Source organism: Mytilus galloprovincialis, chromosome 1 (genome assembly GCF_965363235.1).
Source record: "Mytilus galloprovincialis chromosome 1, xbMytGall1.hap1.1, whole genome shotgun sequence".
In the NCBI taxonomy this organism is placed as follows: Eukaryota; Metazoa; Mollusca; class Bivalvia; order Mytilida; family Mytilidae; genus Mytilus; species Mytilus galloprovincialis.
This window is the reverse complement of record NC_134838.1, coordinates 97352028-97424116: the sequence shown is the minus strand read 5'-3', so window position 1 is coordinate 97424116 and position 72089 is coordinate 97352028. Positions and strand designations below refer to the sequence as shown.

General features: G+C 32.1%; 4 protein-coding genes across 4 annotated transcripts; 2 read left to right on the top strand and 2 right to left on the bottom strand.

Moving 5' to 3' along the window:
* Positions 1-8951: 8951 nt before the first annotated feature.
* Positions 8952-30052, bottom strand: LOC143046276 (U6 snRNA-associated Sm-like protein LSm4). Its single transcript, XM_076219365.1, has 5 exons — positions 29962-30052; positions 27433-27474; positions 21308-21406; positions 20728-20908; positions 8952-9245 (listed from the first exon to the last, which is right to left on the bottom strand). Exons 1-5 carry the CDS (start codon positions 29962-29964, stop codon positions 9145-9147), a joined length of 426 nt encoding a protein of 141 aa, XP_076075480.1. The 5' UTR covers positions 29965-30052; the 3' UTR covers positions 8952-9144.
* Positions 30053-31304: 1252 nt separating this feature from the next.
* On the top strand, positions 31305-47387 carry LOC143046259 (prolyl 3-hydroxylase OGFOD1-like). The gene is made up of 13 exons (XM_076219329.1): positions 31305-31548; positions 32371-32516; positions 33016-33065; positions 34931-35031; positions 36537-36656; positions 39203-39294; positions 41590-41718; positions 42287-42400; positions 44402-44481; positions 45197-45372; positions 46038-46169; positions 46445-46503; positions 47216-47387. The coding sequence occupies exons 1-13, from the start codon at positions 31377-31379 to the stop codon at positions 47360-47362; spliced, it is 1518 nt and encodes a 505-aa protein (XP_076075444.1). The 5' UTR covers positions 31305-31376; the 3' UTR covers positions 47363-47387.
* A 3314-nt stretch (positions 47388-50701) lies between these two features.
* Positions 50702-59773, bottom strand: LOC143046251 (transmembrane prolyl 4-hydroxylase-like). The gene is made up of 10 exons (XM_076219317.1): positions 59581-59773; positions 58696-58777; positions 57284-57438; positions 55720-55781; positions 55317-55351; positions 53696-53861; positions 53167-53221; positions 52662-52774; positions 52013-52103; positions 50702-51344 (listed from the first exon to the last, which is right to left on the bottom strand). Exons 1-10 carry the CDS (start codon positions 59740-59742, stop codon positions 51039-51041), a joined length of 1227 nt encoding a protein of 408 aa, XP_076075432.1. The 5' UTR covers positions 59743-59773; the 3' UTR covers positions 50702-51038.
* On the top strand, positions 59772-71492 carry LOC143046248 (uncharacterized). Its single transcript, XM_076219303.1, has 12 exons — positions 59772-59872; positions 62609-62694; positions 63182-63274; positions 63976-64149; positions 64999-65877; positions 66340-66478; positions 66976-67076; positions 67853-68023; positions 68939-69082; positions 70128-70205; positions 70792-70867; positions 71172-71492. Exons 1-12 carry the CDS (start codon positions 59868-59870, stop codon positions 71410-71412), a joined length of 2187 nt encoding a protein of 728 aa, XP_076075418.1. The 5' UTR covers positions 59772-59867; the 3' UTR covers positions 71413-71492.
* Positions 71493-72089: the final 597 nt, after the last annotated feature.

The window sequence follows — 72089 nt, the reverse complement described above, 5'->3', positions numbered from 1 at the left end:
GTAATTTGTGAACATACATGTAGCAGCACAGAATGTTGTCTTAGACAATACAGAATAATCAACAACAGAAAACACTTTAAACAACCCAATATTCGGAAGGTGCACAACATAAAACTTTCTGTGAGGTTTCAAAGATCTGGTTTAAAAATTAATGTTACCTTATTTTCAATATTTACTGAAAAAATACTGCCTGATCGCAAGCCAATTCCTGAAATATCATTACAGCATTTGTGCAATCCTTCACTTTAACTTCAGACATCTGGATGAAATGCAGTTAGTGACACAAAACTGGTATCCTTTAATTTGTAAATTTTGTTAAAAATAAATGTGGAATGTGTCCATAGGGACACAGATAAAACCCCGCTAGCATATAACATAACGAAGGGACATAACCCAAGAACTGTGAAGGTGACACTTCTAAAATTTGAACTTAATTGAGTTAAGCAGTAATAAGCATTATATATATAAATTTCATTAAATTTAGTTGAGACAAACTTAAGTTAGAGAACAGAAACAAAATATCATATAGTTATAAAGGGACAAAACTGAAGAACATTAGTCAAAGTGCTTGTTAGCACCCATGGGTAAAGATTGTTTTAATTTTTTCAGTGAACATTGCATTGTATAAAGCATTGGTTGTAGTTGATGTAATTGTTAAAATTAATTCTATAAATTGATGTTATCTTCCTTTGTCCATAATTATGGTTGGTTAAAATCAATTTTAAAAATTTGAGTTATCTTTCTTTGTCCATAATTGTGGTTGGTTAAAATCAATTTTCAAAACTTGAGTTATCTTCCTTTGTCCATAATTGTAGTTGATTCATTTAATTTAAAACAATTTTTTTAACAATTATACCATTGATAATTTTAGAACAGATATTAGATTCCTTTTTTTTCCATTTGTAAAGGAGCATAACTCTAGAAAGGTTGAAGTGACAGCACCAAAATTCAAACTTGATCTGTATTCTGAAGTAATAAGCATTGTGTATATGTTTAATAACATTTGATTGAGGCAAACTAAAGTTAAAGAATGTAAACAAAAAAATCAGCAGTTTTTCATTTGTAAAGGGGCTCAACTCAACAAACCTAAATGTGATGCCACAAAAAATCAAACTTGACTTTTGTTTCATGGTAATAACCATTTTGTATCATAACATTTGGTTGAGGCAAACTTAAGTTAGAGAACTAAAACTAAATTTTTTTTAATTTTCCATTTATAAAGGGGCATATCTGTAGAATGGTTCTAATGACAATACTAAAATTAAAAACTGATCTGCATTTTGTGATAAAAATATTGTGTATCAGTTTCATAACATTTGGTTGAGGCATAAAAAACATGTTCTAGAAAATTAGAAAATAACTCCACAAACATTTTCATAATAGCATATATACGAAGTTTAAAGATCTGTGTTGAAAACAGTACCAGTAGTTATTTATGTAAATTACTGGCAGTACTTTTTTTTTTGGCCCAGGCATCATTGTCATTCATTGGCAAGTTTCTGTAGAGTTCCCCATGTCTGTTAATGTTGACTAGTGAGTAGTCTCTGCCTCTAGTTTGTCTCCATGTCATTCTATGCGTTTCTCTTTCTTTTACCTACTCAAATCCAGTGTAGTGCAGTCTTAGACATGATTTCCTTTCTTTTTTTACCTTATGAAATGACAAATCCATCTGCACCATCCTCTCATTATAGTAGTAGATTTATCTTTTTATTGGCATCAGGCGAGATTCTGGTTTGGGATTTTTAGTAGCCTCAAGATTTGTGCATGTGATCTGTGATCTTCTTAACATTCTGATCTAAACTAAAGTACAGCAAGACACATCTGCTGTAAAGGTTGAGTTGGTGCAGATTGTGTGTTGCCTAGATCTTCTTCCAGCTGACCTTGCCTTGCCCTTAGTCGTCTATGATGTCAGATTTTGCTCTGATTATTGGTACTATTAACAGGGCTGCCAAAGTATGGAAACTTTTCATCATGTGGTAATGTTTTTTTTTCTTTTCAGTAAAACAGATACTGGGTTGTTTATATTTAATAATAATTTAAGTTTTGATTTTCAGCCCCATTTTCCTGAATATTAGAGTAGTTCTATGGTATTATCCTGAATATGTTGATGTGGATGAGACATTAATGCTAGGTCGTTAGCAAAATCAAGGTCTTCCAAAGTGATGAAGGTGTTCAATTTAATGCCTCTTGGTGTATCAGCAGTTGTCTCATTGTCCAGTCTATGACTTTGATGAAAAGAATCAATGACACATCATTGATTTACACCCGTTTTAAATTGGAAGTACTGTATGTTTTGGTTTTCTTTTTCACTGCACCCAACCTCACACCTGATGCTGTGGTAGATTTTTTTATGAGATCAATAAGATGTTGCTAAATGCCAAATGATCAGAATATCTTTCCAAGACTATACCTGTGGATGAAGGATGCTGTCAAATGCTTTCTCATTTAACAAAATGTTTATATATTTACCATTGCCATTCTGTGCATAATAATGTTCTATAATGTTTCTAAATGTAAATATTTGGTCAATACAACCTCTCCTAGTCCAAAGATATGTGTGTATTCCTCCACAGGAGGTCATCAATTGGGTCAGCAAGTCCTTTGATAATAATTTTTCCCATTATCCTATTTGGGATAGTATTAAAAAAAAGATTAAACTAAAAAAACTTAACTTTGACCACTGAACCATAAAAATTTGTAAGGGTTCCACGGAACCCAGTGTCTCGCCTACTTTTGCTGTTAATCGCAGACTCAACAAAAATGAGGAAAAACATCAATAAAAATTTCCCTCTCGATACTGTCTTTTGATTGAAAGAAGCTTCCAAGTTTGGTAAAAAAATCCAGGATAGTTTATGAATCTAATAAATGTTTTATAAACTTTAACTGCAGACTGTATGTAATGTTAACTGGAAGAAAAACTAAGTCCATTTATAAGTAAAATACGGAAAAAGTGATTTTTTTTTTTCACAAAATTTACTTCTAAATAATATCTTATGATCAGAAACAAGCTTTTGTTTAAGTTTGGTAGAAATCCAGGATAGTTTAAGAACATTATAAAAATTTTAAAAACTTAAACCACAGAGTGAATGTTTTGTTTCTGGCAAAAAAACTAAGTCCATTTATAAGTAAAATACGGAAAAGTGGAAATTTATTTTTACAAACTTTTCTTCTTGATACTATCTTATGATCATAAACAAGCCTCTGTCCAAGTTTGGTACAAATCAAGGATAGTTTATGAAAGTTATTAAAATTTTAAAAACTTTAACCACAGAGTGAATGTAATGTTTCCTCGCAGAAAAACTAAGTCCATTTATAAGTAAAATACGGAAAAAATGGAATTTTATTTTTACAAAATTTACTTCTGGATTCTTTCTTATGATCATAAACAAGCTTCTGTCCAAGTTTGGTAGAAATTCAGTATAGTTTAAGAAAGTTATTAAAATTTCAAAAACTTTAACCACAGAGTGAATATTTGTGGACGCCGCCGACGCAGACGACGACGGAATGTAGGATTGCTTAGTCTCGCTTTTTCGACTAAAGTCAAAGGCTCGACAAAAATGAGGACATTTCAAGGAACACACTTACTAAATATAGTTTTCATATTACTCATAATAAGAAAGAAATTAACATTACAAAAAATCACAACTTTTTTAAAGTAGTCACTGAACCATGAGGTCAAGAACAATGGACATTTGACTGAACCAAACTTCCTAACATAAGGCATCTATCTGCAAAATATGAAGCATCAGGGTCTTATACCTTCTAAAATATAAAGCTTTAAAGAAGTTAGCTAACACCACTGTCGCCAGATAATAGCAGGATCAATATCCCTATGGCAAGCTTTCTGAAACAAAAGGTGCAGGCTTGAAAATAAAACAAATCCACACCCTCATTGCCTTATTTAATTATAAGGGGATTTTGTAGATCTTATCTTGCTGTTTAAAATGATCAAAAACTATAATTAATATCAAGATAAAAGCACTTAAAAAGCAAATATGGGTAAAAACTGAAGTTAAGGCATTTAGGGGTCTATTGACTATTTTTATCATGTAGGCCTATTTGAAGTCCTTGCTTTGCTGATCAGTTTTGTTGTTACAGTTTCCAGCTAATTCATATGTGTTCCAAATAAAAAGAAATAATGCTGGTAATATAAGGGTTCTTAAACATGCATAGAACATGACACTCTTCCAGTGGCGCATCTAGGTCATTTTTTCGTGTACGCCCGAACTTCAGCAAGTGGGTCCAGATAAAAGCACCGGGTGGTAGTGGGCTCGAGGGGAAAGCCCCCAAAAGCTAACGAGTTATTGATAATGGGAAACCTTTCCTGTTATTAAAAACTCGTCAATAGCAACATACTTTAGAATCTAAATGGTGTATTTTTATGTCCAGTGGGGCATTATGTTTTTTAAAGTCTGTACGTCAGTCCAAATTTCAAGACAATCTATAAAGGTTTATAAAATTATCATGTAAAAAAAATTAATCCCAGACCGTCTGTCAGTTGCGTAAAGATAAGTCCGTTTGTCATATGATAAGGAAATATGAACTAAAAAAAAATCCTTTCAAAATTTTGCATCAGACATAAAATCATAACTAGAGGCTCTAAAGAGCCTGTGTCGCTCACCTTGGTCTATGTGAATATTAAACAAAGGAAGCAGATGGATTCATGACAAAATTGTGTTTTGGTGATGGTGATGTGTTTGTACATCTTACTTTACTGAACATTCTTGCTGCTTACAATTATCTCTATCTATAATGAACTTGGCCCAGTAGTTTCAGTGGAAAATGTTAGTTAAAATTTACAAATTTTATGAAAATTGTTAAAAATTGACTATAAAGGACAATAACTCCTTAGGGGTCAATTGACCATTTCCGTCATGTTGACTTATTTGTAAATCTTACTTTGCTTAACATTATTGATGTTTACAGTTTATCTCTATCTACAATAATATTCAAGATAATAACCAAAAACAGCAAAATTTCCTTAAAATTACCAATTCAGGGGCAGCAACCCAACAACGGGTTGTCAGATTCATCTGAAAATTTCAGGGCAGATAGATCTTGACCTGATAAACATTTTTACCCCCTGTCAGATTTGCTCTAAAGGCTGTGGTTTCAGAGTAATAAGCCAAAATCTACATTTCACCTCTATGTTCTATTTTTAGCCATGGTGGCCATCTTGGTTGGTTGGCCGGGTCACAGGACACAATTTTTAAACTAGATACCCCAATGATGATTGTGGCCAAGTTTGGATTAATTTGGCCCAGTAGTTTCAGAGGAGAAGATTTTGTAAAAGATAACTAAGATTTACGAAAAATGGTTAAAAAATTGACTATAAAGGGCAATAACTCCTAAAGGGATCAACAGACCATTTTGGTCTTGTTGACTTATTTGTAGATCTTACTTTGCTGAACATTTTTGCTGTTAACAGTTTATCTCTAACTATAATAATATTCAAGATAATAACCAAAAACAGCAAAATTTCCTTAAAATTACCAATTCAGGGGCAGCAACCTATCAACGGGTTGTCCAATTCATCTCAAAATTTCAGGGCACATAGATCTTGACCTGATAAACAATTTTACCCGATGTCAGATTTGCTCTAAATGCTTTGGTTTTTCAGTGATTAGCCAAAAACTGCATTTTACCCCTATGTTCTATTTTTAGCCATGGCGGCCATCTTGATTGGTTGGCCAGGTCACCGGTCACAATTTTTAAACTAGATACCCCAATGATGATTGTGGCCAAGTTTGGTTAAATTTGGCCCAGTAGTTTCAGAGAAGACTTTTGTAAAAGATGACTAAAATTTACGAAAAATGGTTAAAAATTGACTATAAAGGACAATAACTCCTAAACAGGTCAACAGACCATTTTGGTCCTGTTGACTTATTTGTAGATCTTACTTTACTGAACATTTTTGCTGTTTACAGTTTATCTCTATCTATTATAATATTCAAGATAACCAAAAACAGCAAAATTTCCTTAAAATTACCAATTCAGGGGCAGCAACCTATCAACGGGTTGTCTGATTCATCTCAAAATTTCAGGGCAGATAGATCTTGACCTGATTAACAATTTTACTCCATGTCAGATTTCCTCTAAATGCTTTGGTTTTTGAGTTATAAGCCAAAAACTGCATTTTACCCCTATGTTCTATTTTTAGCCATGGCGGCCATCTTGGTTGGTTGGCCGGGTCACCGGACACAATTTTTAAACTAGATACCCTAATATTGATTTTGGCCATGTTTGGTTAAATTTGGCCCAGCAGTTTCAGAGGAGAAGATTTTTGTAAAAGTTAACGACGACGGTCGAAGATGGACGACGGACGACGATGGACGACGATGGACGCCGGACACCAAGTGATGAGAAAAGCTCACTTGGCCCTTCGGGCCAGGTGAGCTAAAAAGCTTTTTTCTATACATGTATTGAGATTTTCTTTTCTCTGCTGGTGAACTTGTCATAAGGGATTCCATTTGTGACTTCTACCCTATTTGCTAACAAATCTGACAGAAGATGGGAAAAACAAAGAGCATTCGTTGGAATTAAATGTATAAATCATGCTTACCAGGAGTATTTGCCAAAAATACCGGTCGAGAGGGGGAAAATTCACTTGCCTAACAGGTCAGAAAATTGCTAACCTTTGAACTGGTATGTTTGGCAATTACCCCTTGTAAGCATGATCAATTTGTAAAAAAATCATCATTCTGGATATTTTTTTTATCATTAACAAACCTCTGTCAAACTTCAATAAATTTCACGAAAAACTTACCAACATACTGAACTAGATATTGACACCGCTGACAAAATGAGGATTGCTATGTCATAAGTTCGACAAAAGTCAAACCACATATCAAATCTCAGCAGATAATGAATTGCTTTAAACAAAAGGATTCACAGTAGATTCAGACTTTAACAGAACAAATATATATTTGGTACCATTTGGTTTAAAAGTAAATTTCGACACTTTTATTTGCTATTACAAGCCTTTGAAGAAGGAATTACAAGGCTGATGTGCTTTTAAACAGATCTTTTTATTCTATATAGATTAAACTATTTTTTTTTTATCAAAAATCAAGTGTACGCACGGGCGTTTTGACGTAAACGTAGCTAAGTGCCTGTCTTCCAATGCTTGACATTTGATCTAATGTCCCAATTTTGATCATGCATGGCATGTGTATTTATATATCCTGCCCAACCAAAGGGAACCCCTTTTGAGCTTAATTTCACTGTAGGAGGATGTCCATAACTCTATAGTATACCCTAGAAAAATATCGGATCATATTCAAACTCTGAATTTTTCAGTCCTTGTTTGGTAGAAATTTGTATCATGAATTCAACAGAACAAATGTTAGTCAGATGCAAAGTGATTAAAATAGTTACAAGGTCAAATGAGACAAAGACCGATACAAGAAGATGTAGGATTTACGTCAATGAGACAGATCCCAAATTACCCAATACAGTAAAACCAGGACCAAAAGCATCAACATTAAAATTTGTAAAACAAATGGTTAACAACCAGGTGCTCCGCAGAGCACAGCTTTATATGACAGCAGAGGTCAAACCCTGAACAGTTGGGGCAAGTATGGACACAACATTCAAGCTTGATACAGCTCTGCATTTGGACTGGGATCAAATTTTTTGACATAATATGTCTTTATGAGTTTCTGACACAAAACAGATGTCAATTGTGCAATTGAAGATTCTTCTTCAAACTTTTCAAAAATTTGAATTTGAGAAATTTGGAAAAAAAATTGAAAACTACTACCACGCCCCCCTTTTTTTTGCAATTAGTCCAAAACCTGACATTTCTTTATACATAATTCAAAAGTAGTGTAAGGGAGGTAAATCCAAACATACCCAACATTGTATGATAAATATATTTGAGTTTCCTCCCTTACACTGCTTTTAAATTGTCTTAATTGTCCATTAACCAAAAACCTAATTTTTCCCCTTTTTTGCCCCTAATTCCAAAACATTTTGAGCCATTACCCCCAAAAGTCAATACTAACCATCCCTTCATGGTATGGAAACTTGTGGTATAATTTCAAAGAGATTCATACACTTAAACACAAGTTTTTGTTTGAAAACTACAAAAATGCTTATTTTGGGTCTCCTTTTCGGCCTGTTATTCCTAAACCTTTGGAACCATAACTCCCAAAATCAATCCAAACCTTTAACCTGTGGTATTAAATATTGTGGTACAATTTCAGAGCAATTGAAATACTATTACACAAGTTGATATCCTGAAAGTAGAAAAATACTTGTTTTGGCTCCTTTTGGGCCCCTAATTCTAAAACGGTTTGGACCATCATCCCCAAAATCAATCCCAACCTTCCTTTTGCGGTATTGAACCTTTTTATTAAATTTCATAGAGATCCATTTACTTAAACTAAAGTTATTGTCTGGACACCAAATGTGTCTTTGGACAATGCAGACGACGACATCATACCATTATATGAACGCAAAATTTGTTTGCAGTCTTATAATAAGAATAGATGTCTATTAGTTTTTCTATTGTTGGGTTCTATCTCATTGACTATGTCAGCATCTCTTCATATTCACCATCAGATGGTCTTTCTTGTAGTAAAAAATATAACTACACATTTCAACAATCCCACATCTATCAGAATCCAAGATATGAATGTTGGTGTAAACTTACTAACCAAAGGTCAGAAGAGATCTATCATATAGTTTACAATACCTAAAATGCATTGATGTAAAACTTCATTTGAACTTTTCAATCTATATATGATATACAATGCAACTTCATCAAACGACATAGAAATAGAATAATTCTTTGATCATTTCTCTTATGGCACCTGATGTATGACTCTGTAAGTGCAAATCCTTGTTGATGTCAACACCTTGTATTCTCAACCTTAAGTGATTAAGTGAACTACAAATTGCTGAGGGAGTAAACAAATCTCTCAAATTAAAGGAATATAAGTACAATATCAATCATGATTAAGATTTAATGATGTGAAGTTTGAAGTTTTATAGAAGCATCTGTCATATCCACACTCAGTTACTCTTTCATTCAGTCAATCGATCAGATCTAAGTAACACATCAATGATCCATACAGAATTTACTGATCAGCTCAAACATACACTAAGGATTCATACAGTACAACACAACAAAGATAGACACTATGAATCTCCTCTTCCTCTGCCTCCTCCTCGTCCACCCCCTCTTCCACCACCACCTCCGCCTCCTCCTCCTCGGCCTCCACCTCGGCTGCCAAACGCACCTGAAAACAAGAAGTAATTGTTACAGGATGCTGTTACGAAGTCTCCCAAACAAAGCTCCCATAACTCGCCATTCATATGGTCCAATGTTCATTTGATTTGATTTTTTGTCCCATACAAGAATATATATGGCTTACGAGTGGGGATCTCCACCATTTACAAGTATTCAAACAGGAGGGGGTGGTGATGACCCCCAGGGACTTTACCTACATTTCATTTGATTTGTTTTATTGTTCCATACAAGAATATATATGGTTTAGGGGTGGGGATGTTGACCGTTTACAAGTTTTCAAACAAGAGGGGGTGGGGTGACCCCCTCGGGACTTCCCTTTTATATCATTTCATTTGTTTTATTGTCCCCTACAAGAATATATATGGTTTAGGGGTGGGGATGTTGACCGTTTACAAGTTTTCAAATAAGAGGGGGTGGGGTGACCCCCTCAGGACTTCCCTTTTATTTCATTTTCATTTGTTTTATTGTCCCCTACAAGAATATATATGGTTTAGGGGTGGGGATCTGGACCGTTTACAAGATAATAGTACATTCTCAAATTGAACGGGGTGGGGGTGACCCCAAGGAACTTCCATTTAATTTCATTTTATTAGTTTTATTGTCCCATACAAGAATATATATGGTTTAGTGGTGGGGATCTGGACCGTTTACAAGATAATAGCACATTTTCAAATTGAACGGGGTGGGGAGGACCCCCGGGGACTTCCCTTTAATTTCATTTGATTTGTTTTACCGTCCCATTCAAGAATATATGAGGTTTAGGGGTGGGGATCTGGACCGTTTACAAGATAAAAGCATATTCTCAAATTAAAGGGGGTGGGGATGACCCCCCAGGGGCTCCCCCTATATTTCATGTGATTTGTTTTATTGCCCTTTAATCATTTCTGAAGACTACATGTATCTATCACTTACAGTTTTCAAGTTATATTCATTTGAAAATTTTAGAAAATAAAATCCCATACGGTTCTATAGTAAACCCCTCCCTTCTTTTTGCCCCCCAAAATACCCCTTAATAGACCCCAATGCACAAACAAAAGAGCGTTGGCTCACCTAGACATATTAGTCTAACATTCTATGAAACCCTAATTTAATCTGACCAGGGGTTTTGGAGAAACGCTGTGGACAAGTTCATTTTTAATGTGGCGGAAGAAAAAGAAAAAGAAGAAGAATAATAAAAATAACAAGAAGTAATTGTAACAGGATGCTGTTACGAAGTCTCCCAAACAAAGCTCCCATAACTCCCCATTCATATGGTCCCATGTTCAATTGATTTGATTGAATGTCCCATACAAGGATTTATTTGGCTTATGAGTAGCATGAGTAGGGATCTCCACCATTTACAAGTTTTCAAACAGGAGGGGTTGGGGGTGACCCCAAGGACTTTGACCTACATTCTATTTGATTTGTTTTATTGTCCCCTACGAGAATATATATGGTTTAGGGGTGGGGATGTTGACCGTTTACAAAATAATAGCACATTCTCAAATTGAACGGGGTGGGGGCGACCCCAGGCACTTCCCTTTAATTTCATTTGATTAGCTTTATTGTCCCATACAAGAATATGTATGGTTTAGGGGTGGGGATGTTGACCGTTTACAAGTTTTCAAACAAGAGGGGGTGGGGTGACCCCCTAGGGACTTCCCTTTTATTTCATTTCATTTGTTTTATTGTCTCCTACAAGAATATATATGGTTTAGGGGTGGGGATGTTAACCGTTTAAAAGTTTTCAAACAAGAGGGGGTGGGGTGACCCCCTCCAGACTTCCCTTTTATTTCATTTCATTTGTTTTATTGTCCCATACAAGAATATATATGGTTTAGGGGTGGGGATGTCGACCGTTTACAAGTTTTGAAACAAGAGGGGGTGGGGTGACCCCCTAGGGACTTCCCTTTTATTTCATTTCATTTGTTTTATTGTCCCCTACAAGAATATGTATGGTTTAGGGGTGGGGATCTGAACCGTTTACAAGATAATAGCACATTCTCATATTGAATGGGGTGGGGATGACCCCCGGGGACTTCCCTTTTATTTCATTTCATTTGTTTTATTGTCCCCTACAAGAATATGTATGGTTTAGGGGTGGGGATCTGGACCGTTTACAAGATAAAAGCATATTCTCAAATTGAAGGGGGTGGGGATGACCCCACAGGGACTCCCCCTATATTTCATATGACTTGTTTTATTGTCCTATAATCATTTCTGAAGACTGCATGTATCTATCACTTACAGTTTTCAAGTTATATTCATTTGAAAATTTTAGAAAATAAAATCCCATAGGGTTCTATAGTAAACCCCTCCCTCCTTTCTACCCCCCAAAATACCCCTTAATAGACCCCAATGCACAAACGAAAGATTGATGGCTCACCTAGACATATTAGTCTACCATTTTATGAAATCCTAAGTCAATCTGACAAGCGGTTTTGGAGAAACGCTGCGGACAAGTTCATTTTTTAAAGTGGCGGAAGAAGAAGAATAATAAAAATTAAAAACCAATTGTTCAGAGAACAATTGTAGGTCTTTCCACTAGTAAAGATCTATTTTGATATTGAAATATTAAAAATCAGTTTAAAATATTAGTTCCTATGGCTTTATGATGTATTTATATGAATTTAAAGCAAAGGTCAAAATCTAGAACGTCATATTAACCTATGACCTTGACCTCAATTTCAAGTTCACAAACCAAGGACCTTAAATCAAAAGACCCAAGGTCTTTAATATGTTTGGTTTATTAGTAATATCACTTTATGCGTAATTCTATATGTAAGATGGGCAAAAACTCCCATTTATTGTCTGCGCACCCTTTCAATCAAAATATATAAGTAAGGACATGTCGCAACTAACAATTTATGAAAAATTATTTGTCGATATGTCATAAGGTATTTGAAAATAAATGAAAATAAGCCAAAATCAAAATTTAGAATATGACCTTGACCTTTGACCTTGACCTCATTTTTATTATTTTCGACCAAGAACCCCAAATCTAAAGACCCTATGTCTTTATCACTTATGGTTTACCATTTAGAAATGCATATCACTTAATTAAATGGAAAAGGGGGAATAACTCTCATATGGAGTCTCCGTAAAGCTTCGGTCCAAATGAATATCCTAATCCTGAAGATGTAACGAGCAATTTGGTAAAATAAATTTGTCGTAATCTTTAACGGTTGCGAAGGAGTAGTGGCCACAAGAAAAACAGTGTTTGGGGAGATAACTCTTACAACGTAAAGTATTTTGTTACACAGTTGTAAATTTTTAAAGCGTATAAACTATACGATACCATATTCCAAATATCTAAGCGACATCTTTTGAAACATCAATAATACGCAAGAAAAAAAATTAGGCGGAAGAAAAAAAAAAAAAAAATAATAATAATAATAATCAGAACAAATTCAATAGGTCTTTCCACGGAAAGGTGGAAAGACCTAATAATAAGAACTGAGCAAAAACAATAAGTCTCCAAACTTTGTTTGGGAGACTTAATAAGAACTGAGCAAAAACAATAAGTCTCCAAACTTTGTTTGGGAGACTTAATAAACAACCAATGTTATAATGGTGCAATAAAATAATGAAAGAATAAATTATCCAAAATTTTGATTACACAGCAGGCATTTCTGAATTGTGCAGCTGAGGCATTTGATGATTGAATTCTTAAATTGATGATTGATTGAAGATTGCCTTATGCCACATCAGCATAAAAAGGCTAACACATTTATTTGAAAACCAGTTGTTGGCATGACACGGGTTGTGTTCTTCTCATATATTTTATGATGGTATAATACTAAACCCCTTACAGGAGGGATTGTGCCTAATATTCATATAATGAAGGCATAATCTTTCAATCAGTTTAATTGAGGTCTGGAGCTGGCATGTCAGTTATTGCTAGTAGTCTGATGTATTTTATGTATTATTGTCATTTTGTTTATTTTCTTTTGTTACCTCTTCTGACATTGGACTCGGACTTCTCTTGAACTGAGTTTTACTGTGCATATTGTTATGCATTTACTTTCCTACATTGGCTAGAGGTAAAGGGGAGGATTGAGATATCAAAAAACATGTTTTCCCGTTTGAATGGTTTTACACTAGTAATTTTGGGGCCCTTTATAGCTTGTTGTTCGGTGTGAGCCAAGGCTCCGTGTTGAAGGCCGTACATTGACCTATAATGGTTTACTTTTTTTAAATTGTTATTTGGATGGAGAGTTGTCTCATTGGCACTCATACCACATCCTCCTATATCTATTAACCCCGCAGCATTTTTGCGCCTGTCCCAAGTCAGGAGCCTCTGGCCTTTGTTAGTCTTGTATGATTTTTAATTTTAGTTTCCTGTGTATAATTTGGAGTTTAGTATGACATCCATTATCAATGAACTAGTATATATATTTGTTTAGGAGCCAGCTGAAGGACGCTTCTGGGTGCAGGAGTTTCTCACTACATTGAAGACCTATTGGTGACCTTCTGCTGTTGTCTGTTCTATTGTGGGGTTGTTGTCTCTTTGACACATTCCCCATTTCCATTCTCAATTTTATGTCAGGGCAATGAATTCTTAGATGGTTTATTTATCTTTTTGTTTTGTTACATGGAGTTTTAGTGTAAATGATGACGAGAATGCAAGGAATTCAGTTTTTTCCGCTTATTCACTTCATTTCAATGCTACTTTATTGACAAGGTTTTCAAGACAAATAATGTTACATGTATATATTTCAATATTGCACTTAAAAAGTTGGGTGATATTTTAATGATTAACTCAATTGTGTAAGGAGGTTATAGAGTCTCCTTTCATTTGTTGAACTTGTTATATCATGTATAACATTAAAGTACAACATTGTATCTTTTATATGATATGTAAATTCATATTTTATGCATTGTTATTTACAAAAATACTTTGAAGAATTCCGGATATTATGACTTTACAACAGGTCAAATTGGACATGCAAAGCCCACCTGCAGACATAAACCTATAATCATTGATAATATACAACATCTCATTAAAATTATACAGGCTCACAGAAAATTTATATGTTTAAAATTTGATTTTAATAATTTTAATAAACAGGTAAGTAAGTTATATTGTTTATCGTTTTTCTCAATCTTTTTTGTTTCACCCGAGATACAATAGACATAAAACAGGCATAAAAATATGATTTCCTCAGATGTACAGATAAAACTCACTTAGATATCATTTCATAGTAGTATCATTTTCAACCAAGAAAATCTATCTCTTTGATCTAATATAAACACCTCTTATTTTTAATGCCAAAATATCAGCATAGTTATAAATGCACTGGAAATCACATAGGATTTAAGTTATAATGTTTTCTATTATGTAATGTTATTAAGATTTAAATGCTTCATTTTATTTTTCCCTCCTACTTCATGAGAAGATTAAAGAGATTAAATTTTGATGTGTAAAGATAAATTTTAATGTTATAATGTTGTGAAAGGGATTATGGTTGATGGATGTTTAATGCATTTTTTTCTTAATCGACTGGATTATGTTTTATGAAGTAAATGAGATTTTTATTTATGTATTTTCTGTAACTCTTCTGACAAAAGGCAATTGTTGATCCCAATTTTACCCTTGTAAATAAATCTTTACCTCAATAAATGTATTTTAGGAATAAGGATACTAAACATGGGACATTCATATTTGGTACAATCCATATTTATTGTTTGAGAGTTATGTTTATTGATACTGATGAAAATACCTCTTTTCTTCAACTTCGATAAAATAGTTTAAACACAATACTAGAACCAGATGCTCCGCAGGGCACAGTTTTATACGACCGCAGAGGTTGAACCCTGAACGGTTGGGGCAAGTATGGACACAACATTCAAGCTGGATTCAGCTCTAAATTTGGATTGTGATTAAATAGGTGACACAGCATAGGTTTCTGACACAGAATGAATGTGGTCTTATGAACTTAAAATATTTTTTTTGCCTTAGAACAATTCACTATGCTGTTGAATATTAATCCTCTCAAAAAAATGTTTGAAGAAATTTTCTTTTTGTTTATGAAATCTGAAATGAGAAAAATTTAACCCCCTCCCCCCCATTTTTTTTTTCACATTCCCCTTTCCCTTTTTCCAAAACTGATCTCAATTCAAATTTCCAATGGAGTTTGCAACAATAACTACTCATTTAAATACATCATAAAATATTAAAATGTACAATAAAGTGCTTGTTATCACTGAATGGTAAAGATCAGGGTTTCCGCTGGCGGTCAAAATAATAATTGTGGCGATAAAAATTCGTCATTTGTGAAAGAATTTGGCGAAAGAAATATATATAACGATTTATTTTCCTCCATCTTGTTTATTTACTTTTTTCGAGTTTCTCAGACTTTACCGGATCAGACAGTACTCGGAATTTACCTTGACCTCATCAAGATTTGGACAGAAAATCAATTATCAGCTGATTGCATTTATAGCTATCGACAATAAAGGTCAACTAATTAATAAAGGTGTTGATTGAATTGTTTGACAAAATGATATGATTAAATAGCTTGCACTAAATGTCACATACAGAATTTATTTACCACTTTGTGACGCACGTGTTTGAAGCAAACTTTTGACGTCTCCTCTCCTTTTAAAGATAGTTTAGAAGAGAAAGCTTTTGTTGTGACGAAAAATGTTCAAAACCAAGAAAAATCTCCGATTTAAAACTTTAATTATTCATTTACTTAATATAGGTTATTGATTAATTAGGGAGACTACTTTAAAGTCCTTTGAGTGACACAAGTCACGGTTTCAAACATAGCTTTACGTCTCAACTTTTTCATTTATGATGGTCAAGAAATGAAAACTGTCGTTATGAAGAAATATATCCAAAAGGTTGGGAACAACCCCTCGAATGAGAGTAACCCTTCTATGTAATGACTACACACGAAAAGAGGGATCAATTTCATGTGATAAAAGCTTTTGTTTTGTTGTAAAAACCACTTCTTAGTACAAAAGGGTGAAATCATCTTATTTAAGGGAAGGAGGGGGGGATAGAACTAGAGGCTCTAAAGAGCCTGTGTCGCTCACCTTGGTCTATGTGAATATTAAACAAAGGAAGCAGATGGATTCATGACAAAATTGTGTTTTGGTGATGGTGATGTGTTTGTACATCTTACTTTACTAAACAGTCTTGCTGCTTACAATTATCTCTATCTATAATGAACTTGGCCCAGTAGTTTCAGTGGAAATTATGTTAATAAAAATTTACAAATTTTATGAAAATTGTTAAAAATTGACTATAAAGGACAATAACTCCTTAGGGGGTCAATTGACCATTTCGGTCATGTTGACTTATTTGTAAATCTTACTTTGCTGAACATTATTGCTGTTTACAGTTTATCTCTATCTATGATAATATTCAAGATAATAACCAAAAACAGCAAAATTTCCTTAAAATTACCGATTCAGGGGCAGCAACTCAACAATGAGTTATCAGATTCATCTGAAAATTTTAGGGCAGATAGATCTTTACCTGATAAACAATCTTACCCATTGTCAGATTTGCTCTAAATGCTTTGGTTTTTGAGTTATAAGCCAAACTGCATTTTACCCCTATGTTCTATTTTTAGCCGTGGCGGCCATCTTGATTTGATGGCCGGGTCACCGGACACATTTTTTAAACTAGATATCCCAAAGATGATTGTGGCCAAGTTTGGATTAATTTGGCCCAGTAGTTTCAGAGGAGAAGATTTTTGTAAAAGATAACTAAGATTTACGAAAAATGGTTAAAAATTGACTATAAAGGGCAATAACTCCTAAAGGGGTCAACTGACCATTTCGGTCACGTTGACTTATTTGTAAATCTTACTTTGCTGAACATTATTGCTGTTTACAGTTTGTCTCTATCTATAATAATATTCAAGATAATAACAAAAAACAGCAAAATTTCCTTAAAATTACCAATTCAGGGGCAGCAACCCAACAACGGGTTGCCCAATTCATCTGAAAATTTCAGGACAGATAGATCTTGACCTGATAAACAATTTGTCCCTGTCAGATTTGCTCTAAATGCTCTGATTTTTGAGTTATAAGCCAAAAACTGCAATTTAACCCTATTTTCTATTTTTAGCCATGGCGGTCATCTTGGTTGGTTGGCCGGGTCACCGGACACATTTTTAAAACTAGATACCCCAATGATAATTGTGGTCAAGTTTGGTTTAATTTGGCCCAGTAGTTTCAGAGGAGAAGATTTTTGTAAAAGTTAACGACGACGGACTACGACGGACGACGGACGCAAAGTGATGGGAAAAGCTCACTTGGCCCTATGGGCCAGGTGAGCTAAAAACAGCAAAATTTCCTTAAAATTACCAATTCAGGGGCAGCAACCCAACAACAGGTTGTTCGATTCATCTGAAAATTTCAGGACAGATAGATCTTTACCTGATTAACATTTTTACCACATGTCAGATTTGCTATAAATGCTTTGGTTTTTGAGTTATAAGCCAAAAACTGCATTTTACCCCTATGTTCTATTTTCAGCCATGGCGGCCATCTTGGTTGGTTGGCCGGGTCACGCCACACATTTTTTAAACTAGATATCCCAAAGATGATTGTGGCCAACAAGTTTGGATTAATTTGGCCCAGTAGTTTCAGAGGAGAAGATTTTTGTAAAAGATTACTAAGATTTACGAAAAAATGGTTAAAAATTGACTATAAAGGGCAATAACTCCTAAAGGGGTCAACTGACCATTTCGGTCAGGTTGACTTATTTGTAAATCTTACTTTGCTGAACATTATTGCTGTTTACAGTTTATCTCTACCTATAATAATATTCAAGATAATAACCAAAAACAGCAAAAATTCCCTAAAATTATCAGGATTCATCTGAAAATTTGAGGGCAAATAGATCTTGACATGATAAACAATTTTACCCCATGTCAGATTTGCTCTAAATGCTCTAAATGCTTTGGTTTTTGAGTTATAAGCCAAAAACTGCATTTTACCCCTATGTTCTATTTTTAGCCATGGCGGCCATCTTGATTAGTTGGCCGGGTCACGCCACACATTTTTTAAACTAGATACCCCAATGATGATTGTGGCCAAGTTTGGTTTAATTTGGCCCAGTAGTTTCAGAGGAGAAGATTTTTGTAAAAGTTAACGACGACGGACGACAACGACGGACGACGGACGCCAAGTGATGGGAAAAGCTCACTTGGCCCTTCGGGCCAGGTGAGCTAAAAAAAGGTAACTTTTAAACGAAAAATATATGTATTATGTTACTTGGCGAAAAAAATAATAAAGTGGCGAAAAATATATTGTTTTGGCGAAAGAGGTGGCGAAAAATATATTGTTTTGGCGAAAGAGGTGGCGAAAAAAATAATTGACCCAGGGGAAACCCTGGTAAAGATTGTTTTAATTTATCAGTTGGTAGTAAAAGTGAATAGAGTGTGTGTCCGAGCGAGAACTTCTCTAGTTCATTACTTTAGGAATATTTATCAAAAAGTAGTACTTCAATATTCAGCCCCTTTCTACTATTTAGTCCGACGTCAGTTGCTACCCTGATATACCCTATCTTTTCAGAGTAATTAATACGGATAGCGTTTGACATATTTAGCCGAACAGATTTATCATTTTTACATAACTTAGGGTTGAGATCTCACAGACATGTTTAACCCCGCCGCATTTTTGCGCCTGTCCCAAGTCAGGAGCCTCTGGCCTTTGTTAGTCTTGTCTTATTTTAACTTTTAGTTTCTTGTGTACAATTTGGAGTTTAGTATGGTGTTCATTATCACTGAACCAGTATATATTTGTTTAGGGGCCAGCTGAAGGACGCCTCCGGGTGCGAGAATTTCTCGTTGCATTGAAGACCTGTTGGTGACCTTCTGTTGTTGTCTGCTCTATGGTCGGGTTGTTGTCTCTTTGGCACATTCCCCATTTCTATTCTCAATTTTGTACATTGTATATTGTATAAAACAATGAGTTAAGTTGATTCAACTACTATTCTGGACAAAGAAAGATAACTCCAATTGAAAATTTCTTGCTATTGCATAATATTGTGCAATAAGATATTTCTTGCTATTGTGCAATACTGTACAATTGAAAATATTGGCTATTGCACAATACTGTGCAATTGAAGATTTCTTGCTATTGTGCAATACTGTGCAATTGAAAATTTCTTGCTATTGCACAAAACTGTGCAATTGAAGATTTCTTGCTATTGCTGAATACTGCAATTGAAAATTTCTTGCTATTGCAAAATACTTAATATAATAATTTTGGATCCTGATTTGAACCAACTTGAAAACTGGGGCCCATAATCAAAAATTTAAGTACATGTTTAGATTCAGCATATCAAAAAAAGCCCAAGAATTCAATTTTTGTTAAAATCAAACTTAGTTTAATTTTGGACCCTTTGGACTTTAATGTAGACCAATTTGAAAACGGGACCAAAAATTAAGAATTTACATACACAGTTAGATTCGGCATATCAAAGAACCCCAATTATTCAATTTTTGATGAAATCAAACAAAGTTTAATTTTGGACTCCGATTTGGACCAACTTGAAAACTGGGCCAATAATAAAAAATCTAAGTACATTTTTAGATTCAGCATATCAGAGAATCCCAAGGATTCATTTTTTGTTAAAATCAAACTAAGTTTAATTCAATTATAAAGAACATGACTCGATAATGGTTAAAGTGATGCCATCAAAATTCAACTTGATCTGTGTTTCGTGGAAATAAGCATTGTGTATAAGTTTTTGTGCATAACATTTGGTTGAGGCGAACTTAAGTAAGAGAACAGAAACTAAATATTTTGTAATTTTACCATTTATAAAGGGGCATAACTATAGGACAGTTAGAGTTACGTTAGCAAAATTCAAACTTGATCTGTATTTTGTGGTAATAAGCATTTTGTATAAGTTTCATATCTGTTGGTTAAGAAATTAAGTTAGAGAAAGGAACTAAAATTTTTGCATTTTTTTCATTTATAATTAAAGGACATAACTCTAGAACCGTTAAAGTGAGGCCATTAAAATTCAATCTTGATCTGTGTTTTGTGGTGATGAGAATTGTGAATAAGTTTCATAATATTTGGTCTAGGCAAACTCAAGTTAGAGAACGAAAACCATTTTTTGGACGCATGTACAGACGGACAAGGGTAAAACTTAAGGCCCCCTAAGCTACGACGGGGCATAAAAAGGCAACAAATATCAAATGGTAGCTTCCTTATTTTCAATTGTATTTATATTTCCAATCATGTTTTTAGATTTTTCTGCAGTTCCTGTTGTTATGGCCTAATTTGAAATATAGGTTTAATAACACAGCATAGACCCCATTCTAACAAAATCCTAAGCCAAATTACAATCAGATAATGCTTCCAGTATAAATTCTACAGCCCAGACAGCCCTCTTTTCACATTAGAATATTTGAATAATGGGATTTTCTTTGTCAGAGATTTAACTAGTACTGTAACTTTTAACTACTGTGAGAAGTTGATTAAATTTAAACTTTTCACCCTGAAAAGTATCATACCTCGTCCTCCTCTTCCTCTTTGTGGACCTCCTCTACCACCACCTCTTCCTTCACCACGACCTTTAGATTTTTGTATGACCTCTTCCTTTACCATGTCGATGACCTCATCAGGTATTCTGAGGTATTTAATTGTACTTCCCCTTATATAACATTCTGGCATTCTCCAAAATCTATCACCATCCTAAAATTATATAATGCTAATCTTATAAATTATACTTGTCAATCATTCTTGGCATGCAAATGCTGCAACACATCTGTAATCTTAAAACAGTCTTTGAGTAGCAACTTCACTAGTTAGATGTTAAACATTGACCAAGATCTAATTTAAAAAAAAAAAAGGAGGGTGAGGGCCATCTTTAACATAAGACAGAATTAAATCGTTTTTGAGATAATGTCAGATATGTTGACAACGGACAGATGGATGAACAGCAGTTTACCATAATATGCCTCATAATTAGGTGTATAAAAACTGGCTACTATGAATTATCTGAAAACAGCTTCAAACATCAATAAATCATTTTCTATCATTTTTTTGAATATCTAGTCTTTAATACCACCTTACATATTTATATATACTTACCCTTGAGGTACAAATAACTTCTCTGAGATTTATATTCATCCAGTTATCACAGCTGACTAAATGTCCATTGTATGTTTCTCCATTCTTTAACTCCACTAACTATTAAAAAATACAAGAAGCTGTATAACATATTTATCAGTGCCATTTACAGAGAACTTGAGAGTCCATGAAATACAGAGTATGAAATTTTCCAAAAGAAAGGACTATAAAGTTGGGCTCTTGACCTCTTGTTACCCTTTAATTAGAATATTACAATGCAATCGTATGCTCAATGTTTGGTCCTTATCCTGCATGCAACTGAAATACATGAACACTAAAGCACAAAAGTGTATATCACGTATGATGAAATAAATGTGGAATGTGTCCATACAGACATGGATGATGCACCTGCTAACATATAACATAATAAAGGGACATAACTCAAGAACTGTAAAAGTGACGCTCCCAAAACTGGAACTTAAACTGACTTAAGAGGTAACAAGAGTGCACACGCTGAAATGTCTCGCCTTCTATACTAATCATTGATATTATGTTGATAGTCCTAAGTATAAAGCTAAGCTTTATTACAACTGTCACATAAACTTAACATTAACCAAGATAACTAAACAAAGACCAATGAACCTTGAAAATTAGGTCAAGGTCATATAAACCATGCCAGGCAGACATGTACAGCTAACAATGCTTCTATAAAACATATATAGTTGACCCATTACTTATAGTTTAAGAAAAATAGACCAAACCACAAAAACTTAACACTGTGCAATGAACCGTGAAAATGAGGTCACGGTCAAATAAAACCTACGCGACTGACATAAAGATCATAAAATATTTCCATACACCAAATATAGTTGACCTATGGCATATAGTATTAGATAAAAAGACCAAAACTCAAAAACTTAACTTTGACCACTGAACCATGAAAATGAGGTCAAGGTCACATGACATCTGCCCGCTAGACATGTACACCTTACAATCATTCCAAACAACAAATATAGTAGACCTATTGCATATAGTATGAGAAAAACAGATCAAAACACAAAAATTTAACTAAAACCACTAAACCATGAAAATGAGGTCAAGGTCAGATGACACCTGCCAGTTGGACATGTACACCTTACAGTCCTTCCATACACCGAATATACTAGCCCTATTGCTTATAGTATCTGAGATATGGACTTGACCACCAAAACTTAACCTTGTTCACTGATCCATGAAATGAGGTCGAGGTCAAGTGAAAACTGTCTGACAGACATGAGGACCTCGCAAGGTACGCACATATCAAATATAGTTATCCTATTACTTATAATAAGAGAGAATTCAACATTACAAAAAAATTTGAACTTTTTTTTCAAGTGGTCACTGAACCATGAAAATGTGGTCAAGGACATTGGACATGTGACTGACGGAAACTTCGTAACATGAAGCATCTATATACAAAGTATGAAGCATCCAGGTCTTCTACCTTCTAAAATACAAAGCTTTTAAGAAGTGAGCTAACACCGCCGCCGGATCACTATCCCTATGTCGAGCTTTCTGCAACAAAATTAAGTTGCAGGCTCGACAAAAATTAACACTGTGCAATGAACCGTGAAAATGAGGTCATGGTCAAAAGAAACCTGCGCTACTGACTTAAAGATCATAAAATATTTCCATACACCAAATATAGTTGACCTATGGCATATAGTATTAGATAAATAGACCAAAACTCAAAAACTTAACTTTGACCACTGAACCATGAAAATGAGGTCAAGGTCACATGACATCTGCCCGCTAGACATGTACACCTTACAATCATTCCATACACCAAATATAGTAGACCTATTGCGTATAGTATGAAAAAACAGACCAAAACACAAAAATTTAACTATAACCACTGAACCATGAAAATGAGGTCAAGGTCACATGACATCTGCCCGCTAGACATGTACACCTTACAATCATTCCATACAACAAATACAGTAGACCTATTGCATATAGTATGAAAAAAACAGACCAAAACACAAAAATTTCACTATAACCACTGAACCATGAAAATGAGGTCAAGGTCAGATGACACCTGCCAGTTGGACATGTACACCTTACAGTCCTTCCATACACCGAATATACAAGCCCTATTGCTTATAGTATCTGAGATACGGACTTGACCACCAAAACTTAACCTTGTTCACTGATCCATGAAATGAGGTCGAGGTCAAGTGAAAACTGTCTGACAGACATGAGGACCTTGCAAGGTAAGCACATATCAAATATAGTTATCCTATTACTTATAATAAGAGAGAATTCAACATTACAAAAAATTTGAACTTTTTTTTCAAGTGGTCACTGAACCATGAAAATGAGGTCAAGGACATTGGACATGTGACTGACTGAAACTTCGTAACATGAGGCATCTATATACAAAGTATGAAGCATCCAGGTCTTCCACCTTCTAAACTATAAAGCTTTAAAGAAGTTAGCTAACACCGCCGCCGCCGCCGCCGCCGCCGGATCACTATCCCTATGTCGAGCTTTCTGCAACAAAAGTTGCAGGCTCGACAATAAGCATTATATATACATTTCATTAAATTTAGTTTAGTTGAGACAAACTTAAGTCAGAGAACGGAAACAAAATATCATATAAGGTTATAAAGGGACATAACTGAAGAACATAAATCAAAGTGCTTGTAAGCACTAATGGGGGAAGATTATTTTAATTTTTTCAGTGGACATTGCATTGTGTAAAGCATTGGTTGAAGTTAATGTAATTGTTTAAATTAATTTTTAAAATTGGAGTTATATTCCTTTGTCCATAATTGTAGTTATTAAACTTATACACTCATTATTACTATAAAATACAGATCAAGTTTGAATTTTGATGGTGTCACTACAACCGTTCTATGGACAAAGGAAGATAACTCCAATTTCAAAAATAAATTTAAATAATTATACCATTGATATTTTTAGAACAAACATAAGATTACTTTTTTTCTGTTTGTAAAGGAGCAGAACTTTAGAACGATTGATGTGACTCTACCAAAATTCGTTTTTGATCTGTATTTTGTGGTAATCAGCATTGTGTATTAGTTTAATATTATTTGGTTGAGGCAACCTAAGTAAAAGAACGGAAACAAAAAATCCAGCATTTTTTCACTTGTAAAAGGGCATTTGTATAAGTTTCATAACATTTAATTAAGGCAAACTTAAGTAATTAGAGAACAGAAACTAAAATTTTTGCAATATTTCCATGTATAAAGGGGCATGACTCCAGAATGGTTAAAGTGACGCCATCAAAATTCAAACTTGATCTGTGTTTTGCGTTAATTAGCAATGTGTATACCGGTAAGTTTCATAACATTTGGTCGAGGCAAACTTAAGTTAGAGAACGGAAACCAATTTGGGACGTACATACAGAAGGACGGACGTACATACAGACAGACAAGGGTACAACTTAATGCCCCCTCCGCTACGGCAGGGGTAAAAAAAAACTTATTATTCAAATAAGAATAAACTGTTGACACAGAGATATGTTTCGCCAGTAGGCATAAAAGTTAGAAAAAATGCCTAGACCATAACCATGAAAACTTGATATGAACTTATAGTTATGCTCTTTCAAACAAAATATCATTAATCTATCACAACTTTATTCTATAAAACTAACTTAAGCAGAAAACATAACATTGAAGATAGCTAATTAATTCAGTCACTGGACCATGTCTAAGGAGCAAGGCTTCCGAATAGTTGTTAAACTGGAACGTACTAATAGTAATGTAAATTATTGTTGATTCATCACCAGTAGATCCTATCTAACTAAAAGAATATGTTAAAAGTAATCAAAAGTAATCAAAAGTATCAAAAGGATGACTAAGGAGGACAGTGCTTAAATACATAGGCAATTGAATTTGTATGTATACTCAAGCACACCTAATTAAAAAAAATATTTAAATTAATGGCCTTTCAAAAAAAAATTACTTGGTTATTGTAAATAATAAATGAAACATCATATGTATTATTTTTAAATGAATCTGATTGTAAAATTTTACAAAATTTACAAAAAAGGTATGATATGCATCTGACAATGCCTTGAAAATTAACAATTTTAGTTTCTTCTGCAAAAAATGACGGAAAAATGGTTTGAGCTACTTCAAATATGGCATTGGATTGATGCCAAATTGATCCATTTCTACTTAAAAATATTCTTCCAAAAATGTTTTTATATCACAAATCTTTTATCCTAAACACCTATGCAACACAGAATTTGAGATACATCAAAATATCAGATCTAAAGATTTCTTTTTAATTAGCACATTACCTTACATGTATTTAGGGTAAACAAGGAATTAAAATATGATAAATACTTTTTAATAATTTATTAACATAAAGTTCATTTATTTGTTGAAATTTCTTGACAATTTAAGATACTTTCAATCACATGTGTGCAATATATTTTAAGTATCAATTGCTTTAATAATATAAACCAATTTTAATCATGCTTTTGATATTTATATGACATTTACTCTTTACTACTGCTCTTATTCCGTTTCTCTCAAGTCATCTGCTATATTAGTAACAGACACATCATTATGACATAGCAGTGATATACAAAATTAAAGCAAAATATGTGTAAAGAAATAAAATGAAAAAAGAACAGTTGATAAGTTATTGCACAAAAACTGTTGTTTGAGTGGTCTAGGGGAGATTTGTGTAAAAATTTATGAAAATAACAGACACAGGAAGGACTTCAAAATTGAACAAAATCTCACATCTAAATGTAAATTAAAGATGGCCCTTACACACCCTTTGTTCTTGGTTTAATCATGAAAGTATTGTCAATATAATACTTCCATGATTTCATATTCTTTGAGTGCTAGATGTCGAAAACATTTTTAAGTATTAAAATTTGTAATATTTTGCATGTAAATTTTACATGTACTTAATATCATGCATCTTGTCTGCATCTATGAATATGAAATAAGTGCATTACATAATACAGGCTGTATTAATGTGGCTCTCTGCCTTAAAGGAACTATTGGAGAAACTTGCACTTTATAAACAATGAAGACCTCAAAGCAAAACTAAATGCAATCAAAATGATGATCCAAATGAATCAGACCAATAAAATATTTTAAAAATGTATACACATTAATGATGTCTATCTCTGGGTCAAAATATGAACCAAACTAAAGTTCCTCAAGCAAGAAATATGGATGTGAATGTTTATTGCTGTTTGTCTTTGTGAATCTTATTTCTCATAGAAGTCATTTTGTGGTTGTTAGTGTGATCTGTTTTAATGTCCAATATTTTTAGTTATATTTTCAATACTTTTTAGGTACATGTATAAGTACTGGATAGAATGGCATTTATGATTTTCGATCATATAAGAGTACAGCAGTATAACACTACCTGTCAACTTATACAAAATGTCAAGTCTGGAAACACTAAACAACAGACAAGGGTATACCTAAATGACACAGGGCTTAAATTTGGTTTACAATCAACTTTAATGTTTGTAAATCCCTGTAAAAATGGATATATTTCACCACACAGCATGCACATTTTTTCAAACCTACATGTTCTCTCTGGGATGATGTTAATAACAAAGCAGAAAGCAATATTATCATTCAAGTGTAAAAAAGAACAGGGAAAAATATGGCAGTTTGACCTTCAATAGGAGAGTTAAACTTTTCTGGCTGTTCTTAACAAAACAGTCACAATCTGTTAAAATATATTCTTACTAACATATTTCTGTGATCTATGATTTTAAACTAATAGTACGTGTATCTTGAAAGGTAAATAATTGGGACTGATACATCAAAATGAGTTCCTATTGTTATATGTATATGTAACTTTTGATGTCATCTAGAGACGTAAATAATTGGGACTGATACATCAAAATGAGTTCCTATTGTTATATGTATATGTAACTTTTGATGTCATCTAAAGACGTAAATAATTGGGACTGATACATCAAAATGAGTTCCTATTGATATATGTAACTTTTGATGTCTGTCTGTGTCACTTGTAAGACAGTTTAGCTCCAATTATAGTATCACAGATGATACTGATAAACTTAACAGAGAAGAACAATGTCAGACTTTTCAAATGATTGGTTTAGTTGTTTTACTGAAGAGAAAATTTTGAAAACTTACCATAGGGTGATTTACAGCAGTCCTCAACAGGGACAAAGGCAACTGAAAAATAAAACAGAGCTTTACTGACACATAATGATAATTTATTCACTCTGTAAAGTTTTATTTACATTTGTATCCAGGCTCATATATTTAACACAGGGATCTGACCACTGAAAAAAAGGTTTCATCAACAAATCATCCTTATACACATGTATAACCTTTTAAAGTGGTCAACATGATGGTAAAGGATTTTGGCAGTCACTGTCATACATAGATACATGTACTTTTTGTATGTGAAAACCTCACAATAGAAGTTTAAATGTATACAACTCTGTCTATTGAAGTTTGAAAATATCTGTTTTAGCTTTTCATGTAAGACATGAAAGAAATTATGTTTAGACAAGTATATTGCAGAGTCCGAAAATGTCATTATTTTCGTATGTTGCATTAAGGTTGGCAAAAGAGTATTGTCCAGCCCAGTGGGAAATACTGGGAAAACCCAGGTTTTACTGGGTTTTACATGGTAACACTGGGCAGTGATTAAACACAAATGCAATACATTTAAAATATTTATAAACATATTTTGTTTATAAATAAGTTAACTTGTTTGAGATTCTTATAATACAAGTGTATACATTTGAGAAAGTATTATTTCAACAACTATGAGAAAAGTGTACATGAAGACACATTCATGATATTAGACAAATATTAATGAAAAAAGCCTTTCTCAATAATTCTCTACAAAATCTATACCATGTATATGTACATCACTAATTAATAAGTAATTATTCAGATTAGACACAGATATGTTTACATAACAATAATCAGCCTTTTCATTTTTATAAGTATTAATGACATGACCCTGTCGGGTGTTTATTTACCAATATGATTGCAAAACATTTCAAATTTAAACAATTAAATACTTTATTTCACACTATGTATGTAAGCAATTTAAAACAACAATCATGATATTCTAATTATTCAAGACAACTGGACTTTGATTTTAAAATGGGTGGGAACGTGTAGGGTGCGAACAGACCTTGGATGCGAACATGCCAGGTGCGTACGCAGGGGTGTGGAAATATTTGTTGTGAGCACTTGTCTCTGGGCAAGTAAAACTATAAATTTTACTTGTCCGGAAAAAAAGTTACTTGCCCTGATGATCCCAATAAATATTGAAGTATTTCTTGTTAGCTAATATGTGATTCTTACTAAGCACTGTTGTGCCTGACAAACAAATGAAATCCATTTGTCTATATGTGTAAAAAAAAATAGGAAAGTAAGAAATTGGTTAACATCAATGGGACAGAAACCTAACAGCAAACCAATCAATGAAATGACATGTAAAGGACAATTTTGCAGCAGTTTTTGAATAAAGATTGTAGCCAGTTGGTACATATACTCAATTTGAGGAGTGGACAGTAATTGAAGAAATGCAAACTAGTAAATAATAGATAAACTATTTATGTTGTGGTGTTTCTCTAAACTGACACTCTTGTTTTTGATTATTTATTATTGTCTTGATGAGCAATTAAAGAGTCCCTTTTAATTTGAAACTTCGACAACACATAATATTGACCTTTCATCAATAAATAAGACAAAAACTTAATTTATTTTGCGAATTTCCATCCTAGATAGCCAGGGGCAAACTGATATCCACAATGGCTGAAATTCTCTGTTTTTTTTTTATTTTAAATACTCTGTGTTCTCCATTTACATTTTAGGTTTTCTACTAGACTCATTACTCTTTTTGTCTTACTTGCCCGGCTTTTTATTAAGTGTTTATCAATCTGAATTGTAATATAACACAAAATTGAAAGAAATGACACTTCCGGTAAATGATGGATAAAACCTAATCGATGATTCCGGCTCAATGGACAAAGCCAATGCAATTTTACGTGACTCCGGTTCGTATACTTATTTTAATTTATTTTGGTAATCAATCTATTTCCGGTATTATGTAATATTTATCGTCATGAACATTGATGTTTTTACTTGCTGACCATTGGTTTCTTTTACATAAATTAAACATTTTTATACGTTTTGAAATCAATTTTATATTTTTGTTGGAATTGAACTTTGTTTTGTATATTTTTTTTAATTGTCCACGGGCAACCAAGACAAAAATAATTATTTGTCCGGTTGTTCAAATGTACGAGTCGGGCATAGCATTTCCACACCCCTGGTACGTATAGGGTGCGAAAGTGTATTGGGCGCGAACAGACCTGATACCCTATTGGCATTGCCTAGCCCAGGAAAATCTGGGGTTTCCCGCCTGGGTTTTCCAGGGCGGGTAATACTTTGCCAACCCTGTGTTGCATACATTGGACAATGTTGAATTGATTAATTGAGGTTTCCTGAACGTCCAGTAGCAAATACTTCATGCCCGTTTCGGACGACAGTGTTGTCGTTGGAAGCTCTCTCTAAAATTGTGAGTTTTCGATTAAATAGTTTACTTTAACAAGTACAAAACATTTCTTGTTCTTAATAAAGAAGCTAAAACATAAATTCATGTACAAATAGGCCAGTTAAATGCTAAATTGGTACCATTTTCTGAATCGAAATTTCTACGAATTTGCCGGCGCATTTATGGTATGGTTGTGAACCTGCATATAAAAGAAGAATGAAATGTACTAAATTGTTTGCTTGTTTATCCCCAATATTCAAATCATTTTCAATTTAATATTATTTGCATTCAATGATCAGTAATCAAAATTTATAGATAATAGGCAATTTCGGTTTTCATTGATGACAAAATCATGTTTTAATAAGACATGTATTTTTGGTTTGCAGAGAGATTTATTTTTTTGGTTTACGATAGTTAGTCGTTATACATTGACAAGTAATAATACATTAAATCAAATATGATTCAATGGTTTTTTGTCTTATTAAAGCTTCATCAAACAGTTCGTCACAATTTTATTAACTTAATTATGTATATTGAAGAGGCAAAACCTTTTTTATTTTTGTTCAACTTGAAAGTGATGATTTCTATGTTATCAATGGCAACATTTTAAAAATGATTCTATAAACACTGATCAGAGTTCACATAATCGTAACGGTGCCAACCCCAACACAAACACAGACAAGCACACACAAAAGTAATAATACTGACCAATACCATTAAAATTGAAAGGTATCCACCTTATGAATGTTACAAATTTACTGACAGTTTATGAATGTTATAACATTTCTATACTTATATGTATTTTCTGACATCTTTATGAATCATCCCATTTGATCTTTCAATCGTTAAAAAACGGCATAAAAAGGGTTGATGTATGACGCTTTACCAGTACAGTTATTACTTGCATGCGCTCTCCGAGGTCCGCGTTTTAGTATAGTTGTTGCTAGGGTGCTTTCTTTGAGGTCCGTGTTCCCAGTATAAATAGTGAATAGTTACTCAGTTAAAAGTCGTTATTTGTACCGAATATAGTGAACGTAGAAGATTAGCATCATGCATGTCAACATTTGTTATACCCGGTGCTGAGAACAGTTTATCTAACAACACATATATTCCTGCTCTGTGTCAAAGAAGTAATCTCAAGCCCTCAGTCTTTTGCCCTAAAAAAAAAACCGTAGCAGATTAGAAAGCAGGATTAGTTAAAAAGTGAAGTGTTTGAAACCTGCTGACATGATATAGATCTGAAAAGCGGATCATTATAAAATGTAAGACTGAGAAGAATATATATATAACCTAATGTTGATTTTAATTAGAGGAAAGGTCGGAGAACGCAAAAAGTACTGTTTAACGCTGCTACACCTCTGTAAACTTTCCTTTCCGCCTATCAAAACACTATTTAAAACAAGAATGCATGAATATTCAGTTATTGGGTGCGTTCGATTAGGAACTGGCTGGTTACAGTTGTAAACGTGAAATGTACACTTTACCTTTCATTAAAGTGTCGTAATTCAGCACGTTTCCTGTATTCGAACACGTGAAATCATTCAAATAGTAAACAATGCCCAAGAAACGTTTTGCCCCGAACAGTAACAGAAGAAATGATGAAAAAAGATCAAAAGAACATAACAATTCTAATGTCGAACCACCCGTTTTAATTGATGACATGAAAAGTTGCAATATTGCAAAATTGTTCAAGGAAAGTTACTTTGACAAAACAGAAACTTGTAAAGGTATCAGTTTTTTTTTTTGAATAAGATCTTTCCAACTGTTTGACAGATTTGGAAATATCCTCATTCTCAATTTATTGGCATTACCATTTGAATCAGATGTCAATTTACAGCGATATCAAATTTGTATTTTATTTAATAGGCAGTGGCTATTTTGCTGGCATTGATGTAAAGAGAACATTTCAAACATAACAAGCTTGGAAACTGCAGTATTACAAAATCTAGATCATAGTGAAAAAAATAGATTCTAAATTGCATAATATGGAAGATGATGTGATAGATCTCAAGTGGCGCTGAATGAAAACCAACCTCATCTTTACTGGCATCCAATTTCACCCAGAAGAAAACACTGAGGATAAACTAAATTCTTTTATCAAGCAAAAGTTAAATATTGACAAAAGAGTCAACTTCCTACGTCCTTCGATTCAGAAAAAGAGGTTGCAGAGGTTATTGTCCGATATTAGCAAAATTTGTATCAGTTAAGGACAAAGAAATTGTGTTAAAAAACTGATACAAATTAAAAGAGATTCATTTCGGAGTTAAAGAACAATTTTCGAAAGAAATCGAACAACAACAAAATTTTTTATACCCAATTGCAAAACAGGCAAGAAAAGAAAAAAGAAAAGTATGTATGGTAAGAGACAAATTGTATATTGAGGGTGATTTGTACAAACCAAACACTGAAGGAGTTGGAAACGAAAATGTACATGATGTTTTGAGTTTTAATGCACTGTATAATATTGTTTGTCTACTTTCTGTATATACATGATATAAATTGTTCGTTGTTCAAATTCAACTTATTAACAAATTCCATATATATTTCAGGTTGTATAAACTTTTCCCACCAACCTTTCTTCCATGCAGTAATAAACAATTTTGTACAAAATGTAGAATTTTTACAACAGCTACAAGAAGAATTATCAGAGTTAACATTTACAGAAAAGAACAATGATCTCTACAAGTTTTACCAGGTAACTTACTTAGGAAATAAGTTTATACAGATACAAATAACATTTACTAGGTAATTAACAGTAAAATTTGTATTCACTTGGCAAATAAAGATAAGTTTCTCCTTAGGTATACTCAAGGAAATATTGCACCCACAAAACTCAGTTATACATTTATTTATTTTTAATTACGGTAAGGTAAACAAACATAAATATTCCATATCATGCCTTACAGCATTCTTGTGTTGAAAATGAGCATACCATTTTAAAAACAATTCTACTAACTTGTGAATAGGTTACACATTAAAAAGTAAATCTGTTAATTCAGTTTTGGTATTTAATGTCAACAAAATCAAAATTTATACTGAAAACCAACAAAAGACAATTTTTCTACCACAAATTAAATGCAAGACTCAAATAATGTAGCCATTTTATGCATGTACAATTTGCCACAATGACCTATATTTCATCACAATGACCTATATTTCATACTTATTTTGCATGGTTTGACTTTCTATTACAGAGTAAAGAAGATTTAAAAGTTGTTGATCTGCCATATATAAATGCTCTTAGGTAATATTGATAATTTACTTTGGTTTGAAATATTGTTTAAATTACATTTTTAAGTTCTTAGCATTGTATTTTAATATTCAAATTGTTTTTATGTTTCAATGGTACTTTGTAACCAACCTCTACAGGCCTCTACAATAACTTTATTTTCAACTTGTCCAGTAGGACAAGTACATACCAAAACTTACTTGTCCGAATGAAATTGTTACTTGTCCAAATTTATTTTAACTAAAAATAACCTTTTTACATTTTAAGTTGATTAAAGGAAAAAAAAAGGAATTTAAACAATAGAATAGAATTTGATGAATTTCTTTTTAAATACTTTTCAAAAATATGAGTCAAGTACAACTGAATCTAGTCATGTCACAGGACTTAACCAGGTTCTAGTTTTCACCAATGCAAGTCTCATCAGAATCTAAACATTAGGCACCATCTGATAGGCCTGTACACTCATTGGATTTGTATCCTGTTTTTTTTAAGTCGAAAAAAGTTTTATTCAAATGCAATCAATAAAAAGAAGAAGATAAGGTCTGATTGTCAATGAGAAAACTCTCTACAAGAGACCAAATGACACAGAAATTTACAACTATAGGTCACCATATTGCAAGTATTGTTTTTTTCTACTTGTGATCGAATATGGTTTTGTGAATTTTATGAAATTATGGTAAATAAAAAAAATATTTTTGTAAAAAATTTACCGGTATGGTATTTATTATAAAGAACAGAATAAGGGAAGAAAATGAGATACTGATTTGTCTTGGTCCCGAAATGTCTCCTGCCTTGCCAAACTGTCTATCAATCATGTCTACTAAATATGTCTCCTGCGGTGCCAAACTGTCTATTAAACATTGAGCTAAACTGCTTGTCGAGGTGACGAACTGTCCTGTAAAGTTACCTTATCTACAAAGCGCAACATTGATTCGGATCAGTAAGACTGGTTTCCGAGAATAGTATACATTTAACCTGATAAAAAGTACCTGTCAGACAAAAAACCAGTTAAAAATTATCGATTGCAAGTAAAAATGTTGAAGAAAAAGGTTTTGCATTTGAATAAACAGAATACAGAAACATGTCAAATTAATATTTGTTTTTTTTTTGTTTATAATTATACTTTGTTCATCAAAGTTGGATGACATTTATTTTCTGCAGAATAATTGTACTTGTCCCAACGGAAAAGCTTGTTACAGTTTTTACTTGTCCGACCTTTTTTTCCTCTGGTACAGGACAATCGGACAAGCGTTATTGTCGAGGCCTGCTCTAGGGACAAAATCAATGATACTTTGTAGCCAACCGCTAGGGACAAAATCACTGATACTTTGTAGCCAACCTCTAGGGACAAAATCAATGATACTTTGTAGCCAACCTCTAGGGACAAAATCAATGATACTTTGTAGCCAACCTCTAGGGACAAAATCAATGATACTTTGTAGCCAACCTCTAGGGACAAAATCAATGATACTTTGTAGCCAACCTCTAGGGACAAAATCAAAATTAATCATTGAAAACAGATACAATTGTATCCAACCTCTAGGGACAACATCAAAATTAATCAACAGATAGAATTAAACTGACTGCATTTGGTATAAAGTGGAGATTTTTTTTTAATAAAGCTTTAAGAAATATTCCTTGTTCATGTTTGTGCGGGTATTTCTCGCTACATTGAAGACCTGTTGGTGACCCTCTGCTGTTGTTTTTTATTTGGGCGGGTTGTTGTCTCTTTGACACATTCCCCATTTCCATTCTCAATTTTATCAATTGCCTAATAAAATTTGGAAATCAAAAATTTTGCTACTTTTCAGACTTTTAAAATTGATATTGAATGCTAGCATTCTACAAATACATCCATGTTTTACATTTTTATTCAAAAGGTCTCTGATATATAAAGACTTAAAAGAATGGATAACAGATATAACTGGTATAGAACTAGTAGATACTGTTGACTTATCTTGTGCCAAATATCAGTATACAGGTAATGGTTATGTCTTTGAGGTAGCACTAGTAGATACTGTTGACTTAGTGCCAAATATCAGTATACAGGTAATGGTTATGTCTTTGAGGTAGAACTAGTAGATACTGTTGACTAAGTGCCAAATATCAGTATACAGGTAATGGTTATGTCTTTGAGGTAGAACTAGTAGATACTGTTGACTTATCTTGTGCCAAATATCAGTATACAGGTAATGGTTATGTCTTTGAGGTAGAACTAGTAGATACTGTTGACTTAGTGCCAAATATCAGTATACAGGTAACAGTTATGTCTTTGAGGTAGAACTAGTAGATACTGTTGACTTAGTGCCAAATATCAGTATACAGGTAATGGTTATGTCTTTGAGGTAGAACTAGTAGATACTGTTGACTTATCTTGTGCCAAATATCAGTATACAGGTAATGGTTATGTCTTTGAGGTAGAACTAGTAGATACTGTTGACTTATCTTGTGCCAAATATCAGTATACAGGTAATGGTTATGTCTTTGAGGTAGCACTAGTAGATACTGTTGACTTATCTTGTGCCAAATATCAGTATACAGGTAATGGTTATGTCTTTGAGGTAGCACTAGTAGATACTGTTGACTTATCTTTTGCCAAATATCAGTATACAGGTAACGGTTATGTCTTTGAGGTAGAACTAGTAGATACTGTTGACTTAGTGCCAAATATTAGTATACCGGTAATGGTTATGTCTTTGAGGTATAAAATAATTGCAAGAGACCTACGTTTGATCTATTACCTGGTCAAGTCAAACAATTTTTAAAAATTGGAATAGGGTTTCTCCACAAAACAAGCCACTTTCAAAAGTTAAAAATAAACTGGTCAACTCATAGTCAGATTATTTAGGTTAACATTCTCTTACCATGTGAACTATCATCTTGTATATAACTAATTAGGACATGATCTTATGACTTTTAAATGTAATTGTACTGAAAATGCATGTAACATTTTCTGCAGGATATTGTTGCCCATCAATAAATTAATCAATTATGAAATTTCATTAAATCAGTAGCTGATTATTATTTTATTTACTTTTTAAACCCTTTTTATAAGAAGATTATTCAAGAAATAAATTGTAAAGTTTTGTTGACAATGTACAGCATATTATTATTAAAACAAATCTTTTTGAATTAAGGTGGTACCCAACACTTTGACTAAAATTAATTTGGCTCGTTTTATTTTCATAACATTTTTAGAAAATATTTACTTTTACCCTTTGAAAAAAATATAAAAATTTCAAAAAACTTGAAACAATTGCTTTCACAGAAAAAAAACATTGGATATACATGTATAACAGTTTGACAAACACTAATATTGATCATTGAAATACTTTAATATTTTCTTAACAATAGATTGGATTTAAACTTTAGCTGATTTTACAGAGTTATCTCCCTGTAGTGTTATTAGGTACCACTTTGATATCTAGTGGTAAACAGTTGACTGATCTAAACCCCCCATTTATTGATTGATGTATTATTTTCCAGATACATTGCTGTGTCATGATGATGAATTAGATGATAGAAGGATAGCCTTTATTTATTACTTAGTACCAGAAAAATGGACAAAAGAAGATGGGGGAGCATTGGATCTATTTAATGTTAATGGTAATTGGTAAATAGTTAGTTAGCTTATTGTAGACCATTTATTTGATTTGAATATATATATCTTGTAAGTCCTACCTCCTGTCTTTTTTTGGGGTTTTAAATTTATTGAACATGGTTAGGTTTGAACATCAGATTGTCTTTTTTTCTTCACCAACAAAATAACCTAATTAATTTCAGATAATGTGCAATCTCGTCCTATTTTTATACGACCGCAAAAATTGAAATTTTTTGGTCTTATATTGGTATCACGTTGGCGTCAGCGTCGTCGTCATCTAAATACTTTTGGTTTTCGCACTATAATTTTAGTTTAAGTAAATAGAAATGTATGAAATTAAACACAAGGTTTATGACCACAAAAGGAAGGTTGGGATTGATTTTGGGAGTTTTGGTTCCAACAGTTTAGGAATTAGGGGCCAAAAAAGGGCCCAAATAAGCATTATTCTTGGTTTTCGCACAATAACTTTAGTATAAGTAAATAGAAATCAATGAAATTTAAACACAAGGTTTATGACCACAAAAGGAAGGTTGGGATTGATTTTGGTAGTTGAGGTCCCAACAGTTTAGGAAAAAGGGGCCAAAAAGGGGCCCAAATAAGCATTTTTCTTGGTTTTCACACCATAACTTTAGTATAAGTGAATAGAAATCAATGAAATTCAAACACAAGGTTTATGACCATAAAAGGAAGGTTGGGATTGATTTTGGGAGTTTTGGTCCCGACAGTTTAGGAATAAGGGGTCCAAAGGGTCCAAAATTAAACTTGGTTTGATTTCATCAAAAATTTAATAATTGGGGTTCTTTGATATGCCGAATCTGATTGTGTATGTAGATTCTTAATTTTTGGTCCCGTTTTCAAATTGGTCTGGATCTACATTATGGTCCAAAGGGTCCAAAATTAAACTTAGTTTGATTTTAACAAAAATTGAATCCTTGGGGTTCTTTGATATGCCAAATCTAACTGTGTATGTAGATTCTTAATTTTTGGTCCCGTTTTCAAATTGGTCTACATTAAAGTCCAAAGGGTCCAAAATTAAACTAAGTTTGATTTTAACAAAAATTGAATTCTTGGGCTTCGTTGATTTGCTTAATCTAAACATGTACTTATATTTTTGATTATGGGCCCAGTTTTCAAGTTGGTCCAAATCAGGATCCAAAATTATTATATTAAGTATTATGCAATAGCAAGAAATTTTTAATTGCACAGTATTCAGCAATAGCAAGAAATCTTCAATTGCACAGTATTATGCAATAGCAAGAAATTTTCAATTGCACAGTATTGAGCAATAGCAAGAAATATCTATTTACACAATGTTATGCAATAGCAAGAAAATTTCAATTGGAGTTATCTTTCTTTGTCCAGAATAGTAGTTGAATCAACTCAAATCATTGTTTTTGTCGAGCCTGCAACTTTTGTTGCAGAAAGCTCGACATAGGGATAGTGATCCGGCGGCGGCGGCTGCGGCTGTGTTAGATCACTTCTTTAAAGCTTTATATTTTAGAAGGTGGAAGACCTGGATGCTTCATACTTTGTATTTAGATGCTTCATGTTACGAAGTTTCCGTCAGTCACATGTCCAATAACCTTGACCTCATTTTCATGGTTCAGTGACTACTTGAAAAAAAAGTTCAAATTTTTTGTAATGTTGAATTCTCTCTTATTATAAGTAATAGGATAACTATATTTGATATGTGCGTACCTTGCAAGGTCCTCATGTCTGTCAGACAGTTTTCACTTGACCTCGACCTCATTTCATGGATCAGTGAACAAGGTTAAGTTTTGGTGGTCAAGTCCATATCTCAGATACTATAAGCAATAGGGCTAGTATATTCAGTGTATGGAAGAACTGTAAGGTGTACATGTCCAACTGGCAGGTGTCATCTGACCTTGACCTCATTTTCATGGTTCAGTGGTTATAGTTAAATTTTTGTGTTTTGGTCTGTTTTTCTCATACTATATGCAATAGGTCTACTATATTTGTTGTATGGAATGATTGTAAGGTGTACATGTGTAGCGGGCAGATGTCATGTGACCTTGACCTCATTTTCCATGGTTCAGTGGTCAAAGTTAAGTTTGTGAGTTTTGGTCTTTTTACCTAATACTATATGCCATAGGTCAACTATATTTGGTGTATGGAAATATTTTATGATCTTTATGTCAGTCGCGAAGGTTTTATTTGACCGTGACCTCATTTTCACAGTTCATTGCACAGTGTTCAGTTTTTGTGTTTTGGTCTATTTTTCTTAAACTATAAGTAATGGGTCAACTATATATGTTGTATAGAAGCATTGTTAGCTGTACATGTCTGCCTGGCATGGTTCATCTGACCTGGACCTCTTTTTCAAGGTTCATTGGTCTTTGTTTAGTTATCTTGATTAATGTTAAGTTTAGGACTATCAACATAATATCAATGATTAGTATAGAAGGCGAGACATTTCAGCGTGTGCACTCTTGTTTATGTATTTTTGGCTTTAGACTTTTGTAGACTTTGTCCTCATAATTATTTGTTTTAAGTTTAAATTAAACACTGTATCATCCTTTTTCTTTGATAGAAAATGGTCAGCCAGACGCAACAGTAAAGTCTATTTTACCTGTCAGAAATAATTTTGCCTTCTTTGAAGTTAATGCTGTATCTTACCATCAGGTTGGTCTTATTACAATGCAACTTATTTCAATAGTTGATTTATGAGGTAACAGATCTTATAAAGAGTACATCAGATACTGCTCAGAATTATGTTTATCGTCAAACAAAGTTGTAAACCATGACATCCAGGTATCAAAGTTTGATGCTGTAAAATTATTGCACATTAAATCAGTTGTTGATCATTTTATGTATACCCAAAAGTTCTTGATTCTTCATATTTAAATGAATGTTGCAATGACAAAGTTACCTGTTTCCTTTTTTATATCAGTCTTAATTTTAGAAAAATGCTGGTAAGAAAAGTCAAAACAATAAACAATCATGAAATTTTAAGTAGTAAAAAGTAGACATTCCTTCAGTCTATCATTGATAGAGACTCTGGATGATACTATTGTTGTTATGGAAAATTCAGTGTAACCTTTGACAATCCTTCAATCTAATATGAGAGAATCTTGATGTTACTATAACCCTTACAATGTTCAGTGTAATATTAAAAATATGCATAGGACATGTCACTGATAGAAGACATAAAAAATAAGCACTGATATATCTTAAACCAGCTTTATACGACCGTGGAAGTTGAACTCTGAACCGTTGGGGCAAGTGTGGACACAACATTTAAGCTTGATACAGCTCTGAATTTGGATTGTGATAAAATTTTTGACATAATATGGGTTTCTGACACTAAACAAAAGTCAAGATGGTATTGAAACTTTTGGTATAATTTCAGAGAGATTCATACACTTAAACACAAGTTATTGTTTGAAAACTACAAAAATGCTTATGTTGGGCCCCCATTTTGGCCCCTAATTCCCAAACTATTGGGACCATAATCCCCAAAATCAATCCCAACCTTCCTTTAGTGGTATTGAACCTTCTGGTAAAAATTCATAGAGATCCATTCACTTAAATTAAAGTTTTTGTCCGGAAACTAAATGTGTCTTCGGATGTCAAGGCAGACAACGACGCAGACGACATGATAGCATTATACAACGCAAAAATTGACTATAAAGGGCAATTACTCCTTAATGGGTCAATTGACCATTTTGGTAATGTTGACTTATTTATAGGTCTTACTTTGCTGTACATTATTGCTGTGTACAGTTTATCTCTATCTTTAACAATATTGAAGATAATAACCAAAAGGTGACAAATTTTCTTAAAATTACCAATTCAGAGCTAGCAACCCTATAAAAGGGTTGCCTAATTGGTCTTAAAATTTCAGGGCCGATAGATCTTCACCTAATGAACAATTTTATTTCACATCAGCTTTGCTCTAAATGCTTTAGTTTCAGAGATATGAACCAACCAGGTGCTCCGCAGGGCGCAGCTTTAAATGACCGCAGAGGTTGAACCCTTAACAGTTGGGGCAAGTATGGACACAGCATTCAAGCCTGATACAGCTCTGAATTTGGATTGTGATCGAATTTTTGACATAATATGGGTTTCTGACACAAAACAAATGTCAAGATCTTACAAATCTATTGCGCAATATTGTGCAATTAAAGATTTCTTCTTCAAACTTTTCAAAAATTTGGAATATTAGAAATTTGGGAAAAAAATAATTGAAAACTACTATCACCCCCCTTTTTTTGGCAATTAGTCCAAAACCTGACATTTCTTTATATAATTTACAAGTAGTGTAAGGGAGGTAGATCTGAACATACCCATACCCAACACTGTATGTTAAATGGTTTTGAATTATCTCCCTTTCACTGCTTTTAAATTGTCTTAATTGTCCATTGACCAGAAAAACCTAGTTTTTCCCCTTTTTTTGCCCCTATTTCCAAAACATTTTGAGCCATAACCCCCAAAGTCAATACTAACCATCCCTTCATGGTATGGAAAATTGTGGTATTATTTCAGAGAGATTCATATACTTGAACCCAAGTTATTTTTTAAAAACTACAAAAATGCTTATTTTGGGCCCTGTTTTTGGCCCCTAATTCCTAAACTATTGGGACCATAACCCCCAAAATCAATCCCGTTCTTCCTTTAGGGGTATTGAACCTTCTGGTAAACATTTATAGAGATACATTTACTAAAACTAAAGTTATAGTCCGGAAACTAAATGCGTCTTCGGACGCTGATGCAGACGACGCTGATGCAGACGACATGATCGTTTTTTTGCAGTCGTATAAAAAAATTTAAGACAGTAAAATGTACCATAGAAGATATTTATGAAATTCTGAGATTTATAAAATTTATTTGAATTTCCCTGTACTTGTAAAAAAAATTGAGGGATTAAGAAAGAGAGAAATAACATATTACCATATTTTCTAAAGTTTTATTGATTAGGTTGCTGAAGTATTAACAGAAGACAAGACAAGACTGTCCATAAGTGGTTGGTTCCATGGACCACCAGTTGAAAGACCTGAACCTTACGTTGAATCTCCTGTCACACTGCATCCTTCAAGATCTGTTGATGTAAATATAATCACATATCATACAAATGTGCAAATGGGTTTAACTCTCACTGTGTTTCAAAGTATATAAACATTGTGACTTGGATGTAGAGCTGTCTCATTGACACACTTCTTATTTCAATTCACTGAAAAAAAGCAGAAAAACAAATACAAAGAAATAAAGAAAGATATATATCAACACAAAACTATAAATAATTGATTAGTTATCTTTCTAATTAGATAATTACTGGAAATCCTAGAAGCAATTGGCAAGTAACTAAGTGACTGTCTGTCACATGCTTGTTAAATGATTGCATTATATGATTTTTAAAAAGGACTAAAGGGAGATAATATTGTTTTTTTGGAGGAAAAGAAATTCAATGACACCTAGTCAAGAAACCGGCAAACCCTGTCATAATATTTGATGAAGTGCATCTTGCAAAAGACCAAAACCAAGTCACAATTCATAGATGTATTAACTTTGAATAATTTAAGAATTATTTTAAATTTTTAATACACCAATCCTTGCTAAAATAATTGTTAATATAGCTGAGAAATGTAGCAAATGTTTTTTGTTTTTTTTAAACCAGGAAAATTCATTTTATGATTGGATAAATCCTGCTTATTTGGACCCAGTTACACAGTCAGAAATACAGGAAAAATTTGAAGATGACTCAGAAATTGAACTTACAGACTTCCTACTGGTATACAAGTTAACCTTTTTTGTCCATTTTATTTTACCGGGTAATTTTAAGGAGGAACCAATTGCAATGTAAAAAAAATGTTGATTCCAATATCAAAGCAATTGAAAATGTTTTTCATTGATGATATAAACTCATGATTCACTGTCCTCCTTGGAATTCATAAAACAATATACATATGTTGTGTACAGAATTTTAGTACAAGTTGTAAGTGTTTTATGAACCGCTGAACACAAATGGATGATACAAGTACACTGTATTTTGTTTTGTATATTTCTGTCATATTTCCGTGACTTCATGCTACAATTTAATACTGAGCATTGATACAAAAAGAATTTAAAGAACACAAGAAAACTTTTTATGGATATGATTTTTGTCGAGCCTGTGACTTTTGTCGCAGAAAGCTCGACATAAGGATAGTGATCCGGTGGCGGTGGCTACGGCGGCGTTAGCTTACTTCTTAAAAGCTTTATATTTTAGAAGTTGGAAGACCTGGATGCTTCATACTTTGTATATGGATGCCTCATGTTACAAAGTTTCCGTCAGTCACATGTCCAATGTCCTTGACCTCATTTTCATGGTTCAGTGACTACTTGAAAAAAAGTTAAGATTTTTTGTTATGTTAAATTCTCTCTTATTATAAGTAATAGGATAAATATATTTGGTATGTGCGTACCTTGCAAGGTCCTCATGCCCATCAGACAGTTTTCACTTGACCTCAACCTCATTTCATGGATCAGTGAACAAGGTTAAGTTTTGGTGGTCAAGTCCATATCTCAGATGCTATAAGCAATAGGTTTAGTATATTTGGTGTATGGAAGCATTGTAAGGTGTACATGTCCAACTGGCAGGTGTCATCTGACCTTGACCTCATTTTTATGGTTCAGTGGTTATAGTTAAGTTTTTGTGATTTGGTCTGTTTTTCTTATACTGTATGTAATAGGTCTACTATATTTGGTGTATGGAATGATTGTAAGGTATAAATGTCTAGCTGGCAGGTGTCAGCTGACCTTGACCTCATTTTCATGGTTCAGTGGTCAAAGTTAAGTTTTTGAGTTTTGGTCTTTTCTTCTAATACTATATGCAATAGGTCAACTAACTTTGGTGTATGGAAATATTTTATGATCTATATGTCAGTCGTACAGGTTTTATTTGACCTTGACCTCATTTTCACGGTTCATTGCTCAGTGTTAAGTTTTTGTGTTTTGGTAATTTTTTCTTAAACTATAAGCAATAGGTCAACTATATTTGTTGTATGGAAGAATTGTAAGCTGTAAATGCCTGCCTGGCATGGTTCATCTGACCTTGACCTCATTTTCATGGTACATTGGTCAATGTTTAGTTTTTTTGGTTAATGTTAAGTTTAAGTGACAGTTGTAATAAATCTTTATATTTAGTACAATCAACATAATATCAATGATTAGTAAAGAAGGCGAGACATTTCAGTGTGTGCACTCTTGTTGTATTGGGAGAAACATAAAAATAGAATTTAAACCATTCAGGTGTCCTAAATATCACTTTAAAGATGAGGAGAATAGCATTAAAAATATTTTAAGTATATAGATTTTAATTTAAGACATTAAGCTGATAAATTTTAGAAGATAAACTTTTATCACCTGGTGCAAAAAGGTTTGTGTCAAAAAACATATAACTTGTACAAAAACCCTAAACAAATTATAATTTGTACAAACTTACATCTTGTACACAACACATATTAACCAATCTAATGAATATACATCATGTGTTAAATAGTTCAGTTAAAGCCAGTTTATCAAAACAAGTTGATGTCTTTGAAAAAAGAATGTGGTATTCATTAAATATGTTAATGCCTCTCAGCTTTATTCATCTCTTGATATAATTCAAGCTAGCTACACATTTTATTTCATATTTGAAGTTGAAACTAGCTATTAGTGTTTAATCGTTCATTGCTACACATTTTTATCCCTAAGGCTTTTACATATTTGAAAATGGTAAGGATGAAATTACCAAATTTGTTTATTTCAGCCAGAAAAATATGAAGAATTAAAAACAGCAATTCAAGAGACAAACTTAGAATGGAAAAGGAAAGGTCCTGCTAACAAAAGGTAGCACTATCAGGGAAATGATATACTGTGGAGTCATTATTATTCATTGGATACCAATGTTCGTGGATTCCGTGGGTACAGGTGAACCACGAAATAAATGTTCAACGAGTAGCAAGTTTTCTATATGCTTGTATACAGACTTCTGCAAAACCATAAAATTAAATATCCACGAACATGAAAGTTTTCCTTAATCCACGAAAATTGGTACCCAGGAAAATAAATAATCCACAGTAGGGTATTTGGTATCAAACTAAGAAACCTGATTTGATTCATCAGTGTTCAGAGAGTTGTTTATAGGGTAGGGAATAGATGCAGATTTTTGCAGTCTTAAACCAAAATAATTTATTTTGACCTCCATTTTAAACTTGTAATCAGTTTTTACATGTTTTACATTTTATGGTGCAATTGACTTAATTTGAATTTATAACTTATAACTTAACTCTATCAAAAACATTCAATTCATTCAATAAGGGTAGGTCATACTTTCGTGTCTTTTCACATTTAAAAAAAACATACTTTAGCTCCTAAAATAATGTGTTATGGGACATGTTTTGAAAAGAAGCTAATCTTTATTGAATACTGGTAGTAAAATGTTTAGAAAAGATAATTTTATCATATCCAAACTAACCTATAAATTACATACAAACAACATTTTTATTTGTATTTTCTCTCATTTATCTTAGTATTTAAGTGTCTGTAATTGCTATATTTGTAGAAAATACTCAGCATTAGACATGAACTCTGCACCAGAAATATTGAAGACCTGTCTAGATTTTCTTCAGTCAGATGCATTTTTTTTAGTTTTGTCTAACATTACTGGATTAAAGTTACATGAATTGGCTTCTTGTTCTGATTCAGATGGTGAAACGTCTGAGAATAATCAAAATAATGGTAAAGAGAATTTACTATGGAGAGAGGTTTATAATTATATCTTTGTGTCTTTAATAGAGAATTTACTAGAGAAAGAGGTTTATAATTATATCTTTGTGTCTTTAATAGAAAGTGTAAAAAAAATCTTATCTTTTTAGATATTAACCTATATAGCTTGATAATATCAACCCAATGTTTGGCTTTCATAAAAATACTTATTTTGATTAAATTGTGTTATTGAGATGCTGTCTCATACATGTTAACTCAATATCTGCTTTTTTTTAAAACAGGGGTTATACTGTTTAACTCCTGTCTGTTGTCGATCTATAATTCCCATTTCTGTCACATTTTTCATTAGCAGTACATTTCTAGAGATTGGGATAAAAAAAAAGGATTTCATGTACAGATTTGTTAAGTAAAACTTAGCTATTCATGTATATATAAAACATATTCAACTTGTTTGTTAAATTTGAAGTATAGTTTGACTAAAATATTTGATGAGAGGGGGTTTATTTTCAAAAAACAATAAATAGGAAATAATCAATTAAAACTTTATGCATATCAGGGTAATATCAAAAAGTAAAATCACAAAAATACTGAACTCTGAGTGCTGTAGTACAACCAACACCAAATAAGTCCATTTAAGGAACAACCCTTAGATATTTGTGACTTAATTTTTTTTACAGGTGAGGAAAAAATACCATGTTGCCATAGTGAGGTTAGAAAATGGAACCATGGGAACTATACATTGATCCGTGATACAGATTGTACAACAGCAGACTTTGAATTAGATTCTTTATTACATATATGTTGTGAAGGTATGTGGTCTATACTAGTATTATGTGAGGGGGGCAGGACCTTTTGTTTTTTACATTATGAACCAAGTGGTAGATATAAATTGCAATTATATATGAAAACAATTATTATTTTAGGTGCATATTCTATCATCCTGATCTACATGTTTTTAACTGTCTTAACACAAGACTCATTTGTAGTGGCGAAAAGAAGGATATGTACAATCACTGACATTTTTTGCTGACAATCTTGCTTATAATATTGCCTAGTTTTATATATGCTGAAATATAATTTGTAGGTTGGAGTGAGGAGTATGGAGGATTCACCTCATATATAGCTAAAGGAGAAGATGAAGAGGTGATACTTACATATTGGAACATATTTCATTGCAAAATTACTAGCTGCACTGCTGACAACTTATTTTTAAGTGTCATTAGATGTATTTACAAAAGTTTTTAGTTTTCAATTAGAGTTGGAGGAAACCAAGCTGTACTATGGACTGAGTTATGTCCCCATTACTTTATCTTGTTTGCATTTGAACATTTATATATTATAGATTGTTATAGAACTTTTTTATACACCATAAATAGAAAAATATCTATTATCTCTGAAGAGGAAGAGTAATTGTGTATACATCAGTAAGATAGCCCTTGAGACATAAAGACAAACATTTAGCAGGGTACTTGTAACTTAGAGGCAGACCCCAGATAGTTTTCACAAATTTAGCAACATTTCTTCTTAATATCAGTCTGAATGTAACAAAATTTTACAGAGTTGTTTACCCTCATGTGGAGATTTAGATATATTTTGTATATCTTGTAATTCAAGTGTTTTATGAATACCAGTTGTCAAAATGACAGAATACACCTAAAAATAATCTTGTGGGCACACATGGTACTACAAAACACTTAAGAAATCAATTAAATTTTAAACAGTACAGATCCATTTTGTGACAGATCTTGATATCTAACAGAGGGCTGTAGGCCAAGGGGAGAAATCAATTGAGGGAAAATAACAGGGCAGATATGTTAAAGGGAAATTACTAACTTATAATTATTATTTATTTCAGTTACTGTCAGTTTACCCAACAGAGAACAGTTTATCATTGGTTTACAGAGACAAAGGGACACTCAAATTTGTTAAATATCTAAATCATAAAGTTACACAGATGCCAACTAAAGGATTTTATGATATTTTGTCTGTTTATAGAGAATAAATTTTGTTTTTAAATACACATTTAATTTAATAGTTTTGCTTATTTCATAACTTCAGATTTGCCTAGTAAATTTTTCTGGCAGGTGTAAATAATGGATTTGTGCCCTGTTCAATGGCAGATAAGATGATGCTCATTTTGTCAGCATCAAACACTAGGAAAAAGAAGAATATGTTGAACAAATAAGAAACATTAACACTAACAGCTTGATAATTTGTGATTTGACTATTGCTGCTTTATGGACTCAAGTTTCGGTCTGGATTGTCTATTGTTATAAACCTCATTTTCATGGTTCAATTATTGCATAAAATCTTGAATTTTTACATATAAGTTATATGTCAACTACATTTAGAATAAAAAATCTTTGAAAGTTATTTACCATATGTCTGTGGAATAGGATTCACCTGACTTTGACATTCTTGGTTAAGTTTTAGAGATTACTGGTACAGGTCACCTATGTTTGGTGAATCAAATGATTGTTTGTTATACTTGTCCTATCTACCAGCGTTCAGGTGACCTTGAAATAAATATTTAAGGGTCTAGTTGTCATCATCTTAGTTTCCATGATTTGGTCTTTTTCTTAAACATTTATTGGTTTAAAAAACTATATTTGGTGTATAGAATAATTTTAATCTGTCTGACAGGGTTAACCAGACCTTGGCCTTACTTTTATTGTTCATTTGAAGTCTCTATCTCTGTTAAAATATAATTTATAGGTAAGGTGTACATGTTCATCTGACAGAGTTGATTTGACCTTGACCTTATTTTATATGATAATGTTTTGTTTTTGTGGTAATGTAAGTTTCTTAGATTCTTAAGAGTAATGTCAACTATATTTAGTGTATAGAATAGTAACCTGTACATGTCTGACAAGGTTCATCTAACTTTGATAACAAATTCTTCATCCAATGGAGTGCAAATAAAGATTTTTTGCAATACTTATCTTAACTGATGGTCCATGGATAATATTATTTCAGGACTGCTCATAACAATTTAACTGTTATCAGCCTGTGAAAATACTGGTTACTTATTCTATGAACCGTGATTAAATGATAAATTGGGTAAGTAAAACAATCGTCCTGCGTAAAATTAGGCTGTAAAATTTAACCCTTATATTGTTTTCTCCTTTCTTAATTACATTCAAGCAAACTACCTCCATCCATTCAGTTCTTTATAAAGTATTAATTTTCAGGTGGCATTTAAGGTTTCTATTCTGACAGGATTTTGAATATGTTATATGGTATTGGTCAGCAGTTCCAAAGAAGATTACTAAAATATCAGCAAATACTTTTATTAATCAGTTGAAGTATTGTGTATCTCATATCAAGACTGTCAACAACTCCTACAAAAAAAGTAGTTTCATTTTCTTACCGGTAAGTGTTACTCCTACAAAAAAAGTAGTTTCATTTTCTTACCGATAAGTGTTGAAGACATAAATATTCCAAGTGTTTAAGGGAACAGATGACCACACAGTGGCTGGAAAACTTTAAAATATTGTCTGTGGCCATTTGATGAAACCAGGAAAATCATAAGTAAAGAGAGGAATGTATTTATTTTCACAATGATCACAATACAACAAAATGTAAAAGTAATAACATATAAAATTTCTAATGTAAACTGCTTTTTGATTTACAAAATTTTATCATGACTAAAAATGTTTAAATACAACACTCTGACTAGAAAAAGGTAAGCTTCATTGCACATAAAAATAAATGCCTTTAATAAAATACCAGCTGACTAATAAAAGTTTAGCCAATGAGAAAAAAAACCAACATCATAATTAATTTACAATCCTGAAACAAATGACACACTTACCGGTAGTTTTTTTCTCATAATTTTTTCAATTATAAATATAAAACTCTATAATTTAAAAAAATATCTATTTTCATACCTAATATTGCTTCTTTATGTAGATTTAGAACTTTGAACACAAAAATTCCTATCGAAATTGTTAGATGGCAAAATATTCAGAGAGAAATTGTATTTGTACCTTGTGCAATTCCAGTGATATTGGCGCCAAGTTCCATTATATTTTAGAATGTTCGGCTCAACAATAGACAAAAGTAGATAAATGCTACAAAAGCATCATTTTCTCAACAGACCAAATATTTTAAAATTTCAAGCCCTAATGAATAGCAACAACCTGTTTGAACTAAACAATATGTGTAAGTTTACAAGAACTATTATGAAATGCCTAGAATCTCCTGGGTAACTCCTTTATGTCTCTACTTTACATTTATATCTAAAAATTTATATTATGTATGTTCATTTATTTGTATATGTCTCTGTACCATTGTACTTTGGTTAACAAGAATAAAGATATATATAAACGACAAAAAGGACAGCTCATAATCAAGGTGAGACTGAAATCTTAGAATCACCATATCTAAAATTACAAAAAAGCAGACTGAGACAAGACAATACAATAACAATTTAAAAACTGTGCCATCATCAAGATGTAGTTTTAACAAGTGCAAACAAAAACAATAAAAAAAAAAAAAAAAAAAAAATCCAATTAACCCTGATCAACATTCAAATTAGAAAAAGTCTACAACATGATACACCAGCAACAATTTTGAAGTGTGGTCATCTGTTCCCTTAAACTTGTAAATTTCAAATACATGAATGAAAATACAGGCAAATTTTTTCACAAAAAAGGGGAAATTTACCATAATATCAAATTAGGTGACCATTTTTGGGATTGGCCCTTTATTTATTATAAAACAAATGAAACCTTTCCCCAGAATCAGAACCTGCCTGTTTTGGTATTTATTTTTTTTGAATCATGAACTGTCCCATTGAATAAATGCAAAAGCTATTGTTCTCAATGAAGTTCATTCAATGGGAACATTAAATTTCTAATATGAAAACCAAACATTCATTGATTTAGGTGGCAGTACAAAACAATTAATTTCTAGTTTTTGTTTAAGTCATTAAAATCAAATGAGAAAAAGCATTAAATATCCCAGACTCTGCACACAAAAAAAATAGGTTTGGTCCTAACTGACTGTACATGAAAAAAACATGGGTTGGCCAGGAACTGAAGTTTAAGAAATTTGTAGACAAAGCAGGCATAAGCTGTTCAAATAACTTTATAAGAATAAATAGATAACAAAAATAAACTTACTGGCTTTTCTGGATTTCAAATAATTTTTATTGCACTTATGTGATAAACGTAAGGACTAGATATTTATTAACCATAATAAAAGTTTGGCTCATTCTTTCATCAATAATACAGCAGTATTTCTAATTTATTTCTATTTTATTAAAATAGTAATGTAGAAATGTAGGGTATGAGGTATTCCATCTAACCACTTAAAAACCATAATATATGGAAAGTAAGAGCTAGTTAGGGTTAGTTAGTTAGTAGATAGACCACCAGTGATATATGTCTGTACCATCACATCCTCTACAAAACCTTAGGATTGAAGTACTGAATTCAAATATTCAATAAAACTTTAAATGCTTTTCAAAATGATATAATAAAAAATGTTTCAATTAAATGTGTTGCATAGTAACTTAGATTTTGAAAATAATTGGAACAAAATAATCTTCTTCAGAAGATAGGCACTGAAGTTAAGGAAACACTTACTGTGGGACCATATAACTGACCTGAAATCTTAAATTAAATAGAATGATTGATAACCCCAAAAACTGATGGCCAAAATATATGACAATATTACAATTCATCTTTTCCTTTTTTCTTCTTTTTCTTCGATAATAACTTCTGATACTTGTGCATTTTAGCCAGATCATCCTCTTTGTCATCTGTGACCTTGATCCAGAAATTAGCCACCCATTTTCCCCCTTTCTTCACTGGACATCCTCCGTGGTAAGTATGCATATCTTGTTCTCCTAACCACCCAGATTTTTGATTAACAAAATGATTGTACCAGATTATTGCCTTCCCCATTTCAGCTGTTACTTTCAGTCCTGGCAATCCACATTTTTCATTCAGGTTATACAACTCTTGTTTTGTAATTTCCTGGAAAAATATCTTAAACATGAATAATAATAACTAATTAACTACAAATAAAACAAATGATAAAAGTTGTGATAAGAAATGAAATGTTGGCTTTGATATCAATTTAAATTGCCGCCTTTCGAATTCTAATGACTTCTTTTATTTTCAAACAAAGTTCTCAGTATAGGTCTTAAATTTTTCAGTATTATCCAGGGGAGGAATATCTTTTAAGGAAGAGAAATACATTTTTCACTCATCTAGGTGAAACACTTAACATGAATTGTTGATTGCTATATAAACACCTAATTTTTAAATACTGGTACGTCATATTCAATGCTCATAGTATTATATGTCAGTCTAAATATTTACTGAGTATTCTAAACTAGCATAATTTTTTTTTCCTTCAAAACTTGACACTTGTTTGAAAGAATTTAAAATTACCAGTATGGTCATATTTCTTTCAAGGAACTCAAACTACAATAGTTTAGTAATATTTTTAGTCAACAAAGGTCAACTCATCACAATTAAAAATTGCATACTGAAAGTACAAACATTAATTTAAGAAGGAACAAAAAAATAGCTGAACTGTGATATTGGCACAGCACAGAGTTCAAGACAACAAGGTTCAAATGAAAATTGACATTGTGTAAAATAGTAAAGCTATAACATAACATATGTAAAGAATATACCCCTAAATCGACTGTTTCATTGTTTGCCACAGGGAAAGCTGTGCCTCCACCATCTTTAACATCATTCAGATAGAAAAATATTGTCATGTATCTAAAAACAAATGATCCATTGTTAATAGTAACAAATATCAAATTTCATCTAAAACGTAAATTATTCATAATACTTACCTATTTCAAATTTTATTTTCTAATCAATGCCTATCATTAAATAAAAGCATTGCATCAACTCTTTGAAAGGTTCATATGTTGCCTGTTACAAGGGACAAAAACAAGACACTATTGGAAATATTTTTGTTTTCCAGATGTGGTCCAAATTTCCTGTTGCTTCACCTCAGACAACTCAAAATGCAGGACTTTTAATTGGATGTATCCTTAATTTATTCTTGTCCTTTATATGCAAGTATTATTTGTCACTGGACATTAAAAAAACAAAAAAAAATATCAATTTTATCAAGCTTATTTTGCAAGTTGTTTCTGTCAGAGTCAATTCCTATGAACTACTAAAAACAGAAACAAAGAATTCTTTTAAACAAAGGTTTTTAAACATAGATTTGGTGTTGATAGCAATACAAGTTAATAGATCTTTCTTGCTTTTATCTTATTGGATTAAATCTAGAGTTTTTGTCACTGTTATACTAATAGTTTTTACCTGCAAATTCTACAATTATTCTTTCTAACTTTATCACAACACAGTGCTGCTTTGTCTAGTCCAGACGAATCCCAATGTGCATGGTAATGACCTTTAATGTCATAGTTCACAACCTACAATAGCCATTTAAAAAATATTTGTAGGACTGCAATACACTACAATGAAGGATGGTTTACAGATCAAACTCACATTTTGTAGATGTAGATGAAAAAATTAAATCAAAATAACTGGCACATTTATAAAATTTCAATACTTATTATATAGAGAATAATACATGGCAAAACCCATATCCTATGCAATCTCATCCCGAGATACCAATATCAGCCCAAGGGATGATATTAGTCGAGGGTGATACAGCAAATATCATATGTGGGGAGGAGGTGGTTTAGTATGTGCTCCAAATCCATGGCAGTATAATCAGTTTGTTGTTAGTAACAATTATCTGGCAGAAGAAGCCGTTACTTTAAATAATAACAATTAAACTGAAAATAATCTAAAACCTTACCTGGAAATCACTTAGTTTCAATAACTCAACAGGTAAATCAACCAAAGTAGAGGCCCTGAAGTATTAAAACATGTGCACATGACTATGTATGACAGCTGACCTTGCAAGGGCTGTACAGCCAGGCAAGGTCTTTAAAAATTTATGTTGCATCTCTTGTTAGCATAGGTTGCTGTCTCCTTAAATGTTTATCTCCATGTCCTTATATTGATTTACTTAGGTTTGTTTAATCTAGTTTGAAAAAACTCCAACATTATAATCAGAAACACAAATGAAATGCTCTCAAATTCAAGGGCCTGTTACCTGATATTAGCCTGCAAAACCTTCCATTTATCTTCAAATAAATATAACAATTTATGACAATGATTTTAAAGAATGATATCTTTGTTTAATTTCTACTTTAAGTTCTGATCTGCAGTTAAATTTGTATTATGAAATTATTGCATGACTATTTAACGGTATTACTTTGAACTTTTTCCTACCTACACTTAAATAAATGTCAGCTGATACTTGAATTTTTTGTGAGTCTTACCTGTTTATAATTCTGTTAAACACTTCATCATCAGAGGTATCTGGTTTGAGCCAGACTTGTCTACTGTAACGGGAATGCTTCTCTGGATGTGTCTTCAAAAAGGTATTCAAATAACGTTCAAAATGCTTTGGTGAAAAGCTTGACATTTCTGATTGTGTTATGTATTCTATAAAAGAAAAGGAAAAGAATATCATTGTAAAAGGAAATAAATGGGGGATGCCCCCATTTGCATATCATAAAAAGTGAGTAAGGGACATAACTGAAGAATGGTAAAAGTGAAGCTATCCAAATTTGTACTTGATCTGAGTTTTTGGGTAATAAAAATAGTGTGAAAGTCTCATAACAATTGGTTGAGGCAAACTTAAGTTAGAGAATGAAAACGAAATATTCAGCAATTTTTCCATTTGTAAAGAGGCATAACTCTAGAACAATAAAAAGGGACACCCAAAAAATTCAAACTTGATCTGTACTTTGTGGTACAAACTTTGGGACGTACGTAGTTACGGACGTACAGACGGACAAGGGTAAATCTTAATGCCCCCTCTGCTACGTCGAGGGCATAAAAAATAGCACAAACTTAAAACCATATTATAAGTCAAAGTTTAATATTAATATAGGATTGCAAGATGATTTTTAGGTTTTCTCTTCCCAATCTACCATCTGCCATTTGGGAAAATTACTTCAAATTGGGGTTACAATTGTTATACAGTACATGATTTTTTCATAATCTTGAAGCTTTCAGACTGTAAGAATATCTCTTCTAGTGTCAATTGAACTTGATAATAGCCCTTGAATTTACACACATTGTAATATAGTTTATACTGCAACTGTGCTATTTGCACTGTGAAAATGTTTGGACAGTACATGGATAAACTAAATGCAGTCAATAACAAGTGAAACTGCGAGCTACTGCTCACTGATGATACCCCCGTCGCAAGTGGATAATATTAATTGTGTAAAAATATGCAAGTGTTCGGTAAACAGGAAGTTGTCGAGTTATGAATTTGAAAACGCATCACACGGTATAGCTGACTTATATTAACCCTTAAACCAAATTTCAGAAATCCTTGTATTGTAGTTCCTGAGAAAAATGTGACGAAAAATTTTCAACTTGGCTATTATGTGTAAAATCAAACAAGTGTTCGGTAAACAGGAAGTTGTTGAGTGATGAATCTGAAAACGCATCACACGGTATAGCTGACTTATATCAAGCCTGAAACCAAATTTCAGAAATCCTGGTAGTGTAGTTCCTGAGAAAAATGTGACGAAAAATATTCATGGGACGGACAGACTGACTAACAGACTAACGGACTGACGGACTGATGGACTGACGGACTGACGGAAGGACAGACAGAGGTAAAACAGTATACCCCCCTTTTTTTCAAAGCAGGGGTATAATTACAGAAAACTCTTTTTCGTGAAGTTAGTAATGTGTATCATTGGAACTTTATTTTTGATGACTTGAATACAGTTGAAAAGAATTTTTATGTGGTTTGCTTTAAATTTATCATTGTTGTTTTTTACAATTAAATTTTATTTGGAACAGTTTAAAGGTTTTAAGCATTGCGGTCTAAGCCAAGTCTTATAAATACATTTTATATTTTTCTTTATATATACAAACCATCATTGTCTTTGTCTATCTTTATTTCTTTGTACCTGTAATAAAAAGAATACATTGATTTCAAATTTAGACCTGTAATATAAATGAAAAACTCAGTAATGAGTTTTGTCAGTTCAAATTGTGGAGTTTTGCACAGTTTCAATATTAAGAATTGATGTCCAAATAATATGATAATTCAAAGTGGTTATATAACTTTTAAGGAATGCAAAACTCCCACTTTTTTAACAGGAGATTAAGAGACTTTTACTGAACTAAAACAGACTAATACTTTGAATCTTTTAAAAAATTTAATGTTATTCCAAAAGGATGAAAAGTACCAATTTGTTTTTGCAATTTGACTTTTGTGGCTAAGTTTCAAATAAAAAATACTGACATGAATCCATCCACAGATTGTTCTACTTACATTAGTAAGATGTCTTCTTTATTTAAGTGTACATCAAAACCACCCATCAATGTTAACTTCATCTGTAAACAGAATAAAAATGTTCATTAAAGTGTGAATTATTCTTTAAATTTAACTGTAAAAAGACAAGAGTGCACACGCTGAAATGCCTCGCCTTCTTTACTTGAATCATTGGTATTATGTTGATAGTCCTAAATATAAAGCTTTATTACAACTGTCAAATAAACTTAACATTAACCAAGAAAACTAAACTTAAAACATTGACCAATGAACCATGAAAATGAGGTCAAGGTCAGATGAACCATTCCAGACAGGCATTTACACCTAACAATTCTTCCATACAACAAATATAGTTGAGCTATTGCTAATTATAAGTTAAAGAAAACAGACCAAAAACTAAAACTTAACACTGAGCAATGCACTGCAAAAATGAGGTCAAGGTCAAATACAACCTGCCTGACTGGCATAAAGATCATAAAATATTTCCATACATCAAATATAGTTGACCTATTGCATAGGGTATTAGAAAAAAGACCAAAACTCAAAATCTTTAATTGACCACTGAACCATGAAACTAAGGTCAAGGTCAGATGACACCTGGCTGCTAGACATGTACACCTTACAATCATTTCATACACCAAATATAGTAGACATATTGCATACAGTATTAGAAAAACAGACCAAAACACAAAAACTTGAGCTATAACCACTGAACCATGAAAATGAGGTCAAGGTCAAATGACACCTGTCAGTTAGACATGTACACCTTACAATCCTTCCATACAACGAATATACTACTCCTATTGCTTATAGTATCTGAGATATGGATTTGACCACCAAAACTTAACCTTGTTCACTGATCCATGAAATGAGGTCGAGGTCAAGTGAAAACTGTCTGACAGGCAAGAGGACCTTGCAAGGTACGCACATACCAAATATAGTTATCTTATTACTTATAATAAGAGAGAATTTAACATTACAAAAAATCTTAACTTTTATTTCCGGTAGTCACTGAACCATGAAAATGAGGTCAAAGACATGTGACTGATGGAAACTTCGTAACATGAGGCATCAATATACAAAGTATGGTGCATCCATGTCTTCCACCTTCTAAAATATAAAGCTTTTAAAAAGTTAGCTAACGCCGCTGCCGCCAGATCACTATCCCTATATCGAGCTTTCTGAGACAAAAGTCACAGGCTCGACAAAAACCAATTAAAAGCTAGATTTGCTATACATGTACTTGCCAAAATTAGAATAGCAAGAGCTCCATGATATAAATCAGACTTCAACAACTACTAAAATGTGTTTCTGGTTGCTATATATCATAAATGTATTTGATTATTGTTATTTACTTATATGAAGCATTGAGTTGTGTCATTTGAATTGTTTCACATTTGCTTTTGATGGGCCTTTTATAGCACACCATGTGATGTGGGCTTTTCTTGCCATTGAAGACTGTAACATGCATGCAGGTTTTTTTTCTTTGGTGGATAGTTGTCACATTTTCAATCATACCCCTTTTTAAAATCTTTATATCAAATGTTTAGTATGCAATATTTACCTCCTCTAGATTAAGTCTTTTGTCATTATCTTTGTCTTGTAAAATAAATCTGTTACTATTGTCCCAGTTATGTGTTTCACTTGACTGCAAACCTTCTTCTATCGCCATTTCTTTCAGATGTTTGCATTCTTCTTTGGTGAGAAAATTTGATATTTCTGTAAATAATCAAAGCATAAAAGATAATTATTTAAATATTAAAATAATGTATGATCCTTTATCGAGCGTCACTGATGAGTCTTTTGTAGATGAAACGCGCGTCTGGCGTATATTCTAAATTTAGTCCTGGTATCTATGATGAGTTTATATATGACAATTTTCTAACATAGAATTGGCAAAGACATTTGGATATTATAAGACATTGAGAGTTTAATATAAATTACCAAAAAAACATTTAAGGTAGCACAATACAAAGATTTTTTTAATTCCAATCTCCAACCTTTAAAATGCATATAAATTATGAAAAGAGGTATATATATAGATAGATAAAAGATTAATCTTTAAAATGAATGCAATATTTTTGTTATGCAATCATTATGCAATCATTATGTAATCAATTATTATGCAATTAATGGCAAAATCTTAGTCAGTTCACTTGAATGGATTTAGCTCTTTCATGTCTATAGCTAGACAGGAAATTTTAACGAAATCTTAATCAACACACTAGGAGCTACAATAGGGTGTGTCAAATTATCGCTATCGTATTACATTCTCTCATAAATCTGTAATTAGTGTAAACATCCTTACCACATAAAAGTAGCTAATGTTTGATTAGGTGTAAAATTTGATCAATACATTCTATCCCAAATCTGAGACACCCTTTTGTAGATAATGGCTCTAGGAACAACATATAATAAAATCAACCCTCTAGGAATAACAATGAAGAAGCTAATTTCAATTGAAAGTGGAAATTTCTTGTAAAATTTTGTAGACACAGTTAACATTATAATTGATTACATAATTGTTGTATAATACTAACATTGCATTAATTTTAAGGAGTAATATGTTAGCTATCCATAAGTACCACTTTTATAAATTTTCAAGCATTATAAAAAAAGTTACAGCATTTTTAAACTGGGGAATTGGAGGTATAAAATCTTTGTATTGTGCTACCTTAACACAGTAAAACATATATCAAACCAACCACCAAAAACAAGCAATTCTCAAACAATGTATTCACTCAACACAAGAATTCCAACTTGTACCACTAGTCCCTTGTAAGTTTCTTGTTTCTGTTAATGTATTCATATTCTAAGTGTCCATATTTTAATGACTGGTGGCCTCTGCATTAAGGTTATTTTTGTCTTCAGTTACTGTCTCATTAACGTACACACAACACTGTTCATAGATATATACATGGACGGATCTATAGTTGTGGTTATATGATTTTATAACAAAACCTTGTAATTCATTACCTAATATCAAAGGCTTCAGACTTAGGGTTTTCATTTCTAGTTGTCGTCCATCTTCAATTCTGATGTTCTCTATATGACCTGACTGAAAAGTACCAAATATTTAAAATAAGTTATGTAATGTCGCACAGATATATTTATAATATATATCATAATAATAAGAATACTTAAAATATACTCGAAGGTGTCGACTCTCATGATAATTAAATTATTAAAAATGGTCTTCCAAGGAACAATACCAAATTGTTTGGCAATTTTCATCTTTAGACAATGCAGTCGCATGATATGAGAATCAAATCTCCAGCAATAGAGGAAATAACCCCCAATTTTCCCGATTATTTCACTTTACGAAGTTTAGAGCTGGTTTTCTAATGGATACCCAATCCAGAAAAAAAGGCCACCTTATGGCTATTTGTCCATCATTACTTGACATCACAGAAGTTCCTGTAAAATTATGACATTGCAAGAGAGAATTTCTAACACCACATAGGAAAAATGATTCTTGTATGATATGTCAATAGTTTAAGTGTCGCTATTTCTTGGGTCAAGTGTTACAGATCCACAAAGTCAATGAGCATATAGGTCTATACACCTTATCACAAAAGAAAAGTGATTGTTGTATGACATCAATAGTTCAAGGGTAGAAAAATTTCGGGACAAGTGTTGCAGATCCATACTGCCATAATTTAAGGTCATTAGACATTACACGACATTAGCAGAAATTTATCATGGTGAAAAAACAAATGATACAAGTTAATTCCTAATGTGAAACAGTTCATGTCAACAGTTAGCAGATACCATAGGGCTTGGTTTTTTTTCTATGGTCATGCAACCTGGCTTGAGTAAGGTGACCACTCCCCCTTTTTATGCCAACATATTTAACAGTACCTCGTGGCCATCAAGCCGAGAGAGTTTTATATTTGACAAGTTCTCGCATTTAACTTCATTATTTAGCGTTAAACAATACTGCTTTTCATTTTCAGCGGAACTAAAACCATAAATTTCAAAATAACATGTGAATATTAAAACTGAAAGTAGAAACGTCTGCATTCTAAGTTTTTCACTTTTTGTCCTCCACACAGGAGAGTACCGAAAAGAAAGAAAAGTCGGTCAGATTTTCTTGAGAGTTTTAACACACCGATGGCTTTACCCTGTACGCATTTCATGCAGTATTAATGAGAAAATACGATTATTTGAAGTAGTGTTTATCTGTTGACGATATCCCCATTTGCTATCTGGCTATCGGACAGGGTTCTGGATAAAAACATCATCATTAATATTGGTACACAACAATTCGTCACTTATCCAACTCGTACCCAACCAGCCCGTACCGTATATTGTTCGACATATTTCATTTTGACCTCAGGCACACCAGCACAGGCTTGTAAAATTGATTTAGGACCTTTAACAATCTTCTTTAAAGACCAACAAAGATAAACTTTCTTTCTCTTTCTTTCTACAGGTGTGAATCGCCGTTCTAACTTCTAGATTGACACACTCCTACATAGTACGGAGGCTAATGCGCTATATACAATACAATACAATACATATATGTTTATTGTGTATATATGTCTCTGGTATAACAAAATATGTGCAATATTGTATTTCAATTAAATTACACCCGGCCCAATGAACCTATAAGTCAATTCAAAGCTTTATTTATAGTCGGCATGTTACATAACAAATAGATACTTCAAATAGATACTTTATAATCAGTATTAATTCAAATTGTCATCAGGAATTTTATATACATGTTAATTATTTAAATATAAATGTTGTCTACGTTTTGTTAATGACTGTTTTTCAAGGATATTCTGACAATAATAAATTTAACTTTTCACTGTTATTCAAATTCAATATGGTTGATATACAAATCTATACACCCGCACCCAATAAAAACTCATATTAACACACAAAGGAAAGCTGTGCCACTAATCCACCAATTCATGCATACATAATGGTAACAATTGACAACTAATAGTGTTTGGCTAAAGGTGCTTTATCATGTTTATTATATAATAATGCATTCAAATATAGTTATAACCAAGCATGGTATCAATAAGCTACAATGAACAAAGTGTTAATATGCACCTGAACCCCAATGTGGGTAATAATAAAAGTAATTAGAAAAAATTAACAATAAAAAGAAAAAAAATTACATCAATTACATAATAAAAAGTGGCTGGAACATGCTCTTTTGCTTCAAACCACATGGTAAAATAAACCCAGATGAAGTATCAAAGGGAAGCAATCTCTTACAAGGCGTTATCAATTAAGTACAATGAGAGTTGCCTCCAATTGTGCAAGGTAACAGAGTCCCACTGAAATTTTCATATAAATTGAGCTTCATCTTCAGGCCTGTGGATGTTTATCATGAAGATTGTTCATCAGAACAAATTGACAAAAATGGCTGTATTTACACCTCAAAATCTACATCTTATATATATCTCAAATTGTTCGATTCACTCATGTATGTAACAATGTATTTTATCTTATTGAAAGAAATCTCTGTATTACTGACAAATTATTACACACAGCAGGGTTTTAGATATCACAAACTAGTCAAAACATTTACTAAGTTTTAACATCAGTTCAAGAACATCATATGTAAATATAAATTAACATGCAGACAGCTTATACCTTCAGGTATTTAATTCACATCCAATCTTTTATGGTAATAATGGTAATTTTCTTTACAAAGCACAAAAATATCTACATTCACCTCAAAAGCTAAACAAACCTTTAAACAGAATTATTTAGAAAGGATATAGATATGACACTGTTGTCAGGTCATTAAGGATGGCATATTTTGGTATTAATACTGATTCTCTAATAGGGTCTTTGCATCAGAAATAAATACGTTTATTCTAAAACCAGTTGTTGACATGATACATGTATGTTCTTCTCATGATGGTATGATACTAAACCCCTTACGACAGGGATTGTGCTCGATTTTCATATGATGAATTATCAGTATACATAATCTTTCAATAAGTTTAATTGAGGTGTGGAGCTGGTTTGTTGGTAACTGCTTGTAGTCCTTTGGTAATTTATGTATCATTGTCATTTGCTTACTTTATTTTGTTACCTTTTCTGACATGGGACATGGTCATCTTTTGAACTGAGTTTAGCTGTGAGTATTGTTGTGCGTTTCATTATTCTACATTGGCTACAGATATAGAGGGAGGGTTGAGATCTCACAAAACATGTTTAACCCCACCACATTTTTTTGCCTGTCCCATTAAGTCAGGAGCCTCTGGCCTCTGTAGGTCTTGTATGTTTTTTAATTTTAGTTCATTAATAAATTATGAAGTTTTATGGTATGATGTCCATTTTCACTGAACTAGTACACATTTTGAATTAGGGGTTAGCTGAGACACACCTCTGGGTGCAGGATTTTCTCGCTGCGTTAAAGACCAATTGGTGGCATTCAGTGATTGTCTGCTCTTTGGTCAGGTTTTTGCTATTTTGACATATTACCCATTTCCATTTCCAATTTTATGATATTGTTGGCTAATCCATGTACTTTGAAAATAATAGGGATAAGTTATAGAACTGCTAGCTTTTAGTGTTCAGGGTCTTTACTAGCAATATTATATCACATGTACCAGGAAATACTAGTTTCAAAGATTATTTTTTTGTCAACTGGTCAAATTTTTGTAAATGATAATGTATGGATATGATGCTTTTGGGGATCAAGTCAGAATAATGGAGTAAAGGCATCATCAGTGTTTTGTTTCCGAAAAAATAATTGAGAATTCTATAAGAAATGGGAATGTGACAAAAGATAACAACCCGACCATAGAGCAGTAAACAAAGGTTGTTTTTTTTAACCCCATGTTATTGTTGATTTTTCTCTATGTAGCTTGAGTATGTATAGTAAACTTAATGTCATATTATTATTTTTCTTTTACAGTTTGAAAATGGTGAAATCTTTGTTTCAACAAGCTCTTGACTTTGTTGGTGACCACCAGAAAATATTCAAACTAAACAGTATTACAGGTAATGTTGCAAGGTTAATATTTGTTTTTGATGCAGTGTCAGTATGAGAGTATATGTGATAGTCCTGTTGTCATACTTGTATACAATTGAACACAGTTTTACTTCATTTGGAATGTTATTTTGATTAAGCTGTGTTTATAACAGAGAAAAAAATATTTAAAAAAATTCAAACAACAGCAAATGGAAAACAAAACTGTGAAATCAGGATTATTCAGAAATGGACTGAGAAATAAAAAAAAAATTGTTCCTACCTGAAATGAATCATGCATATTACTAACTTAGTACCAGACCAACACACAGAGCTAGATTTTCAAAAAAATATCCAACATACAGGAACTCCTAGCTATGGCCATTAAATATCATGACAGTATATATTTCAGATACTATATCTAGTTAAAAGTTACTGCCTTAGAATTTTTCATAAAGGTTTCTTATCAATAAATGATTTGATGTTGTTGGTAAGATGCTTTGTTTTATTGAATTTCAGCACTTCCATGCCATGTTCAAGAGAAATTTTTACAGTACCTGAGTGCACATGACCTTTACATTTTATCAGAGCAGCATCCACATAATCTCAATGGTAAGGAGCACTCTGGTGATTTATAAAATATTTTATAAGCAAGTAAACAGTACATTGACTTGGAATGCAAGTCAGACACCAACAGAACGTATTACACTGAACTACATAGTGTAAATGACTTTTTTTATTGATTTTCTTACAATAATGCAGTTCTACCTTAATAAAAATGCACATGATATATTATAATGTGACAACAACCAATAAATAAAAAAAAGACATATCCACTTCAATGTTATCTTTAAGTGAAATATAAAAAAAGAAGATGTGGTATGATTGCCAATGAGACAACTCTCCTCAAGAGACCAAATGACACAGAAATTAACAACTATAGTTCACTGTACCGCCTTCAACTATGAGCAAAGTTCATACCGCATAGTCAGCTATAAAAGGCCCCAAAATGACAATGTAAAACAATTCGAATGAGAAAACTAACTCATAAAAAAAATGAACGAAAAACTTTTATCAGCCACACAGACAAGAATTGCAGAAACCCTAAAATTTATGGTTAAGTTTAATACATTGTGTGTATGTATAAGCATTTGTAATTTTCAAGTGATAGTGATTTTAACTGGTTTTTTTTAGTTCATTTGTTTTAAGTAACTTAGACATCTGTAAAATTATAACTTTTTTTAACTTTTTAATATCAATCAATCATTAAGAATATTTGGTATTGTGTAAATAAATTTTTCCTTTGATTGCAGCATTAATTTTAGATGAGATATGGAATCTTCATGTTCAAAGAAGATGGTCCAGAGCACAGATTGTAATGAATATTTTCCATGAGACCGGATTAAATGAGAATGCTAAGCTGGTCTATCTACAAAAATATTTTTTGGAGATTCTTAGCTATTGTTCAATCAACTTAAACACTGTTGGTTAGCATTTAAATAACATTTTTATTGTCAGTTAACTTAAGACATTGTTGGTAGGCATTCAAACTGAAGTGTTATTTTCATTTAACTTTGGAATTGTCGGTAGGCATTAAAACTACAGTTATTGTCAGTTAACTTAAAGTCATAAAAAACGAGTGACTGGTGAAAAATAATGTTATTCCAATTCTTGAACCAACGCATACAAAAATCATAAACTTAGTCTTCTGTGCATGATTTTATCATTTTTTTCGCATAAATTTCGTATAATTGTCAATTTTTTTTCAATCGGTCAGTGGTGTTGTGAAAATTTGGCAGATAATTAAAGTTCGAGTTTTGAAGCCAAAGTTTAACGATTGTCACCTGTTTGTCAACAATCAACAAAAAAGCATGGATATTGAGCACGTGTTTAACATGAACAATCAGATAATAGTTTATTTTAAGGACATCCATGCGTATTGCGATCACTGGATTTTTACTAGATGGGTCACACTGAGGAAATTTGTCGGGGAATTGCTTCCTGGAAAGTAAACTTCTTCTAAATATGAAAAAATTAAAGAATTTTCTTCAGAAAAAAGTATATGTACATAAGGTTGTTTTTTTATTTGAGGTTTCTTATGACTTTAAACACTGTTGGTATGCATTTGAATTACTCTGTTATTGTGATTCTGTTGCGTTTCAACATAAAGAACTACTTTGAAACTATTTTACCTGTGTAGATGTTAAGATCTGTAAGTAAAAAGTTAACCAATGGTTCACTCAAGATCTTTGCATGCTAATTTGACAAGAAATGTTCACAAATATATAATATTATGTCAGTATGAATTTTACCTTATTGTTTTGTTTTTTTTTCAGATCCAATATCTCTATTTCACTGTCCTCTTCATAAGATGAATAGACCTTGGCCATCAGATGCAGTAGTAAAAGATCCTAATGACTTAAACTTACATAACCAAGATCTCATGAAATATTCAAAATATGCCGAGACTTTAACTATTATTGGAACACAATGTAGCTGGATATGTGGAAATGATAATATCTTAAATGCTTTAAAATTAGTAACTAAAATAGTTCAAATACAAGCTGTAAATGATAAATATTATGATAGTATTAAACATTTACTACACACTTTAATAAACCAGGGAAAGGTTACTCATGCTGTATTTTCAATGGTCAAATTAAATAGGGATAACTTAAGTGACCTAATGCAAATTTGTGCTGGCATACATTATGAAAATCATAATGAAATAGCTGAAAAGACTAGAAGAAGAAACGAACAGATAGAAAATGCCACTTTTGACAGTTTTGATGGATCAGAACATGAATTGTGCAAAGATCAACAATCTACCTCATACAATATTCCCAACATTAAATTTGATACAAAAGAAACTGCTAAGAAAGTAAATAAACCAGATTATTATCCAGAGCTGGATCAATATTACGAAGACCTAGATATAGGATTTGATAAGACACATAAACCTGATACCAGTAATGAAATGGATACCAGTAATGAAATAGATTTATTTGACGAAGCAGTGACACCAATACCTAGTAAAAATCCATCAATTTCAAGAGAATTTTATTGCCCAGATGGGTCATATGTTTGTTTAAAAGGAGTTAAAACATTTGCTATGTTGAATACAAATTCACATTGTAAAGAAGACTTTGGAAATGTGTTGATTGAAGTTTTGCCACATTGGACTTCCCTAACAAAATTTGCAATATTTGATACAGGTAAAATAGAACCATTTTTTTGTAGCTTTTAATTTAAATTTTGTTGTCCTGTTTGGTGCTTTGTTAAATTACATTGTAATCATTTTTTTTCAGAGCAATGAATTCAATAGAAAACTTGAATTTTTAAGAACATGTTGTTACCAGATTTGATAGTTTGAAATCAAATGCACTTATATTGGATTTAAATTCTGTTGCAAGACATTAGCTTTACTGTAGGTGCATACATGCAAATGTATTAAAATTTTATTTGAAAAGTTCTGTGATGATAAATACTAAAAGAGGGGCAAAAGATACCAGAGGGACAGTTAAACTTATAGATCTTAAATAAACTGATAATGCCATGGCAAACAAAGAAAAAGACAAACAGACAAAATACCTCAGTTGGGACTGCTATAGTCATTTACACTAAATTTTATTGTGTCTGTCTTACATAATCACTTGTTTGCTATGTATTTAATACAGATGCCGAGTCAGAGGATATGGTAAACCATATTGTGAAGAAACTTGAGGGCCATCAGTTGACACATTTAGTTATAGATGATGCTAACCTTCACCAGACATTCTTCGAAAGATTACTTCATACATTCAGAACTCATTATAGGTATAACAGCTAGCTTGTTGAAAGTTGTCTTTGTTATTTCACTTTTTACTTTGATAATAAGTTATAATTTTTACTCACTTTTTATACGAGAAGATGTGTCTTTGTAATTTTTAAAACTTTTTACTAATAAGTTATCATTTTTACTCACTTTTTATACAAGAACATGTGTAGAATAGTTTCCCTTTTTATCTCATCAAGACCAGTGAAAAAAATTAAGAATCTACAGATTTTGTGTAACCTTAATGGCTTCTTTGTATAAGAATCTAATTCAACTGTAAACCAGTAAAGTTAATACATGTATACTGAAAGTCTTAATTAGTCAATGCATATGAATGATATGTTACACAAAAAAAAAAAACTAATTGCACCATATAAAGATCTAAAATAAAAATGTATATACTAACATTTAGATCATAACAGTGTTATTTTGTTAGGTCATCATTTAACCAGTCTTGATGAATTAATTGCATATATAAAATAATTTTTTGATTTTTCAGAATTTCACAAACAAAAAATATATCACATAGACCATTAGAATTGCTTGATTTCCAAGCTTGTCTAAAGTCACTTTCTGCAGATGATTTTGTACCTATCGAAGGTATGTATATTGATTTGGGACAAATATTGTGCATTGTGTTATTGTGTATTGTATTTGATAAAATTATGTTCACTTTGAAATATGCTATTTGACGACTGTAACAAATTGTAATTTTTCAATACACATTGTAAGAAATGTATATAAATTTGTCTATATGAAATGCAACTATATAGATAATTTTTACCTTTTAAGCATTTATTTACATACATTTGGTCATTTTTGTCACCTGAATTCAGAACTCACTGTCTTTCAAATTTAGATGCAAACCAATTGTCAATTTGTTCTTATCCATGATGTGCACAAACTATTTGCTGCTGTGTTTAAACATCCACTGCAACTTTCTGTTAACCTAATACCTTAGAATGCTTTTGTAATAGTGTGTGATTTGTCGTTTGCCAAATATCATAAGTAAGCAATTGTTACAGTCCAATTTGTTTCTACTCAGAACAATACATGTTTGACCTGACCTCAGAAAAAAGATATCTGTTGCCTATATGCATTTCAATAGGACAGCTCTATTCAGCTTTGGATGGGTGATATCTGTTTTTAAAATTTACCTGAAGAAATATAGGCACAATCTGTTCTAAATTATAGTTGTAGCATGAAATAAAAAAAAAATAGTCATTTAACTTGAATACATTCATGTCTGAAATAATCCTGTGGTAATTTTTGCAGGCAAACTTTTCATACTCCTTTAATAATGTTTATAGATAGCAAGAAAATAAATTTTGACTCAGAACAATACTAGATCTCAATTTTATTTTTCACATTTTTAGGACCCATTTGTGGAGTACAGAGATTAGATCTGAGTATGACAACCATTTTAGATTCTGGATTTTCCCTGCTGTTGGAACATTTGAAGAATGATACAGCTCTTAAACACCTTAAATTAAATGGATGTTTCTTAAGAGAAGACCAAGTCCTGAAACTTTTATCAATCTTGTCAGGTAAGTTGTAATTTCCTCAGTTGGGTGTAACAACTATTTCATCATGGTATTAAGTTTTCTGCACACTTTTAAAAAGAAAAGAAAAATGCCTGTGCCACACATATTTGAGGGGGTTGAAGGAGGAATTAAGTAATGGAAAATTTAAGTGAAAAGTATTTTTTTTATTGAAAAATAACACCAAACAAGACTATTTGACAATTGTCCTCTGGAAAATTGAGAAATGCCTAAAACTAAAATGCGAAAGTAATAAAAACTGATGCTTGATGTATATATATATTGCAATTTTTGGGATACCCTATGCATCTCTCTCTGTATTTTTTCTTGAAAAATATTTTGAATTATTCAACATTTACATTTTGAATGAGTTAAAGGGAGTTCTTTTTAGAAATGTATTGTGAATTTGTAGAATTGATGAAAGAAGCACTAATATTCAGATTAAGTCACATTTGGAGTACATGTCTGTTGAGGATGTTCCAATTGACTATGTTTAATTTATTTGATTATCGAACATTTATATTTGACAAAAGTCAATTGGCAAAGCAAAAACTTTTTAAAGTATGGTGTTGCCTATTGATCAAATATACCCAACTGATTAATACAGGATTTATAAGTTAATTAGAACAAAAATGTCTAATTTTTAGGATACTTCTCCTAAAAATTAAGTAATTAATCGACTTTTGCAAATCATTGTTGCATAACAACAAAATATTTTATGAAATTCAACGATCACTATAGATAAGTCATCACTGATCCTTTCAAATATCCATCACTAGGGAAAACTCAGGTACAAGAACACTTCTATTGTACCTTTGTCTTCATAAAAATACCATATCACACCATCGATTCCATTTCTATAAAAAAAAAATCTTGAAAATATGTGTATTTATTTTTTATTTTACTTATCTTGTTTTATAGAAAAATGTCAGCTAGAAACTTTGGGATTAAGTGGAAATAAAGTGAGGGAGGATGAAGTAGAGTCAGAGCTGATTAAATTTATGGCAAATAACAAGAGATTACAGACATTAGTCCTAAACTACAGTCGTCTTAGATGTCAATTTGGTAAGCAACATCTAACAGTCAGAATTTACGATTAAATTTCTTATTTCCTTGCCTTTTCAATCATCTTTGTTGTATTCTAAGTTTCCTCTTCTTTCATACCTAGGAGGCCTCAATAGTTGATTGGTCCGTATAGCACATCTATAGTCATCAATAGGTTGTGAGTTCAAATTCATCACATAGCAAAATATAGACAAAGGCCCTGCAATTGTAGTTCAACACAAACAAACAATCAAACAAACAAAATATCTTCTAACTGCGAGTCTTACTTAATTTGATGTTTTTCTCTTCTTTTTAAAGTTTCATCACTTCTGTCAGCCTCTTGAAGAGAGGACACTTCTTCCTGTGTTTCTGAAGAAAGTTAACCTCTGTAATGTAGAAGTTTTTCAGTTCAGTGAGTTAATACTGATCTAAAAACAAACTAATAACAGTGTTTTATCTAATAATCTAATTTACTAAAGAGAATTTTGTTTGTCTTTTTTCATTAACATGTGCAAATTAAAGGCTTGCTGTCCAAAATTGTAATTTGATAATGTTTAAAATTGATTTGAATTAATTCAGTTGAACCTTTATTGCTGACATATATTCTCTTGTACACAGTAGAATCAAGTAAACTAGTGGATATATGTTTCTGTTACCCTAGGTCATCCAGTTTAAGTAGGTTACAGTGACCTACTTGATCCATCAAAGTCTTAATTAAAACGTTCTTCTAAGTTCATCTCAGTCATTGTACAGGATGTGATAATGTGATAATGTAACTAGTGGTAAGATATACATCCATGCGGGGAAGTCCATTTTTTACTTGGTTTTCCAATGTGTTATTGATTTTGGTCTTGTTCGTTGATTGACTGGCAGCTCAAGTTGTTTCAGTGCAATAACTTAAGAACCTTTACTTTATTTTGTTTAAAGGATTTGGTTCACTAATTCATAACTTTGGCCTTAAAAATCTTTAAAATTTAACAGTGATAAGTGTTGTGAAAATTTGATGAAAACAGATATAAAATGTATTTTTGATCTGTCATCTTTTAATTTATATCTTTCATTTCAGTTGACAGTGATATTTTCCTGGAGACAGTTTTGACGCATCCCTGTTTAAGAGAATTATCTATTAAGAATAATCACTTAAGTAAGTATTTTAAAATTACTGCAACAGGTATTTAATCAGTTTGTTTAAGCTTTTACTAGCACCTCAAGTATGTAAAATCCTGAAATTAAAAAAGAAATTTTTTGATACAGTAAATATATAAATATTTATTGAGGTTAGATGTATAATACATTATATTACATGGACAGAATTGCCTTTAACCTTGATGTACAGGTATTAAGTTAGGACAAGTTTGTTTAAGACTGTGTGGGACAAACATATTATAGTTCAGCAAATACCTCAGTGAGATAACATTCAAAAACATCCTCAACACTAAAATGTATTATAGACATCTAGAACTCAACCTATTGTTTTAACAAGAAGAGACAACCTACATCAATTGCAACCATATCTATACCCAATCAATCAAACTGAATTTAATCTGATATCTTCCAAGGGAGATAAATCCTTACAAGTCAAAAGATATTGAAATTGACAGGATCAAATTGCAAAGAAGAAGATGTAATAATTTAAAAATAAGACTAAATTAGTTACATTTATGTTTATCAAATTTATGAATAAACTAATGACTTTAGATGAACTATAAATTAACTTTGACTATTTACAGAAGAAACTGTATGTAGACTATTGAAGAGGGTTTGTTGTGCTCAGAATCCTTGTGTCCTTCGTAGTCTGAACATTGGGTATGTATCATTAATATAAAAGATGTATGGATACCCCATATCCTTTCTTTATTATTATGGTATGGTTTCTAATGATACAACTCTCCTTCAGAGACCAAATGATGTAGAAATTAGCATAAAAACTATGGAAATACTGTGTAATGGATCACAGTTATGAACGGTCCTATGTTTCTGCATATTGGTACATAAATTTCTATACTGCAGTACTAAAATGAAATAAAGACTTCTTTACTACAATGTATTATAAAAATTAATGATAAAAATATTGAATCTGTAATAATAAATGAAACTTATCTTTTTCCAGATATAACTGGGTAAAAGGAGCTGAATTAGTTGAGACAGCACAAGAAATAATAGGATTCAGAAAATCTCATCAAATGTTTGGCCCTGTACTAGACTTTTTGTGCCTGAGTGGCAACCGCTTACATCTGTCAGATAGTTCTCAGAGCAGATTATGGAACGTGTTTGATGGTTTAGTCAAGGACTTGGAAGTAGATAGGATAGATTATAACAGACCCTTTGATGAACACCTTGCCCAGATGTAAAATGTTTCACAATAATATTGTAACTTATAATGGATATTTTAGAATGAAAGCAATGTTTATTAAAATGTTATTGTTTCCTATTATTGTTTGATTTCATATCTCTACTCTCTGCCATTGAATGGGGATGTTATATAAAAGATATTGAAAAAACCCAGTTTAGAATAGAACACTTGAAAAAAGATAAATAACAGAAAAAACACAAATAAAAAGCAAAACAACAGTAGAAACATTATATCAAATAATTTCACTCACAATATTTGAAAGCAAACTCACAGTACTTGACCTTCTTATTTGAAACAATGATGACTTTTGCCAAAAAAAATATAGGTATTTAACCTCAGAGTGTATATATATAATGTACAGCAATGTCAGAAAAACAACAGAATATATAATGTTGTGCAATGCTCTGAGTAAATTTGTCCAGAATCCTAATGAAGTTAAAAAAAAAACAGAAGTAACAGTTAAAGCTCTGATCAATTTAGGATATCAGTACTCCTGTTTTAAAAATTATTTTTGGTGATGAAAATATATGTTCATTGCAATCCCAGATATCATTTCAAGCACAAGAATATCTAGCAAACAGAAAAATTTACCACCATGAAGGAAAGGAGATTTAACAATTTGAAAGGAAAAGTTGTCCCTTTTGCCATAAATTTTGGTATGATTACACTAACAAG

Excerpts from the sequence above, each read along its gene's own strand:
- LOC143046276 (XM_076219365.1), bottom strand. Across the intron at positions 21,407-27,432 it reads CTGCTGTAAATCACCCTATG|TTAGTGGAGTTAAAGAATGG; the intron begins GTAAGTTTTCAA and ends ATTTTTTAATAG. Across the intron at positions 20,909-21,307 it reads AAGTTATTTGTACCTCAAGG|GATGGTGATAGATTTTGGAG; the intron begins GTAAGTATATAT and ends ATATAATTTTAG.
- LOC143046259 (XM_076219329.1), top strand. The coding sequence starts at position 31,377 with ATGCCCAAGAAACGTTTTGCCCCGAACAGTAACAGAAGAAATGATGAA. Across the intron at positions 45,373-46,037 it reads TGAGAATAATCAAAATAATG|GTGAGGAAAAAATACCATGT; the intron begins GTAAAGAGAATT and ends TTTTTTTTACAG. Across the intron at positions 46,504-47,215 it reads CTAAAGGAGAAGATGAAGAG|TTACTGTCAGTTTACCCAAC; the intron begins GTGATACTTACA and ends TATTTATTTCAG.
- LOC143046251 (XM_076219317.1), bottom strand. The coding sequence starts at position 59,742 with ATGCAGACGTTTCTACTTTCAGTTTTAATATTCACATGTTATTTTGAA. Across the intron at positions 58,778-59,580 it reads CTCGGCTTGATGGCCACGAG|TCAGGTCATATAGAGAACAT; the intron begins GTACTGTTAAAT and ends GGTACTTTTCAG. Across the intron at positions 52,775-53,166 it reads TGAAACTAAGTGATTTCCAG|GTTGTGAACTATGACATTAA; the intron begins GTAAGGTTTTAG and ends TGGCTATTGTAG.
- LOC143046248 (XM_076219303.1), top strand. Across the intron at positions 67,077-67,852 it reads TGATTTTGTACCTATCGAAG|GACCCATTTGTGGAGTACAG; the intron begins GTATGTATATTG and ends TCACATTTTTAG. Across the intron at positions 70,206-70,791 it reads TATTAAGAATAATCACTTAA|AAGAAACTGTATGTAGACTA; the intron begins GTAAGTATTTTA and ends GACTATTTACAG.